This window comes from Cebus imitator, unplaced genomic scaffold (assembly GCF_001604975.1).
Source record: "Cebus imitator isolate Cc_AM_T3 unplaced genomic scaffold, Cebus_imitator-1.0 Scaffold161, whole genome shotgun sequence".
Taxonomy (NCBI): domain Eukaryota; kingdom Metazoa; phylum Chordata; class Mammalia; order Primates; family Cebidae; genus Cebus; species Cebus imitator.
The window spans coordinates 698,236-761,952 of NW_016107476.1; the positions used below are offsets into that span (position 1 = coordinate 698,236).

Here is a 63,717-nt window from a genome sequence, read left to right on the forward strand (position 1 = left end):
CCCCCTGCTTGTTCTGGAGAGTTGCAGAGTCAGCAAAATCTGAAGGCTCCATTGAACAGGGTAATTTCTATTATTCACTCCTATCTGATGAGCCTGGGGAAATAAATAGCCATGCAACTCAACCAGGTGTCAGAATCTTCCTTTAGCTTCTGCTTTACTTCCCCAGCCCTGGGCCATAGTGCAGAGGTCAGTGTTTCTTGCATAACTCGATCTTTACACAACTGTAATATCTGCCCCTTTCCTCCAGTCCTGGAACACAGACCCTTGTAAACCTTCTCCCAGGTGCTTTTCTCCTCTTAGCCTGCCATTGAGCAACCACATTACAAGCCATTCAATATTCTATTTTACCTACAACTCTGATTGGTATAACCCTTTCAAATGTGTAAAATGCTATTACATACACAGTCCTTTAAGAAAAGAAGAAAAGGATCAGCGGTTAACTTGAGAGCAATAAGCAAGGTGTGAAAATTACCCATGCTGTAGGCTACCAGGCATGTGGACATGCCCCACTGTCTAATGAACAAGAACCTGAATCTCACCAAGTCTTTCAAATGAACTACTGGTTACAGTACATATACAAGATACAGAAATGCATTAAAGGATACCAGAGGAATTCCATCAGTTTTATGTGAGCATTTTTATAGGATGAGTGACCTGGTTTATTTAACAATTAGTGTGGAAGAAGTGGGAGGGGAAGCTGCTACAGACGAAGAGATTTAGGAACACGTCAATCAAACGCAGTGTGTGGACCTTGCTTGGGTCCCAGTTTAAATAAACTAACTGCCAAAAGACATTTTTGAGACAATCTGGGAGATTTCAATACAACTTGAATATAAAATGATACTTTAAAATAACTATCAACTTTTCAGTTAATCTCAAATTCACTTAAAAATGGTTATCATCCATTTTTATAAAATTCATTTTGTAGTTACAGTAAACAAGTTTATTGTATACAGATACATACTAAAGTATAAATGGGAGAAACAGCATTATGCCTAGGATTTGGTTTAAAACACTCCAGCAAAAACAAACAAAACAAAAATAGGGAGTGTGTTTGTGTGAACTCAAAATAGGACTGCCAATATTTGAAAATTGTTAAACTGGTTGACAGGCACCTGTGGGTGCTAGTTTACTACTTTCTTTGCTGTTGTGAAGATTTAAAAGTTTCTACAATAATTTTTTTTTTAATTTTTAAAAAGAGAGAGTGGGGAGGAGTTGACAACAGTGATGAACTCTGCTGTGGGATGGAGCAAATGAGTAGAATTTCCCATTTGACTTAGTGACTGGTAGTCATTGGAAATCTGGGTAAGAGCTGTTCTAAAGTCAGATGGGAGCAGAGAGGAAGTTAGGACTGGGAAGGATTTTTTTTTTCTAATGGCAAGGACTTCAAATTTTAAAAACCAGATGCAATGAGAAGTTGAATATACAAAAGAAAGAAAAAGTAACCAGTAGGGCAGTGTTCCCAAGAAAGCAGGAGAGGATGGAATGCACTGTGCAGAGGCAGGGATTAGCCTGGGAGAAAAGAGGCAGCTTCCCTATTAGAAAGAAAAAGGATAGAATGGATGCAAATGTAGGTAGTTGATGTGTTTGGATCAAAAACAGTAGAGATTGTTATCTGATCATAGCATCTGTTTTCCATGAGTTTGGTGCCGGAGATGTCAAAAGAAACACATTTCAGGACAGTGCTGATCACAAGATGCATCATATGATATACCTTATAATTACATCCGCCTTCTCTGTGGTACGGCTATCCCAACAGCACTGCAGGTGCTCACCCAGAGAAAGGAAATCTGAATGCATTCAAGGTTAAGGTTTTGCCTAACGATTAAAAAAAAAAAGTCACTCAGCAAGCCTGAAGGAGAGGCAGCCGTGGTCAAAGAAGACATTCCACTTGGCGAGTTTGGAGGTGAGCATTTGTGGGTGATATGATGACAAGGCATGAGTATGAGTCAATAGTCACAGAGAGTGGAGGAAGTAATGGGTAATTAGACTGGAAGTCGTTTTCAGCATTCATTCAGGAAGCAGAACGATTCCCTAATAGTCCTTGCCCAAACAGTAGTAGGCCAAAATTACTATGCTACAATAATGCAGGGCACTCAGAGGGAAAGGGAATCATATATATATACATATATATAGTGCTTCCTTAGGGAATAGCACACACAGAAAATAATGGCATCACCTTGAACTTTTGGAATTCCTTTGTCTAGGTAGTTCATGCACTATTTTTCATCCTCACACATTCTAATAATGCAAAAAAAGACAAGTATTTAGAACTATCGGACAGTAAGTCTATACTTTATTAAAATAGGGTTCTCAGAAGTTAATTGACTCCCATTAGTCTTTTCAAGCCTGGAAGGAGCCAGCCTAGAGACCTCTTGGGCAAGGAGGCCGCTAGGACTCAGACTGCCTAATGCCACAGCTGGCTCCTTGCCTCTTCCTCCAACTTAGGACTTGTGCAGGCCCAGGACAGCTGCTTTCAGGAGGACTATTCTCACCTAGGGTCTGTGCTGACTCCACCGCCAGCTTGCTAATGAATGCTGGACTGTGACACAATTACTCAGTATGGGTCAGTCCCTTCTACTGAGCTTACTCATAGCCATTCTGCTCCTGGGGTGGCCTAGGTCTGAATATGTGCAACCCACTCGTGAGAGTAGACTCCTCCAGATCATACCAAATGTACCTGAACCTGCTTTCCTCCTCCCTCCCAGCAATCTTCCATCCCTCACTTGCAAAATGAGTCATCCCACTTGTTTCTCTGCTTTCTGCCACAATACAGGTTTATTTATGTACACTCACAGGTCCTTCCAAAGGTTCAGCTGGCAGGGAGGTGCAAGGAGAATCAAGAAGCCCTTTGCAGAGTATCTGTCATCATTTCTTTCTAACAATATTTATTGCACAGGCCTATAGGCTAAACACTGGGCCTAGTGATAGAAAACAGAGCAAATGAAAATATAAATTTCTCCCTTTCCTTGGCTAAGGACAACTGACTTAGAAGAAATTGAAGGAAAATAAAGAAAAAAACCCTACAATTGGCACATTTAAATATTATAATATTGTTATTGCAAGAACAAAGTGTTATTCAAGTGCTTTATAAATGAAACGCTCCCTTAAAGCTAAATACAATTCAATATAGAGGTTTCAAGGTCCAGGGGAGAGGAGTAATTCTCCTGTGGCAGTGACTTTTGGAGGTACGGGGCTATACCCTGGGTTGTTGAACTTCAGGTCTCATTGCTAACTGATGAACACATAACAGATAACCTCCAAAATCTCTCTTATGCACACCCTGAACACCAAGGAACACCTTGGAAATACTAGTGCAATCTCATTAGTTTTCATTACTAGATAGACACATCAGTCCGCAAGGTTATAATCTACTATATATCATGCACTATAGCCATAATTTATCCAGTGAGATTTAACAGCATAACAAATAGTTTTATATAACTTTAGAACAATGATTATTCTACCTGGAAATATTCTAAATGTACTTCAAAACCTTAGCAAACCAGAGGCTCACTTTTTTCCAGTGACTTTATATGCTCACCATACATTTGCATCACCTCCTCTTATTCAGAAAAATTCTCAAGCAGCTCTATTTTGTCACTGATACCCAGATTTCTACAGATCATGGAAACTATCTTTAGTCCCAGGGTTCAGTGTGTTTTTAAGGTGCAATGAGATGAACATTCTGCACAGAAAAGAAACAAACCTGTTCTTTTCTGAGTATTTACAAGAGTCAAGTTTGGTCTGGATGCCAGGTGGAAGGAAACATTTTTCTTCGTTGCTCCTTCTAAAGAAATCCATCAAGACTGTGTATGAGATAAGCATGGTTTCAGGTTCTGGGTAATATTAGGTCCCACAATGTCCTCACTACAGAATGTAGATCTGAAAATTTTTTAAAGAAAAAAAGGAATTTTAACATGATACCAGGGAAGAAAAAGACATTGGTAGATCCCCTGATGTAATGAGTAATTCTTATTTTCTAACACTTCTGCAAATATAGCATTGGTTTCTTAAATTTTCCTTCTTTAATTGCAAAATTTCAAAGTCTATAAATTTTTACACTACTTGCACATTTCAAATTATGGACTTAAACACCATTTACAAAATGTAAACTATGAAAATGAAAAAGTAATACTTACTTATATCCATATTTCCCAGATATATCTGTCACCATTTCTGCCCCCAACTTATTCTGAGAATGTTCAAACAAATGTTTTTTCCAGATGAACTGAATACTTGTAATGTTTCCAATGTTAACATCTGCATCGATTAATTTTGTGTAAGTCATGCCTGGCTTAAGCTTTCCACTGTAAATAAAAATAAGACTTCTAAGTTTGCACTGGGTATTCACAACGCTGAATGAAAGAAAACACAACTGGGTATGTACTATGGAAGAGACACTTGTATTTGCTAGCAATTGCTTGTAGGAGATTTCTACTTTCCATGTGTATTGATCAGCATCTCAGAATAGCATGGTTCTGAAGTTTGAAAGAAGGGTATAATAAATGGAAAGCTTGGCTAGGTGATTTTTAGAGAATACCTGCAGAGGTGTTATTGTGATTTCTCCATAGTGAAAGGCCTGGTGATGGCTTTGTAGTATCAGAAACCAGATAATACTGACACCAGTAAATCAAGAAACTGTCAATAGTGGACTAAATTTACATAAGGCTTATATATAAACCAGGAGCCTGCTCAACAATTCACAGTGGGGAAATGCCTCCCTTTGATTAACCAGAATGCTTCCATGCCCTTCTGGTACCTTCCTTAACCATATAAAAGGAATTGGATAACCAAACTAGTGATCAGAAGACATTTTGTTCCCCATGGCAATAGAGTAGAGAGAGGTGCTGTCTCTCAAGGCATAAGGTATGCTCCATCTAAGGCAAAGTGAGACCAATGTCATATTTCTTCTTCATCAAACAAAAATTCTCCACTGTGACTTAGATTGGTCATGGCACCCAAACCAACATCTCTGACCTCCATAAGAGCTTCCTGACTTCAATTTCCTATAGCCATTGCTAATATTCTCCTTCTGATGAAACAGTCCCTTTTTTGGTTGTGTTTGTAACACAAATTAAGGTATAGTTAGTAAATGATTAAGTTACAATCCAATCTAAACTTGTCCCCATGTTGCTCCATACTATATCATCTTGCCTTATTTCTTCATAACTTATAGCTATTCTACTGTTAATGTATCATTTGTCTACTCAAACTCCAACATAAGCTCTGTGAAAGAATGACCTGTGTCTGTATCCCCAGCAATTAGAACAGTTCCTGGCACAGTGTAGGGACCTACATATTTGCTAAATGAATGAATGTTGCTATTCCTAGGGTCTGTCTTATTATATTACTAGTAGAATTAATTGATTTAATTACCAGAGGCAACTTTCCTTTTGAGACGGAGTCTGACTCTGTCGCCAGGCTGGAGTGCAATGTCGTGATCTCGGCTTGCTGCAATCTTCACCTCCCAGGTTCAAGCAATTCTCCTGACTCAGCCTCCCAAGTAGCTGAGATTACAAGTGCATGCCACCATACCCAGCTAATTTTTGTATTTTTAGTACAGATGGGATTTCACCATGTTGGCCAGGATGGTCTCTATCTCCTGACCTTGTGATCTGCGCCCTTGGCCTCCCAAAGTGCTAGGATTACAGGTGTGAGCCACTGCACCCAGCCAAGGGTAATTTTTCTGTTATTCCATGAACTGTCTTTACTCAGTGCCCATACAATGCAGCCCTTTATGTCATTAAAAGCCCAATTAGCTAAGATACAACCTATGGTGAAGCTGGATTTTTTTTTTTTTTTTAACACTTAAGGTCAAGGGTTCATGAGCAGGTATATAGGTAAACATGTGTCATGGGGGTCTATTGCACAGATTATTTCATCACCCAGATATTAAGCCTAGTACCCATTAGTTATTTTTTCGGATCCTCTTCCTCCTCCCACCCTCCACCATCTGATAGGTCCCCGAGTGTGTTGTTTCCCTCTATGTGTCCGTGTGTTCTCATCATTTAGCTCCTACTTATAAGTGAGAACATGCAGTATTTGGATTTCTGTTTCGGCATGAGTTTGCTAAGGATAATGGCCTCCAGCTCCATCCACGTCCTTGAAAAGGACATGATCTCATTCTTTTTTATGGCTGCATAGTATTCCATGGTATATAGTCTAGTCTTTATCTAGTCTATCATTGATGGGCATATGGGTTGATTCCACATCTTTGCTATTGTGAACAGTGCCACAATGAACATATGTATGCATGTGTCTTTATAATAGAACAACTTCTATTCCTTTGGGTACATAATCAGTAATGCGATTGCTGGGTCAAATGGTATTTCTGCCTTTAGGTCTTTGAGGCCTTCGACAAAACCTCACCAGCATGTTATTTTTTGACAGTTAATAATATTCATTCTGACTGGTGTGAGATGGTATCTCATCATAGTTTTGATTTGTATTTCTCTAATGATCAGTGATGTTGGGCTTTTTTCATATGCTTGATGGCCATGTGTATGTCTTCTTTTGAAAAGTGTCTGTTGTTCTTTGCCCACTTGGTAATATAGTTGGTTGTGTGTTTTTTGCTTTGTTTTGTTTTGTTTTTTGCCTTGTAAATTTTTTAAAGTTCCTGATAGATGCAGGATATTAGACATTTTGTCAGGTGGATAGGTTGCAAAAATTTTCTCCCATTCTGTAGGTTGTCTATTCACACTGTTGACAGTTTCTTTGGCTATGCAGAAGCTCTTTAGTTTAATTAGATCCCATTTGTTAATTTTTGCTTTTGTTGCAATTGCTTTTGGCATCTTCATTATGAAATCTTTGCCTATGCCTATGTTCTGAGTGCTATTACCTAAATTGTCTTCCAGGTATTTTTGTTTGTTTGTTTGTTTTAGATGCAGTCTCCTTCTGTTGCCAGGCTGGAGTGCAGTGGTGTGATTTCAGCTCACTGCCACCTCCACTTCCTAGGTTCAAGTGCTTCTCCTGCCTAAGCTAGGACTACATGCAAGTGCCACCATGCCCAGCTAATTTTTGTATTTTTAGTAGAGATGGGGTTTCACCATGTTGGCACAATGGTCTGGATCTCCTGACCTCATGATCTGCCTGTCTCAGTCTCCCAAAGTGCTGGGATTACAGGCATGAGCCACTGTGCCCAGCCATCTTCCAGGGTTTTTATAGCTCTGGGTTTTACGTTTAAGCCTTTAATCCATCGTGAGCTAATTCTTGTATATGGTGTAAGCAAGGGGTCCAGTTTCAGTCTTCAGCATATGGCTAGCCAGATATTCCAGCACCATTTATTGAGTAGGGAATTCTTTCCCCATTGCATGTTTTTGTCAGGTTTGCCAAGGATCAGATAGCTGTAGGTATGTAGCCTTATTTCTGGATTCTGCATTCTGTTCCATTGGTCTACATGACTGGTTTTGTAGCAGTACCATGCTGTTTTGGTTACTGTAGCCCTGTAGTGTTGTTTGAAGTTGGGTAGTACGATGCCTCCAGCTTTGTTCTTTTTGACTAGGATTGCCTTGGCTATTCAGGATCTTTTTTTTTTTTTTTTTGGTTCCATATGAATTTTAAAATAATTTTATCTAGCTCTGTAAAGAAACACAATGGTAGTTTAATATAGATAACATTGAATCTATAAATTGCTTTGGGAATTAGATAGCCTATTAGAAATTCAGCAATTTTGCCAGGCACGGTGGCTCATGCCTGTAATACCAGTACTTTGGGAGGCCAAGGTGGGTGGATTACTTGAGGTTAGGAGTTCAAGACCAGCTTGGCAAACATGGTAAAACTCTGTGTCTACTAAAAATACAAAAATTAGCTGGGCATGGTGGTAGGTACCTGTAATTCTAGTTACCCAGGAGGCTGAGATAGGAGAATCACTTGAACCTGGGAGGTGGAGGTTGCAGTGAGCCAAGATCGCGCCACTGCACTCCAGCCTGGGTGACAGAGTGAGATTCCATCTCACAAAAAAAAAAAAAAAGAAAAAAAAAAGAAAAAGAAATTTCACAATTTATATAAACATCTTACTTATCTGTGAGTTGCACAAATAAATATATGCTTATATTTGTATAACATTAAATGGATGGGATTAAAAATATACCTTATATACTATCAACATTTTTCCAGATCTGTCTTTTCATGTTATTGATATTGCCATTTTAAGGATATTGATTCTTCCTATCCATGAGAATGGAAAAACTGGACTTATAAAGGTTGCCTGAAGAATAGAACTAGACCAGCACAGAAATTCAGCTAGCTGACTTCATTTCAAGATGAGAAATCTGTTGTGAACTTTCAATGCTTACTTATTTTTAAAAGAGGATTGGGTAACTATGCAGCAACATCACAAACAGCTTCTTCAGCTATTACTGAAAGAAAAACAGAGATGTGGAAACGCTCTCACAAATCTTAAAAGAGGCAGAAACTGCATATTCATCACCAGCTGCCCCAGGTTAGGTGCTCTGTCCAGGCCACAAATTACACAGCTTTATCCAGTGTCCTATGAGCCTCCAAACCACAGGCACATGATTGTGCTCAACTGCTCTCAGAGGGATGCTTGATGGAGCCATGAAGAACAGGCAGAAACAAAATAGCAGGCAGGAAAAGGTATTTGCAACCAAAGAACAGCATGGGTGAAGTCCGGAAGAAAGGTGAGGGTAGGATCTATTCACTGCTGGGTAGTGCAAACAGTGTAATCTCACTGAACTGAAGGTGGAACAAAGCCAAATGGTGGGAGATATGGCTAGAAGGGTGGGCTGGAGCCTGTGCACCAACCAGGATCCAGATCATCACTCACTGAGCTTCTATTTACAGGCGGTTGCACCAAGGCAAGAAGATGTGCAGAAACTCTGCCAGTGATAAAACTGATGCACCTCTCAACTGACAAAATATCCACAAATCTCTGCTTTTCGTGCCTGTGCCCAGTGTTTGAGGATGATGGAAATCACAGAGATAAAACACCTAATCCATTCATCTGTTTGCAAAAAAGGTTGCATCTAATTAGTATGTATAATGTTAATTCTGACATAAATTACAGAATAAAATAATAGACATGAAATACACAATACAAAAATGCTAAGGCTGAACAAATAAAAGATTAAGAAAATCTCAAATAAAATAAGGCTTTAGCAAAAGATACAAAATGATCTGAGTTATTTTTACCTCTGACTGAATTATTTTTACCTCTTACTATTCCAACACATGTCCTGTATCTGTGGGTAGTACTTAGCTCACTTATTAGAAATCCAGCAATTTATATAAATATCTTATTTGTTACTCACACAAATAAAAATATAAAGCTTATATTTGTATAATATTAAATGAATGGGATTAAAAATATACGTTGAATACTGTTCAATTATTTTACTTGCTAGATCTGTATTTTCATGTTATCACTTCCTAACATTTTCTGTTTCTAGTTGAAACTGTAGAGAAAATACATATTATGATTTCTAATTTATATTTGGAAAACATGAAGTAAAAAGAAAAATCAAAGATAACATGGTAGCCTGTGGAATTACAGAAAAAGAGAAGACTCAACAGTATACTGAGCCAGTCTCACTGAGTGTTACTGAGCCCTCTGCCCTGTGCAAGGAGTCAGCTTCTCACTCTGCTTACCTGGCAACCACGAACTCCCCAGTTTTCCCAATTGTCCCCCTTACATGAAGAAATATAGTCCCTTGAGTGGCTTTACTTCCACTGAGTTTGACAGACAATTTGTGCCTCCAACCTAGATATAAGGAAACAAGAAAGAAAGGAAGAGAAAGGGTTAAAAACACATAAGAAGTATGGCATCCTGGGTCCTTTAATGGAAATAAAATTTTCAGGGTTGTATTTGAATGGTACTGCACATTTTTGTGCAAATATACAACTTTAGTTTCAGTGAATTTGGTGAAAAACTACATTCAAAAATACATATTAAGGGTCACATTTTAATTTTTCAGAACAAATAGTTTAATAATATTTTAAAAACAAAATTCTTTATTTTTCCAGGCATTTTTATGACTTTTAAAAATGGAAGTCCTGTGTCTTCTTTTGTCTATTTCCTTTGTATTGTGTGGCACACATATAGTATGTATACTTTCTATAGCCAAGTTTTTATTTGCCATAGTGTGACCATTAATCCAGAAAAATCTAGAACATCTATTGGGCAAGAAGATGTGTGCTTTTATAAACATTTAGTGGCAAAGTGAGTCATTCCTCTTCTCCTGCAGGGATATGTGTTAAAAATGCCCAGTCCACATAGCTATAGATCAAGATAGTATCTGCCAGTAGGATAATTCCCTTGCAAATGGCCATATGTAACTTTTTACATTTAGAGCTACACAGATCTTTTATTCTGAATTTTAAAATTACTGTATGCTTAATAACAAACTGAAAAATGCAATTCTTCATATGATTATTTGAAAAGAATTGAAATGGGAAAGAAACCTACCAAAGAGAAATTTTAATTCATGAGTTAATCATTGCCAAATAATTCTCTTTCTCTTCTTAGCTCATTCTACTGGAATCTGGCTCTCCCTGCCGTCGTCTCTCCACTGAAACCACCCCAGCCAAGCTCACTAAGGGTTGAATTGTTTCTTCATCCAATGAGCCTCTGTGGGGCCCTGTCTCATTTGACCACAATACAAAGGGAATAAACAAAAGAAGACACAGGACTTCCATTCTTGAAAGTTATAAAAATATTTGGTGTGATGTATGCCTTCTCTCTTCCTCCTCATCTTTCTTTCCTTGGCTCTTTTAATGGTAACCTTTGCTGACCTTCCTTCTCTCTAACCATTCTTTAGTCTCCCTTGCAGGGGCCTCCTTCTCTGCTCTCTTTCCTTCTGTTCTGGCACATTCTTCTCGGGTAATGACATCATCCACTTTCACCACACTGATTACAGTCTGAGTGACTCCCAAATCTCTATCTGTAGACCACATCCATTTCCAGAGGCTGAGATCCATGTCTCTACCTGCCTCACAGGGCAAACTCTCTTCTCAAGCCATAAAGGCAGCTCCAACATAACATGTTAGAAACTAGCCCATCATCTTGCTCCAAACTAGCTTTGCTTCCTGTGTTGTCAAGCTGAGAGAATGGCACAGTGTCCACAGCCAGAACTGTCCTTAACTCCTTGCTTTTCTGCATTTTTAAATCCATTCACCTCGGTTCATTTCACTTCTACCTTCTGACTATCTTTACAACTTCTCTACTTCTATTTATCTTGCCTGAATTGTTGGAACAATTGGCTAACAGGCACCCTGCTTCCATCTTGTGACCTTCTAATCCATGCAGAAACTAAAGTGATTTTTCTAAATAAATGAAAAAAAAAAATCCAGTAATCCTTAATACGCTTCAATGGCTTTCCATTCACCCACAGACAAAATCCAAACTCTCCACGTGTTGCAAGGATGCAAGACCCTTCCTTCACTATCTGACCCAATTTGTCTCTCCCACTTCATCTCCTATCACTGTCCTGCTGGTCGCTACAATACAGGCAGGGGCTTCTTACAGTCTCTGCTCTCTCTTACTTCCAGGACTTTACATAGGTGGTCCCTTCTGCCTAGAATACTCCTCCTTTTCTTCTCCCTCTTACTCATCCTTCAGGAGTCAGCTTAGAAATCTCCTTTCCTCGAAAGACTCCCTGACCTTTATGCTCTTCATGTATCTTGTTTGTTTCCTAAGAGAAAGTTTATTACTCAGGATTGGAACTGAGATTTTACTTGCTGTCTTTCCCACTAGCCTAAACTCAATTAATGACCTCACTGTGTTGTTCTTCACTGAATTCCCAGTCTGGCCTAATGCCCAGTTATTTAGTAGACACTCAGTAAAAACTGTTGAATTTTTAAAGATAAGTATCTTAAAGCATTACAACAAAACTTAGCTACAACACTTACGGGCAAATGGGGAAAGAGACCCCGTGTTTAAAAAATAATATGATCCATTAGTCTTCATATTTTTGAGATGAAATCTATCAGCAAAATGACCCATTGTTGGGCAACCTTCTCTGGGACAAAAGAAGCAATTTCCCTGATGACAGAAAATAAGAGGAGATTACTTAATAATTAGAAATGCGGCCTTTTAATAAACTGGTAATATAATATTAAATAATAATACATCTCCAGAATTTAAATAAAGTACACATATTTTACAAGTGCCTAACAGGCCACCATGTCTGGTTTCAAAAATAAAAGCAACTGAGGGAAAAAGAGAAAGTCCCTATTAGAAAAATGGGCAGACAATATGAATAGACAATCCACAGAAGAGGAAATTCAAATAGTCAATAACTATGTAAAAAAGATGTTCAATCTTATGATTTGTCAGGAATATGTTAATTTTAAAAGGTATAATTTCATATTCAGCAGATTTGCAAACATAAAAGCAATTGGCAATACTGAATACACGTAATAGGGGAATTCCCGTTCGCTTCTAATGGTAAGCTGTATTGCTCTTCACTGCATTCCCAGTCTGGAATATAATTTTTAAAATTTCAAAGATATAATCAGATCAAGTTTTTAAATTTTTAAAAGTTTGCTGTGTACACAAAAGAACAGTCCTTGAGCTGGGAGACTTCAAACTGAAAATGGTAAGAAGCCCCAGCTTACAGCAGTCACAGGATAGTTTATAAAGCATAAAGGCGGAAGTATTTTGACCTTTTTTGTGATTGGCTATTATACATTAACATTCTTCTCTAGTGCAAATAGAGTTATTTATGTTGATTTTTCAATAGCTGATTGGTTTAATTTCCCTGAATCATGTTGACAAGGAGGTAAAGCTCACGTTTTTGTGTTTCATTTATGATTAGTGCTAGTGTTTCTGGGAAATCAGGATGACTTGTTTTTGTCTATGTGGTTTTGGGTGGCCTTGGGTTATATCTAAATTTTGGCCTTCATTTTTTTTTTTTTTTGCAATTGATAGACATTTTAAACAGTGATTTGGTAATGGTAATGTCTAATAAAGAAGGAAATGCATGTATGCTTTGATAATTTCACCTCTGTTGTATGCCACGAAGGAATTCCACTCAAGTACATAAGGAGACATACAAAGGTGGCACAGTTGGTAGACATTGCTTTTAATAACAAAACTGGAAACAATCAAAACTCACATTAGTAGGAGAATGAATCAATAAATTATGGCTGATTCCTATAAAATAAATATATTAAATCTATGTACATGAATGTGAATTTCAGATTTTTTATTTGTAATATTTAATGAAAACAGCAAACCAAGAACATACTTACAACATAATAGCATTTATTTTATGTATATCAAATTCAACTCTGCTTTAGGGGAAGGAATATAAGGCACTTTGCTTCTTTAATTTTATTTGTATGTTTTAAAAATCTAAAGGAAAATAAATGAAATGTGAACATTTAAAAAATCTGGGTAGCAGTGCTTGGGAATTTGCTATTTTAGGCTTTGAATTTTTAATTTAATAAACCACTGGTATTTAGGCTAGGACTATAGTATCATCCTATTTATTTATTTATTTATTTACTTTTTGAGAAGGGGTCTCAATTTTTTGCCCAGGCTGGAGTGCAGTTGTTATTCAGAAGCATGATCATAATGCACTGTAGCCTTGAATTTCCAGGCTTAAGGGATATCCTGCCTCAAGCTTCCAAGTAGCTGGTACTACAGGTGCATGCCACAGCTTGCTCTGACTTACTTTAATTTAATTGCATGACTATTTGGGTATAGTACAATAAAATATGTCAAGGAAATTGATTCATTCTATAGTTTGTAACAAAAATTAGCATCCATGAGGCATGAGCTAGCTTCTAAGGTTCTCCAATTTGGCAAATTAACTCTCTTATCTCCAAATATACAATGACTCCAAGGACCTGCTTCCACTAAGAGTAAATGCCAGGATTCCTTGGGTGCTCAGAGCAGCAGCAGAGGCAGGAAGAAGAGAGAGGTCAGGGAGAAGGAGGATATGTAGGAAATGATAATGTTTGGCTGTCAAGCTTTCTGAGAATGGCAAGAAACTGAGAGGATGGCCTAAACATGTCCACCTGCTAAGCTCTGTAGCAGGAGGGAAATGCTTCTTCCTGTCCCAGCACAGAAGTTATTCACAAAGTGCTATTACTTACCATAAACTTCAGCTGAATAGCCCACATTTTCTACTGTGATAAAACAAGGGATTAGGTTTCTAAAACACAAGAATGAAGATCGTTTCCACTTCCCTCTACAAAATAGATTTTCTTTCTTTTACTCAAGAAAAATCAGATTTTGTATTTTGTCACATATTGATCTATGTGGAATTCCTGTGAGCTATCTATGCCTTAGTTCTGCTCTGTATAAATAATTAAAATTTAATAAAATAATTTTCATGTTCCAAGTAAATAGTAATATGTTTGGTTGTAGCTATTGATTGGTTCAGCCTTCTTAGGGCATCTTTGAATATGACATTTAAAATATATATGCAGAAAAATTTTTGCCCTAGACTTATGCCCGTTACACAGTAGCATCTACTTACTGCATAACAAATGGCCAAAAAAGCAAAATTGTATATAATCTTCAAAAGAGCTGAAACAACCAGAATACAAATAGTTGGTTGAATTATTTCAACCCTCCAGCAATCCCAGCTACTGTTCAGTACTCAGCACAGAAACAATCCATTATTTCCCAAAATGGTAGTTGCATTGTTTTTGCCACCTACTCAAAGCCCTAATGTTTAGCTGGATGACTGTGTTTCAAAAAATTACTTTATAATTAAATTCCAAGTGAAATGATTTACTTACTGCTTTAAAAGATGCGTAGGATCTGCAAGGATAAGCAATAAATGCATCAGGATTAAGAATGCTTTCAGCATAAAAGTGATGACTTCGAGCATGGTTACAATCAAAGAAGGAAGCCACTTCTGTGAAAACAATTGCCAATTAACTGATAATAATTACTGATAACTGGTAGCATGAACCATTTCTTAGACAGAGTAACTGTAAGTGGAAGTCTCTTGAGTTGGGAGGGCCAGACCTTTTGTCTAGGCTTAGACATTGTACAACATTTATCGAAGTTACATGTCATTTTCTTTGTACCAAAGAGTTATGTGACTCAAAAGGGACATTCAAGAGATGGAAATAAACAAAAGCAAATGTGGATGGCTTCGTGCTTTGACACTAATATACTGAGTCACTGAGTCACTTCCTAGTGATAGTGGCAGGAAGCAAACAATTTCTTAGGCAGATAGGGATGGGTCCCCAGTGAAACCTGACCTTCAAGTCCAAAACAAAGTGAAGCCTGAAAACCAAGCTGTCAGTTTCAGGTAAAGTTCCTGACCAGAGTGAGAACTTCTATTCCTGTTTGTCCAGTCTCTCCTGAACAATGTTTTTGGTTCTTTCTGAACAATGTTTTTTAATCAAGCAAATGTTGCTTTTTCCAAGGCTACCTACAGCGCACACCTCCCCCATTCTGAGCCTATAAAAACCCCAGACTCAGCCACAGTTTGGGAACTACCTGCCTTCAGGTAGGGGCTAACCAGTTTGGGTTCCCGTCTCCACCAAGAGCTACTTTGTCACTCAACAAAACTCTTCTCTGCCTTGCTCACTCTTCAGGTATCTGTGTAACCCCATTCTTCCTGGACTTGGGACAAGAACCTGAGATCAACCAAAGAGCAGGTGCCAAAAAAGCTGCTATAACACTGTGGCCCTCCCACACCACATGACAGGAAGTGGAGGTGGGGCTGAGACAGCCCAGGAGCTGAGGGCCGGAGTGGAGCAATGGGACCAAACAATCTAGGACACACTCCTGTTTGATGAACTGTGCAGATGGTAGGAACAAATAAGCTGTAACACAAATGAGCTATAATATTTCCTGGGGGCTCAGACCTCAGGGTTCCCTAAGCCAGAGCTGTAACATGCTGTAACACGCCCTTTGGGGCTCCAAGGTTCCTGGCATCTTGGAGTTTTTGGGCATCACCACATTTCCCTCATCCAGAAGCTGGCGCCCAAGATGGAAGCTGCTTGCAGTATGCCTGGTTCAGCCACAGCCTCGCATGGAACCAGTGCCTGCACTGGCATGAAGACGCTCACCCTACCATAGCAGTGGGCATCCTGGCTCACCCTTGGCAGGCATGAGATCTAGGTCAGCAGAGTGAGCTGAGCACAGACTGCTAGCCTGAGTGGGTGGAGTGACTCTGGTGGTGAGCCCAGCAGGTGCAAGTGAAACTCAAGCAGAGGCACTGCAAGCTGTGGAGGTCTCTGGCTGGCAAAGCAGCATGGAAAAAATCCTGTCACTAGGATCCCTGACACAGTATCCCTGTGTATATAGTATTTCTACCATAGACCAATTAAGACTCTGTCTCTCTGTTTCTGCAAGAATAACAAAACTTCCTCCTATTCAACCACCAGACAGTCAGCAATGTTAATCAGTGCTAAGTTAAAGGTGTAACAGGTGGAGGGTTTTATAAAGAATGCTAAAAATGAGTTACTTTTGTCATTATCAAGCATGACATTATTGCCATCAATAGTTATGATTATTAGAATAATAAGATCTAAATACATCTGCACATTCCAAAATTTTCATAGCATTCTAGTCATTTCTTCTTTCTTTTTTTTTAAATTTTAGAGATGGGGCCTCAATATGTTGTGCCCAAGCTGATCTTGAACTCCTGGCCTCAAGTCTCAAGTGATTCTCCTTTCTCGGCCTCTCAAAGTGCTGGGATTACAGGTGTGAGCTACTGTGCCCAGCCATTTATGTTTTCTTTTATCTTACATAACAATATTTTTACTGAATGGCATGGACTATTCTTTCAAAGACCTACACAGCTTAGCCTATCTTTGAGAAACTAGATTTTGATTTTGGCATATGCAGTATCATTATTCTGTAAAATCACTTCCAACAAATGCCTTTTTCCTAGGTCCTCACCCATTTGTAGTATTATGTAACCACTTCTCTCAACATGGAGACCATGTTTTCATACCCCTGCCCCAATACAGGCTGATCTTCTGACTTGCTTTGCCTAGTAGCAAAGAACCAAGATCAGTTCTGTGGAGAAACTGACATTGGTTAAGTTCTAAGGCCTTAAGACACCTTTCGGCATCCACTCTTACTATGTTGGAACTCAGTTGCCATATTATAAAATCCAGGCTACCTGGTTGGGGAGAGAGGTCCTAAAGCGTGATAGACCACCTAACTGAGGAGAACAAGTCCCAGGGTTCCAGACATGGAGGGTCATCTCAGATCTCCACATCCAGCTTAGCCCAGCTCAGACCCCAATTGGATGCAGTCACTTAAATTACTCCAGCCAACACCACACAAAACAGAGTCTCAACAGAACTCTGCCTGAATTCTGACCCTGAGAATGCTGAGCCATAAAATAATTGTTCTTGTAATTGTTCACTGTGGTTTGTTACGTAATAGAGAACTGAGACAGTATAATTTCAGAAACAATGTAATATTGTCAGCATAGATTAATAATTGGCATCATCTTTTTTTATTAAGCAAAGACTTCTCTTACATTAGGTCTCTGTATATAGATTTATATTCACAATTAATTGTGATTTAGACAAGATGGTTCATTAGAATATGGCAAACTATTAATTTTAAAAGTAATGGTTTCTTAGTAACAAATTTAATGTAAAACAGAATATCTTGAAGTCTTAAAACCCATCCAAAGATTTAGCGTGAATGATAAATGTTCTTTTAATCCAATAAAGTTGTGGAAAATCTTAAAATATCTCAAAATGACACTTTATGATAAATGTATGTTTTAGTTGAATTAATCTTTTATAGAATTTCATATGATCTGTGTATAACAATTTTGTAAAGAAGTCTTCTGATCTACAGTTTATCCTAATAGAAAGGATTCACAGTCATAATATAGAAAATAATGAGGAAAATAAATTTTATAACATGCCTTTTTTGGATGAATTTTGCTTATCTGAACTAGGTGAAATTGGCTTTAATTCTTATTTGTGCATTTGTAAATTAGCCAGTTGTGTGGGTTTTTTTTTTAAATGTAGTCATTACAAATATATATTTCTGATCAAATTTACTCTTTAAGAGCAAATATTAAAGCTTTGTAATTTATTTCTAGTGAAGTAGATACCTGAGTTACACTCAATACTATGATCCATGTATCTTTCCTCTACAATAGTCAAATGAAAGAGCAAATAATTTCAACCCCTTGATATCTTGACTACATGGGATTGAGATGTGAGATATGCAGAATCATCCAGGTATCCATTATCCATCATAGATATATATATTATTACGTATTATTATATATTATGGGTAATATATTTCATTATTTACATGATGAAATGTAGAGATAGGGAAGAACAAAATTCCCAAATAATAACATTTTGGTGCCTTACAACTAAATGCCATACAGATATTATAATTATTATTATTGGAAACTACTATAAAAAGTTACATAGTACTTGTTTAATTTGTGATTACAGCATCCAGAGTGATGCTTTTACAAGTGACTCAAACCATGTTTCTTCTCTGCTCAAAACCCACTCATGGCTCCTATCTCACTTGAGTAAAAGCTGAAGTCTTTTCCACAATCCATAAAGTCCTGTGTATCGCCCTCTGCCTGGTTCCATCTCCAACCTTATGCCCTACTTCTCTCCTTTTACCAAGTTTCAGCCACAACAGGCTCCTCGCTGTCATGAACCTGCCAGGCTGGCTCCTGTTTTGAGCCCTTACACTTGCTCTTCCCTGTTGGCCTGGAATGCCTCCTGGTGTCTATAAGAATCCCCCCTCTCTGCCCAGTGTCTATAAGACTTACTCCGGTATCTATAAGGCTAACTCCTTTAGGTCATCCCTTCGGTAAGGACTCCCTCACCACCCTATCAACAATTTTCTTCTTTTATTTTTACCTTCACTGTCACCAACACATCATATTTCCCTTCCATGCTTTATTTTGTCTCCTTAGCTCTTATGCTATTTATTGGTTTCCTAACAAGTTAGAAAATTAACTCCATCAAGGAGGGATTTCTGTCTTTTGCATTCATTTCCATATTTGCTCTTCCTAGAATAATGCCTAGGAACAGCAAATATAGAAATGAATGCAAAATACTCAATACATATTAGTTGAGTGAATAATGTACCTTCCATTTATATTGAGTGACTCCAATATGCTACACATTGTATAAGATAACAGGGATACAAAGTTAACTAAGACACAGTACCTGATCTTGCCAATCATAACTGTTGGGAGAGCTTCTTATATGCAACTGTGTTTTGGGAGAAAATATATTTTATATGTCTATTGTACACAGAAGTATGTGGACCCCATCTAAGGAGAGAGCTCAGTGAATATATATCAGTAGCACTCATATTTTAGAAAGTATTTACCTTTTTTTTTTGAGATGGAGTCTCTCTCTGTTGCCCAGGCTAGAGTGCAATGGAGCGATATCAGCTCACTGCAACCTCTGCCTCCTGGGTTCAAGTGATTCTTCCACCTCAGCCTCCTGAGTAGCTGGGACTACAGGTGCATACTACCAAGCCTGGCAAATTTTTGTATTTTTGGTAGAGACAGGCTTTCGCCATATTGGCCAGGCTGGTCTTGAACTTCTGACCTCATGATCCACCCACCTTGTCTTCCCAAAGTATTTACCTTTTTTATAAGCATTGAAGTTAAGTTTAAGTAAAGGTGTAATTAAGTCTTCACATCCTGGCATGTGCTTCCCTCCATTTGGGTAAAAGTCAAGATGACCACAAGCATCAATGGTTCCAACACCTGAAATAAATAAAAACAGGGTAAATTCCTCTAAAAAATCTCCTCTATGCTTCAATGAAGCTTCTGATTCTGTTAAAAACTTACCAAGCTCAAAGAAGATGCGAGCAGCATTTGTGTGAATAACATCAACAAAGTTGGCATCTGAGGGGTCTAGCCTGACTTCCTTTGGAGTGTTGTGGAAAAACGGCCCAGCTGGGTCCAACCCTAGAGAAAGCACAATGTGTATGAAACCAAGACATGTTCTATGGAAGTGCACATTCATACTGTTTGTGACTTTGGAGCTAGATGGTGAAAGCAAAGTGTCCTTTCCTATATTATTTCTATCAGTCAAATATCACTCAGGAAAGAGTACAGATACATAACCTAAATATATAAATACAGGATCTCTATATATTGCAATGTCAGGTCTCTACAGATAAGCAACGCTATGTTGAGACAATGCCAAAACAGCTAACAAACTAAAAAAATCACAGTGGCTATTCTAGGGTCTGGATAGGGAATACCATATATACAATAAGGTTATGAATTACAAAGGATCTTAAAAAGCAACATCTGTAGGCAAAAAATATATATTAAATTAAATTAAAAACACAACCACTCTTCAATATGTAAAGATGAATCTACAAAGCAACAGAGTTAAAATAACAGAATCTTTGTCCTCAGCTAAGGCTCATTTAGTTCTACTTTTTATTAATAGTAATACAAATGAATATTGGCCCCACTCTCTTCTAGCTTGTAGGGTTTCTGCTGAGAGATCTGCTGTGAGTCTGATAGGCTTCCCTTTATGGGTAACTTGACCTTTCTCTCTGGCTGCCCTCAGTATTTTCTCCTTCATTTCAACCCTGGTGAATCTGGCGATTATGTGCCTTGAGGTTGGTCTTCTTGAGGAATATCTTTGTGGTGTTCTCTATATTACCTGGAGTTGAATATTGTCCTGCCTTGCTAGATTGGGAAAGTTTTCCTAACTAATACCCTGAAGCGTATTTTCCAGCTTGGATTGATTCTCTTCGTCACATTCAGGTACACCTATTAAACGTAGATTAGGTCTTTTCACATAGTCCCATATTTCTTGGAGACTTTGCTCGTTTCTTTTTATTCTTTTTTCTCTAATCTTGTCTTCTCGTTTTATTTCATTAAGTTGGTCTTCGACTTCTGATATCTTTTCAACATCCTTAAAGAAAAGAACTTTCAACCCAGAATTTTACATCCAGCCAAACTAAGCTTCATAAGCAAAGGAAAAATAAAACCTTTTGTGAGCAAGCAAGCACTCAGAGATTTCATCACCACCAGGCCTGCTTTACAAGAGCTTCTGAAAGAACCACTACACATAGAAAGGAACAACCAGTATCAGCCTTTCTAAAAAATACCAAAAAGTAAAGAGCATCAACATAATCAAGAATTTACAGCAACTAACAGGCAAAACAGTCAGCTAACATTAAATGGCAGTATTAAACTCACATATATTATTATTAATTCTAAATTTAAATAGACTAAATCCCCCAATCCAAAGACACAGACAGGCAAAAAAAGCCAAAACCCATCGGTATGCTGCATCCAGACCCATCTCACATGCAAGGATACACAAAGACTCAAAACAAAGGGATGGAGAAAGATTTACCAACCAAATGGAGAGCAAAAATAAATAAATAAATAAAAAGCAGGAGTTGCTTTAAAGTAACAAAGATCAAAAGAAGCAAAGAAGGATATTACATAATGATAAAAGGATCAATGCAACAAAAAGAGCTAAAGATCCTAAATATATATGCACCCAATACAGGAATACCCAGACATATAAGACTTATAAAGAGACTTAGACTCCCACACAATAATAATGGGAGACTTCAACATCAATATTAGACAGATCAATGAGACAGAAAATTAACAACAATATCCAGGATCTGAACACAGATCTGGAACAAGTAAACTTAATTAACATTTATAGAACTCTACACTTTAAATATACAAAATATACACTCTTATCAGTACCACATCACATATATTTACAGGTTTAAATGAGATATTGGTTGGCTGCTTGTTTCTTATTTTCTTCCCTCATTTTTTTTTCATGTCTCTATTATTAAGCACAATTATAGGCATACCCATTTTTAGACTGCATTCTAGCCCAGGTAGTAAAGCAACACCCCTATTCTCTCTCCCTCTTCCTCTTTCTCTTTCTTCCTCTCCTTCATTTTTTTTTTTCTAAAGAAAAAAAATATCCTATAGCTGTTCCTCACTGGGCCTGCCTGACCCCACCAGCTCACCCCACCTTTGCTATTAAAAAAAAATAGTAATACAAATGGAAAGCTGGAAGCCCAGAGATATGAAGTGACTTGACAAGGTTACCATACGTTGGAAGCAAACTGGACTAAGAAGCCCAGTGTCCAGACTCTCATCCCATTGCCTCATGTTCAAATGCGTAAAATAAAGGTAAGATAGTGGGGAGTCTTCAAAACGTTATGATCTTTCACATATCTAAGCATTTCTGTATTCGACAATTATTTGTCAAGCACATAGTATGTGCCAGGAACTAGGTTCAACATTCAGATATGAGGAATAAGACCTTGGTTTGTCCTCAAGGGATTTTCCATTTGTTGGGAAAGGTACTCCAATCAGTGTCCTCTGTGCAGAGGCAGTGGTGAACATAAGCATTATCCAAGTATGGAGAAGCAACATATAACCCAGTCTTGGAGAATTAGGACATGCTTCCGCAAGAGATAAGAAACACTGCCAGGCACAGTGGCTCACGCCTGTAATCCCAGCACTTTGGGAGGCCGAGGCAGGTGGATCATGAGGTCAGGAGTTTGAGACCAGCCTGGCCAAGATGGTGAAACCCTGTCTCTACTAAATGGACAAAAATTAGCTGGGCGTGGTGGTGGGCACCTGTAGTCCAAGGTACTCGGGAGGCTGAGGCAGGAGAATCACCTGAACCCAGAAGGCAGTGGTTGCAGTGAGCCAAGATCACTCCACTGCACTCTAGACTGGGTAACAGAGCAAGACTCTGTCTCAAAAAAAGAAAAAACAAGAAAGAAAAGAAAAATAAAAAAAAAGAAACACTAGCAGAGGTTTGAGGGACCAGAGGAGTTGGCCAGGGCAAAGGTAAAGTGGGCAGCATCCCAGGGGAGGAGAGAGAGAAGGTATATGCCTCCAGGTGAAAGAGCAGCATGTTTGGGAAACTGTAACTATTTTGCTGGGGGCTGGTGTGTAGTCCTAGGATTTGATGGAAGATCAAGGTAGTATTGGTAGCAGAAATCAGATGTTACCTGAACCATGTCAAGGAGTTTGGACAAGATGTCATCAATGGGAAGCTGTTGCAAGCTTGCAAGCAGGGGAGATTTATGATCAGGTTTATATTTGAGCACAATCCCTTTGCTGCGATATAGAGGCTGGGTCCCAGAGAGGGGAGGATGCAGAGCAGCACTGCCATTGATCCCCATGGAAATGTGGCATGAGCAAGGAAGGAATGTCTGTATTATCGCTCTGAGATGCGTGTTGCCTCAGCACACTTAGCTTGTCATAGGATTTGCATGTTTTTTTATTTTTCTGACTAACATAATCATTAAAAGAGCAATTATAGAAAAAGAAGAGGAGAGAAGAGAGGGCCTAGAATGGATCCTTGAAGAACATGAACATATAGGCAAAGGCAAAAGAAAAGAAACTCATGAAGTAGCCTGGAGAGAAGGAGTCAGAAAAACAAAGACAACCAAGAAGATGCGAAATCACAGGAGCTAAGAGGAGGGAGTGCTTTAGCAAGGCGGGAGGGGTCCACTGGGACAAATTCTGCAGAGGAGTTAGGTAAAATACAGAGTCAAAAGGTCTGGTGGAGCTCCATAAAAACCCACTAGTGATCTGGTAACTGGTTTTGAGGAAAGAAGCTAGGTAGCAGTGGGTCAAGGAGAGAATGAACTCGAAGGAAATGCAATCACTCCACTTTCAGCTTTTGTGGAGCTTGGATCTGGAGGGATGCAATGGGCTAGGGCATCAGTTAGAAGGAAATGGGAGGCCAGGCAGGAAGGGGTGCGTTTCAGCACAGCCGTTCTGTTGACAAGATCTGAGGAAAAGTGAACAAATGACTTAAGTCCACAAAGAGGGGGTGGAACTCAGAGCACAGGTGAAGAGAAAATTAGACAAAGGGATCAATGAAGTAAAACACCATGCATATGAATGAAGCATTCACACTTAACAAAGAAAGAGGAAAAAGCATTTATCTCACAATTAATCTTTAACTCTTGGAAGAATTTTTATTTTACTAGTGTGATTACACACAACTTTCTAATAAAGTCAGGATTCCTGGGGAGAAACATCCAAAGACAGGTATACCTCAGGTCATATTGATTGGAGGACAAGGCAATCAGATTAAAAAAAAAAAAGTCAGTCTTTTCAAGAGGTAGGGAAGAGGGAACATTGGATTTGTTGTAGGACATCTCAGGAGAAAAGTCTACAGAAAGGAAGAAACCATTACGTTCAACCTATTAATTAACCTTAGGGAGAGAGACATGATCCCTTACTACATGAGTGCGAACTAACCATTTGGGATCTCAGTGTGTAGTATGTGTGTATTTGGGTCTGTGTGTGTATGTCAGCATAATGAGAGAAATTTTTCCTCAAATAAGGAAAGCATCGGTGGTGTTTATAAATAAAAATAAATAAAAGCAGAATCAGCTGAGTAACCCCCTAACTATAGTTATTATGACAACTACTTACCATTTATACATGAATACCAAAGACATAGACACTTATACTTATCCTTGATGTGTTTATCATATTAATTTTGTTTTAACTGGTTTGGCATATAGCTGAAATCTGTTTTTTAGGTCTCAGTTCTTCTATTACTCAAGGAACATAATTGCTCAAAGACTAATTTCTCAGAGGAATATAGATTACAACATCCACATGATATTAATTCTTTGGACATTCAGAAAGCCTTTAAAAATCTGTTTTCTATTTACCCAGCAGGGTAATTCACCTGATAGGAAAAACTAGAGTTAAACAGTATCTAATTTTTGAAAAAACTTAATAAAAACAAAATCTCTTTGAATTGATCGTAACCCAGTATGAATTGTAAATGCAAGTGTGTGTCCTCCCTCTTCACCCAGGCTGGGTCATCTCATAGCCTGTGTGAGGCTGTGAGGCCCCATGAGGTTCCTTCTTCAAAAGATGAACTCATTTCTTCTTTTTTTCTGGGCTTGAAAATTGACGGCAAAGGGGAGTTTTTGCCACATAATGACTTTAGTGTAAAAGTTCAATTTTTATTACTCTATATAAGAATGACGGTGGTGAAGCTGGGTGAGGGGGAGTTTGGAGCAGAGAGCTAGAAGAGAGATGACTTATAGCGGAAATAAGCCTGTTATATCAACAGATTGCACAGACAAAATACTTTAATCCCAATTTGGAATTCTTAGATATATATATTTTAAAAACTATGTTCTAAATTGCGATTTGCCTTTAAAGTGTGTGAGTGTGTGTGTGTGTGTGTGTGCATGTGTATGAGAGACAGAGAGAGAGAGAGGATATACACACACATGCACACAGAGCACAGTAGATTAACAAAAAGAAAATGTGCTATTGTGTGCCAAGCCTGGAGTCAATGTGGTAAGGGAGGCTTTCTATTAAAAATAGTAGGCTCATACATAATTATAAGATCATGTGATATAATATTTGTATTTTCAAATACAATAGATAGAGGCACATGTCAAAGGGTATGAGAAGCACAGAGAATTAATTCCTGCCTGAGGAAGAAACATTTGAGGTGAATCTTGACCAATGAACAGTGAATGCTCAGGAAGAGGTACAATAGCATGTGCAAAGGCACAGAGCATGAAAAACTATAATGAAACATGACAAGTCTACATGACAAGCTAAGAGGCTTTAGGCAAGGAGATACCCTGAGAGGTTTGGAGCAGAGAAGTGACATGTTCTGCATCTAGAAAGATAAGCCTGGCAGCACTTGTAGAAGACTAGGCTAGGGCACTAGTGGGGACGAGGCCAGAGATGATGGACTGAGTGAGGACAATAACCAGGGGGTAGATAGGGAAAAAGCAGATGAAGGACACATGGGGCTTGCTTACTGGTTGTTGGTGGGGGATGCGGAGGGAGAGGCCAGCCCCGCCTGTCGGTAAAGGAGCTGATGCTTTTACCCTCATCCTTCTCACACAATTGGTTTGGAAAAGAGTTCAGGGAGGAGATATGATTAATTATTATACCCCCAAATCCAATTCATGTTATATACTTTACTCTGCAACTTATTTTTAGGCTTAACAGTATATCCAGGGGTAATATTAAAAATGGTAACAACTGAGTAAGTGGCAGTCCAGGTGTGTTGCAGACTCCGAGGACAATCAGTGGGACTCAAACTCATTCTTTTTAAAAAATAACTTAAAAAAATATATAATAGTTGTCCATGTTTGGGGGATACATGTGACATTCTGAGACATGTAATGATCAAATCAGGATAATTGGGATATCCCTTGCCACAATCATTCAACTTTTCTTTGTGTTGGGAACATTTTAGTGCTTCTCTTCTAGCTATTTTGAAATATGCAATAAATTATTGTTAACTATAATTTCCTTCTCAAATACTAGAATGTATTCCTTCTAGCTAACTGTATTTTTGTACCCATTAACCAACTTCTCTTCAGCCTCCCTTCTCTTCTTCCCTTCCCAGCCTCTCATAATCACCATTCTGCTCTTTACCTCTATGTAAAACTCATTCTCTGCATTACTGGTATGAAATCCCAAAGCGTGAAATGTATTATAATTCATCCATCCATTCAATTGTGGGTGAGGGATCACTTAGTTTCTCTTTCATTGTCACCACAGACAATGCTGCACCTTTCAAGCGTATCTGCACATTTCTGCTTTGAAGACACTTTCATGTTTTATTTCATGTGAATCACATTTTGTAGCATCTTACATTGTCTTCTACAGTATTATTTGGTGTTCAGATACCTGATACTGTGTGTAAACAAATATTTAAACATACTAAAGGCCCAAAGGCAGGGCATGCTTACCAGTTATCCTTCCAAGGCCTGGGATCCTTGACCCAGCTTCCCCAGCCAGATGAGCTCCCAAGCTGTGGCCAATCAAGTGCACTTTAGAAGGAGAATATCCAAATTTTTTCTGAAAGGAAAACAGAATAAGTATTTTTACAACAGCAGTGGAATAGCTTAAATATGATTTTAAAAAGAGAGAAAAAAAAGAGCCAACATGGTTCTCCCTTTTACACATAAGATAGGCACTGGTAAAGTCTCAAAGTGACACCTCTGCCTACATCCTTATCCGACTGAAGGAGAACAGATGGGCTTGGAAGAATGGCTTCTATAGGAGCTCTTCTGCTTGTGCTAAGGGGCTATCCTGTGGTCCTTGGAAGCAGGAGAACAGCTCCAGCAACTATATTTGTGCTTCTAGCTCCATGGTGATCCTTCCTGAGGCCCAATCCTTTCAGCATGCCCACAACACGCATCAAAGGCAGTTCATTACTATAATGTTATCCACCTTGCCTGTGTCTGTATCCTACAGGTTAAAGCAACACTAGAAAATGTATGGGATAACTTTGGTTTTAAAACAGGAGCTTTAAAGAACATTCACAAACACAAATAACTCAGTATCAAGAAAGCAAATGACTCAAATAAAAAATGGGCAAAGGATTTGAATAGTTCTCAAAAGAAGAACAGCAAACAAAAACATACAAACAGCCAACAGATTCATGAAAAAATATCAAACATCCCTAATCATCAGGGAAATGCAAATCAACATCATAATGAGATATTACCTCACATCTGTTAGAATGGCTATTATAAATAAAAGATAACAAGTGCTGCCAAAGATTTAGAAAAAAAGGAAAACTTATACACTGTTGGAGGGAATGTAAATCAGTACAGCCATTATGGAGAATTGTGTTGTTTCCTCCAAAAACTAAAAATCAAATTACTGTATGATCTATCAATTTCACTTCTGGGAATACGTGCAAAGCCATCAAAATCATTATGTTGAAGAAGAGCTATTTGTGATCCCATTTTCATTGCAGCATTAACCACAATAGCCAAAATATGGAATCAACCTGTGCCCATCAATGAAATAATGGATAAAGAACATGTGGTATACCTATACAATGGAAAAAGGAAATTCTGTCATTTGTGACAACATGGATGAACCTGGAAGACATGCTAAGTGAAAGAAACCAGGCACAGAAAGACAGACGCTGCATGACCTCGCTTAATATGTGGAATTTAAAAAAGCAAAACTACATAAGAAGAGGAGAATAGTTGTTATCAGAGGCTGAGGTTGGGCTGGGTGGGGAATAGGGAGATATTGATCAATGGGAGCAAAGCTTCAGCTACATGGGAGGAATAGGTTTCTGAGATTTACTGCATAGCATAATGACTACAGTTGATAATAATGCATTGCATATTTCAAAATTGCTGAATAGATTTAAAATGTTCTCATTATTAAAAAATGGTTTGAGAAGTGTCAGATATGTTAATTAGATTGATGTAATAATTCTACCATGTATACATGTGTACATATATTAAAACATCACAATATACCCCATAAATATGTGCAATTATTATTTGTCAATTAAAAACAAAAATTTAAATAAAAAAGAGTATTCACAAATAGATTATACATCTAGAGTTTAAACAAACCAAACTGTGATAGGGAACAAAGGAGCAAGCATTTTTAAATGTTTTAAATATCAGAATAAATTTAACATGAAACCTACCATCTTAACAAAATTTTAATTGTACAACACAGTTTTGCTAATTACAGGCATGATGTTGTTCAGTAGATCTCTAGAATTTACCTATCTTGCATAATTGAAATTTTATACCCATTGAATAGCAACTCCATTTCTCTTCTCTTTTCCCCACCTCCTGAAAAGAAGCACTCCACTCTCTACTTCTATGAGTTCACCTACTTTAGATACCTTATGTGAGTGGAATCATGCAATATTTGTCCTTCTGTGACAGGCTTATTTCACTTAGCATAATGTCCTACAGGTTCATCTGTGTTGTTGCATATGACAGGATTTTCTTCCTTCTTAAAATTGAATAATATTCCATTGTGTATATGTACATTTTCTTCATCTATTCATTTGCTGACGGACATTTAGGTTGTTTCCATGTTTTGACTATTGTAAATAATGCTTCAATGGACATGGAAGTGGAGATATCTATTCTAGATCCTGATCTCAGTCTTTTGGATAGGTACCTAGAAGCGTGATTGCTGGATCATATGGTAGTTTTATCTATATTTTTTTGAGGAATCTCCACAGTGTTTTCCATGATGGCTGCATCATTTTACATTCCCACCAACAGTGTACAAGAGTTTCAATTTCTCCTTATTCTCAACATTTACAATTTTATTTTTTTGAAAATAGCCATTCTAAAAGATGTGAGGTGGTATCTCACTATGAATTTGATTTGCATGTCCCTGATGATTAGTAATGTTCAATATTTTTTTATAAACGACTTGGTTATTTGCATCTTTAAAAAAAAGTCTATTTAAGTCCTTTGCTCATTTTAAAGTCAGGTTGTCTTTTTGTTATTAAGTTGTTAGAGTTCCTTATATATTTCGGATGTTAAACCCTTATCAGATACATTGTAACATATATGGTTTGCAAATATTTTCTCCCATTCCATAGGTTGTCTTTTTACTGTGTTAATGGTTTCCTTTCCTGGGCAGGAGCTTTTTAGTTTGATGTAGTGTCCTGTGTTAGTTCATTTTTGCATTGCTATAAAGAAATAACTAAACCTGGGTAATTTATAAAGAAAGGAGGTTTAGCTGGCTCATGGTTCTGCAGGCTATATACAGAGCATAATGCTTGAATCTGCTTCTAGTGAGGCCTTAGGAAGCTTAGAATCATGGGGGAAGGCAAAGGAAGAGCTGGTGTTTCACACAGTGAGAGCAGGAGTAAGAGGCAAGTGGGGAGGTGTCATGCTCTTTACAACCAGATCTTGTGCAAACTAACTGAACAAGAACTCACTCATCACCAAGGAGGTGGCACTAAACCATTCATGAGGGATTCATCCGCTTTATCTAATGCCTCCCACTGTAAGCCCCATCTCCAAACTGGGGATTACATATCATGATGAGATTTGGAGAGGAAACACACCTAAACCATATCATTCCACCCCTGGGCCCCTAAACCTCATGTCCTTTTCACAATGGAAAATACAATCATCCCTTCCCAATACTCCCTCAAAGTGTTAATCATTCTAGTGTCACTCAAAGTTCAAAGTCAAAAGTCTCATCTGAGACTCAGGCCCAGTTCCTTTTACCTATGAGCCTGTAAAATAAAAAACAAGTTATTTACTTCCAAGATATAATGGTGGTACAGGGATTGGATAAACAGTCCAATTCCAGAAAAGAGAAATTGGCCAAAAGAAAGAGGTAGTAGGCCCCACGCAAATCTGAATCCCAGCAGGTGAGGGATTAAATCTCAAAGCTCCAACATAATCCTTGACTTCATGTCCCAAATCCCGGTGTGAGGAGTGGGCTCCCAAGGCCTTGGGTAGCCCTGCCCCTGTGGCTTCTCTGGGTGTAGCCAACATGCTGCTCTCTGGGGCTGGAGTTGAGTGCCTGCCAGTTTTTATAATCATGGATCTTCCAGTGGATCTACCATTCTGGGGTCTGGAGGGCAGCAGCCCCTTATCACAGCTCCACTAGGCAGTTCCCCAATGGGGACTATGTGTGGGGGTTCCAACCTCATGTTCCTTCTTGGCATTGCCTTAGTAGAATTTCTCTGTTGGGGCTCTGCTCCTGCTGCCTGGGCACTCAGGCTTATCCATATGTCCTCTGAAATCCAGATAGAAGCTGCCAAGCTTCCTTCATACTTGCACTCTGAGCATTTGCTGATTTAACACCACTTGAAAACTTCCAAGGCTCATGGCTTGCACCCTTGGGGGTTTGTTCTAAGCTGTACCTGGGACCCTTGGAGCTGAGGCTGGAGCCTGAGAAGCTGGGATGCAAGAAGCAGTGTCTTGAAGGCTGAGCAGGGCAGTGGCACCCTACCTATCTGATTGTAGATTGTTAGAAGCAGCCAAGCCATATCTTGAATGCTTTGCTGCTTAGAAGCTTTTGCTAGATACCTGAAGTCATTACTTTAAAGTTCAACATACCAAAGATCCCCAGGGTGTGGACACAATGCAGCTAAGCTCTTTGCTATGGTGTAACATGGGTGACCCTTACTCCAGCTTCCAATAACTTCATCATTTCTATCTGAGACCTCATCAGCCTGGACTTCACTGTCCATATCTCTATCGTCATTTTGGTCACAACCATTTAACAAGTCTCTAAGAAGTTTCAAGCTTTCCCTCATCTTTCTGTTTTCTTCCCCAAGACTCTCCCAACATCTGCTCACTTCCCAGCACCAAAGTCACTTCCACATCTTGAAGTATCTTGAAGTATAGCAATGCCCTGCTCCTTTTTACTCATTTTTTTGTGTTAGTTCATTCTTGTGTTGCTGTGAAGAAATATCTAAAGCCGAGTAATTTATATTAAAAAAAAGAGGTTTAATTGGCTCATGGTTCTGTAGGCTGTATATAAAGCATAGTGCCAGCATTTGCTTATATCAAGGGCCTCTGGAAGCTTACAATCATGGTGGAAGGCAAAGGGGGTGTTGGGGTACCACATGGCAACAGCAGGAGCAAGAGAGTAAGGCAGGGTGCCATGCTCTTTTAAACAAACAGATATTGTGTGAACTAACTGAGCAGAACTCATTCATCATCAAGAGGATGGCACTAAGCCATTGATGAGAGATCCACCCCATGATTCGATATCTCACACTATGCCCACCTCCAAATTGTTGACCACATTTCAACATAAGATTTGGAGGGGACACACATCCAAACCACATCCTCCTTTTTGTCTAGTTTTGCTTTGGCTGCCTGTGATTTTGGTGAAATATCCAGGAAATCATTGTCAAGTCCAATGCCATAAAGCTTTTCTTCTGTTTTCTTTTTTGAATTTTGTATTTTTAGGTGTTATGTTTGTCTTTAATCTATTTCAAATTGATGTGTGTGTGTGTGTGTGTGTGTGTGTGTGTATGTGTGTGTAGTGTAGACAAGGGTCCAATTTAGTTCCTTTTTATGTGGATATCCAGTTTTCCCAATGCCATTTGTAGGAAGAGCCTATCCTTTCTTTATTGTGTATTCTTCCTACCCTTGTGGAAGATCTGTTGACAATACGTGCATGAGTTTCCTTCTGAGCTCTCTATTCTGTCCCACTGGTCTCTATGTCTGTCTTTATGCCAGTGCCACACTGCTTTAATTACTGTATTTTTGTAATAAATTTTGAAATCAGGAACTGTGATGATTCCAGCTTAGTTCTTCTTTAACAAGATTGTTTTGGCTATTTAGGGTCCTTGGTGCTTCCATATACATTTTACAATTGTTTTTACTATTTCTGTTAAAAAATGCCATTGGAATTTTGATAGGTACTACATTGAATCTACAGATAGCTTTGGGTTGTATGAACATTTTGATAATATTGACTCTTTTGATTCATGAACACAGGATGTCTTTCCATTTATTTGTGCCTTCTTTAATATAGGTCTGTTTAGATTATCTATTTCCTCATGATTTAGCCTTGGTACGTTGTATGTTTCTAGAAATTTATCAATTTCTTCTAGGTTATCTTAAATTTTATTGTGTAATTATTTATACTAGTCGCATGTTCCTTCTATCTCTGTGGCCTCAATTGTCATGTCTCCTCTTTATTTCTTATTTTTTAAATGTCGGTCTTCTCAAGTTTGTTTTAGTCTAGCTAAAGGTTTGTAAATGTTTAACTTTTCAACAAACCAACTTGCAGTTTTGTTCATTTCTTAATATTTTTTATTGACTATTTTGTTCATTTCTGCTATAATTTTTTTTATTTCTGTTCTTCTGCTAACTTATTAGAATAAGTTTATTTTCCTTCATCTAGTTCAGGGGCATCCAATCTTTTGGTTTCCCCATGCTACAGTGGAAGAAGAATTGTCTTGGGCCACACATAAAATAAACTAACACATCATTATACATAAACTAATGTATCATTATATCTGATGAGCTTTAAAAAAGGTCCATTCATAAATCTCATAATGTTTTTAAAAAGTTTACAAATTTGTGTCGTGCCACATTCAAAACTGTTCTGGGCTTTGGGTTAGACACGCTTGATCTATTTCTTTTAGGTGTAAACTTAGGTTGTTGAATGGAGATCTTTTGTCTTTTTAAACTTATCACTATAAACTTTCTTCTTAGTCTGCTTTTGCTGAATCCCATGGATTTTGGTATCTTGTGTTTTTGTTTTCATTTGTCTTACAATATTTTCTAATTTGACTTTTGATTTCTTCCTTGACCCATTGGTTGTTTAAAAGTTTGCTGTTTAATTTCCACATATTTGTGTATTTTCCAGTTTTCCTTTTGCTATTGATTTCTAGTTTCATTCCACTATGGTCAAGAAAGATACTTGGTATGATTGCAGTCTTGAGTTAGCTAAAGTGTTGTTCTGACCTAATTTGTGATCTATCCTGGAGAAGGTTCTGCATGTACTTGAGAAGAAAGTGTATTCTGCTGTTGTTGGGTGAAATATTCTATACACATGTGTTACGTCCATTTAGTCTGTAGTGTTGTTCAAGTTTGCTTTCTTATTTGTTTTCCATCTTGATGACCTATTCATTATTGAAAATCAGATAATGAAGGCTTCTACTATTATTTCACTGCTGTGTATTTCTTCCTCCAGCTCTGTCAATATTTGCTTTATATATTTAGTTACTCTGATGTTGTGTCCATATATATTTATAATTATTGTATCTTCCCGGTGAATTGATTCTTTTATCATTATACAATGACCTATGTCACTTCTGATACTTTCTGAATTAAAGTATATTTTGTCAGATACAAGTACAGTCATTTGTTTTCTTACAGTTACCATCTGCATTGATTATTCTTTTCCATCTCTTCACTTTAAACCCATGTATGTCTCTAAAATATAAAGTGAATCTCTTGTAGACAGCATATAGTAAAGTCATTTCAAACTATTCAGTCCTTATCCCCTTCATTCTTCTTTTTATTCCCCATCTTCCTACCCCATTCCCAAGCACCTGCTTGCCCCAGAGCCAGTCCAGGTGGTAAAGTGTGGTGGTCTAGTAACCTGTGATGATATGACAGAAAGAGGTGGAGAAGAGATTCAGTTGTTCCTTTAGCCATTTTATATCTTTTGATTAGAGAGTTTAATCCGTTTACATTTAAAATAATTATTGATGGAGAAGGACTCACTGTTGTTTTCTGTTTGTTTATTTTGTCTTGTTTTGAGACAGGGTCTTGTTCTGCCACCCAGGCTGGAGTGCAGTGTCAAGATCATTATCATAGCTCACTTCACCCTCAAACTTTTGGACTCAAAGAATCCTCCTGCCTCAGCCTCCTGAAGATCTGGGACTACAGGTGCATGTTACTATACCCAGCTAATTAGAAAAAACTTTTTTATTTTTTGAGATGGAATCTCACTCTATTTTCTAGGCTGGAGTGTAATGGCATGATCTCGACTCACTGCAACCTCTGCCTCCCAGGTTTAAGCAACTGTCCTACCTTAGCCTCCCAAGTAGCTGGTATTACAGACACCCACCAACATGCCTGTCTAATTTTTGTGTTTTTAGATGGGATTTCACCATATTGGCCAGGTTGGTCTTGAACTCCCGACCTCAAGTGATCCACCTGCCTTGGTCTCCCAAAGTGCAGGGATTACAGGCATGAGCCACCATACCTGGCCCTAAAACAAACAAACAAAAAACCTTTTTATAGAGACAGGGTCTCACTACGCTGCCCAGGCTTGTCTTGAACTCTAGGCCTCAAGTGATCCTCCATCTGAGCTTCCCAAAGTGCTGGGATTACAGGCATGAGCCACCACATCTGACCATTATTACTATTTTAAAAAATGATTTTCTACCTGTCTTATAGTTCTTTTGTTCCTCTTTTCCTCTATTGTTGTCTTTCTTTGGGTTTTGTTGATTTTTTGTATTAATATACTTTGCTTTTTAAAATCTTTAGTGTATTTTCAATAGGTACTTTCTTTATGGTTACCACAGAGTTTACATAAAACATGTCATAGTTAGAATAGTATAATAGTGTATTTTAAGGAGATAACTTAATTTCAATCACATATCCCAAAATCTACACTTTTACTCCTTCACATCACGTACTTCATGTTATTGATGTCATAATTACATCTTTTTTAAACTGTGTATCCATTAATATATTTTTATAGTTATAGTTAATCTTAATACTTTTGTCGTTTAACTTTTATACTAGAATTAAAAGTGATTTACCTACACATATTACAGTATTTTGTATTTGTCTATAAGTTTACCTCTACCAGAGGTAGAGATAATATATTTTATTTTATATTTCCACATTCTTTCTTTTTTGTTTTTGTTTTGGTTTTTGCTTTTGAGACAGAGTCTCATTCTGCTGCCCAGGCTGGAGTACAGTGGTTTGATCTTGGCTCACTGCAGCCTCTATCTCCCAGACTCAAGTGATTGTGCCTTAATCTTCCATGTAGCTTGGATTACACGTGTGCACCACCATACCTGGCTAATTTTTTGTATTTTTAGTAGAGAACAGGGTTTCACTATGTTGCCCAGGTTGGTCTCGAATTCCTGATACCAAGTGATCTGCTTGCCTCGGCCTCCCAAAGTGCTGTGATTACAGGCATGAGCCACCACACCTGGTCTTCAGTTATATTTTTTTGCTCCAAGATTTGTTTGGTACTCTTTATTTATTTATTTTTAATCTTCTTGTTGAAATTCTCACTTTGTTCATGCAATATTCTCCTGACCTCATTTAGCATTTTTATGATGGTTATTTTGAATTGTCTGTCAGGTAAATCATATATCTCTGTTTCATTAGGGTTAGTTTCTGGAGATGAATCTGTTTCTTTGGTATACAGTGTTTCTTCATTTTCCTTGACTCTTTATATTGGTATCTGCACATTAGAAAAAATAGCCACCTCTGCTAGTGTTCATAGATTGTCCTTTGCGTGAGAAGATTCTCACCAATCAGCCTAGCCAACAATTCCAGGTGCTTGTCAAACCTCTATGCTGGTCCAAACCACATCTTTGTTCTTAGCAGCCCTCAAGCGTCTAGAGTAAGCTGAGTGTCATTAGTACTTCCAAGAGAGGCAAGACAGGAGTGGGTCTCTCAGACAGCCCCTGGAAAAGTCGGAACTTTTGATTTGCAGTCTAACTCTTTAAGGGATTCTACTCACTCACTTTGTCTGTACTGAGCCAGAGGAAGGGGCTATAGTGACTGCTTGAATGCCATCTTTCTTCCCATCTTTGTTTTCATTGGCCCCCAGGTACTAAAATGTTCTGGGTTCTATCAAAGCTCCAAGACATGTGAAATTGAAGTATTACCCTGAGCAGCCCCCAGAAAAGCTGGACCATTGGGTATGAAGTTCCACTTTTTCCCTCCACAAAGTGAAGCTGGAAGCTAGGAGTTTCCTTCAGATCATATAGTGCTGGGTCAGAAGGAGTTAAGACAAGAGGGTATCTCAAATTTTCCTCCTGCCTTCGGTTAGCTGGTTTTGTATTTACCCAGGGTGTAAGAGCCTCTCAATTAGTTTCTGAATTTCTCACAAAGAAAATTTGTCTCTGTGTTACTGTTGAATCGGTATGCTTTTAGGAGAAAGAAGGATCCAGGTCTTCTATTATCTTAATAATGTCACTCCTGAGCAAGCATTTTTAGTTTCAGCTGTTTCAGGCTCCCATAATTATAGTGAAAATCAAACAACTCATTTTACTTGCATACATTTTTCATTTGATCAAATGCTTCATTTTTCCACCAGTTATGACAGTTTTATAAGTCACAGAACAAAGAATATTTTCTCTCTCATTTATGTATGTGATTAACTGACAATGAATGGTGTATAGTCTTTAGGATGTCCCTTCCTCTACTGCTGCCACTATTTTAAATGTCTATTTTCTTTCCTATCTCCTTATATAGGTTGGTATTTGAGATCATTTTCAGCACTTATCCCCTTCATTCTTCTTCTTTTTCTTCCCCATCTTCCTACCCCATTCCCAAGCACCTGCTTGCCCCAGAACCAGTCCAGGTGGTGAAGTATGGTGGTCTAGTAACCTGCGATGAGATGACAGAAAGGGAAGTGGAGAAGAGACTCCGCTATTCCTTTAGCTCCTCCTTTTTAAAGTTTGAATCCTGAATTATTCCTAGGGACCCTGGAGCCCACTCACCTTAACCCTTTTCCCACTCCAAGGTGGCCTGTTAAATTCAATGAACATTTAATTCAACAAATATTTTTTTCTTCAGTTCTGCAAACATCTCCTGTCAGCTTCCTATAAACCACATTATTTATTTACTGGACATAGGAAAGCCCACAGCTCAGACCCTAAGATCAATAAAGAAATTCATGAAAGCTTACAGCTGGCTTTTTTTTTTTTTCTAAATAGGAGGTGAATCTGATTTCATCCCTTGTACACAAAGACTTTCTCCAAATATCTTGTACCCTAGTCTCCCCTGACAGAGTGGGAAGAGAAGACAGAGAAGTGTCAGGGCATAAATGAGTCTTTGGATCCCTAATTCCTTCTTCAGGATGTTTACTGACTGTGGTCAGTGTTCAAATGTCACCTAACCTGGCTGCTCATCCAATTCATTTCTGCTCCTGCCACTCTCCATTCTATTGCCTTGCATTTTCTTCACCCAGTACTTGTTGCTGACTACATTTTCTTGTCCATTTTTTTCTGTGTGTGCCTCCTTCGCCTACCAGAGTATACACTTTGTCAGAGCAGAAACACTGCCTTACTCTCAAGTCATATCTTCCATTCCCAGAACTGTGTCCAGCCCACAGTAAGTACAGATTGAAATATATATTTGTTAAATGAATGAATGAACCTTCCTTAAAAATCTGAAAGGATTATGCATCTTTAGATTTTACTACACTGCATTTTAGGGTGGGAAATTACTTTTTGGAAAGCATTTGGAGATTCATCAATGTTGCAGTGTATAGGCCTAATAAATAGCAAGGTCTATTTTATTCTTTTAGAGAATATGTGGGTTAAATAGTTGTTAGGTCTGGACTGGCCTACAGACCTAACTAATTCACAGGCACAGAATCCTCTTTTTGTGTGAAAATGCATGTCATGATATAAACAAATAACATTTGTAAGATGGTAACAGTTTATAATTCTAAGGATAGATTTACAATGTAATAAAATTTATTGAGATGGTCCAACACGCTGACCAAGGCAGTGGCCCTGAGGGGACAGTTTTTAGTGATGAGCCTGTGTAGACACACTGCCACCAAGTGGTACTTCGAATAACCACAGTCTCTTTACTACAAAGAAACTTTTCTGTTTGCCATAGACAAATGCTTATTTCACATGTTCTGTATTTGTCTAAGCTAATAAAAAAGACATAAAATTGTCCCAACTTCTGAGTGTTAAAATCCAAAACCAAATCAATGTAATTTTAAAGATTTAACTCTTCTTACCACTAGAACGTCAATAAAATAAGCCACCTCAGCACCAACAACACGGAGATTGTTTACAGCATGGATGTATTCCAGTGAACCGTTGATCCAATCTAAATTAATGCAGTTTATATCTTCCACCTGGAGCAATGCCTGGAACAAAGATTCATGTAAATATTAAAGAAATAAGTGTTATAAAAAACCAAAGTTCTCAACACTGAATTCCATAATAAGAAATTATACTAGTAGGTTGATATTGTTAGGCTTTGTGTCCTCACCCAAATCTTATCTTGAATTGTAATTCCATTAATCCCCATAATCTCCACATGTCAAAGGAGAGACCAGGTGAAGGTAATTGAATCATGGGGGTGGGTTTCCCCATGCTGCTTTTGTGATAGTGAGTTCTCATGAGATATGATGGTTTTATGAGGGACTCTTCCCCTTCACTTGGCACTTCTCCTTCCTAGTGCCTTATGAAGGAATACCTTCTGCCATGATGGTAAGTTTCCTGAGACCTTCCCAGCCATGCTGAGTTGTGAATCAATTAAGCCTCTTTCTTTTATAAATTACCCAGTCTAGGGCAGTTCTTTATAGCAGTATAAAAATGGACTAATACATAGATATTAATAGAGAACCTACTACAGACTAGGCTCTGTCCTAGCCCATAGATAGATAGATAGATAGATAGATAGATAGATAGATAGATATTAGTAATTAGTACCTATCTCATTGACAATTAAATAAATTTATATATGTAAAAGATATAAATGTGTATTCAATATATATTAAATACACACACATATATATATATATATATATATATATAAATTTACTTCTTACTCAGTGAGATAGGTACTCATGTTGTCTTCAGTATATGGCCTTATAAATAATTAATTGCTTATGATCTTAGCAGTCTATTAATCTTAAGTATGAGAGAGAAAGATTAATTTAGTGGAGTTAACTTGGAAATTGTTTTTCTTAAATTAAATGAGAAATTGACCATACCGTTTAATCTTCTGTCAAGAGAAGAATTTATTTAAGAGTGGTTATACAAATTTGCTCCCCTTGTAATCTGTGCAATTTATAATAAAAATAAATGGGAAATGGATAACTCATTTGAGGCCCTGGAATGTGGATAACTGTGGATAACTAACTGGAAGATTTCCATGAATATACATCAGTATCTTGCAAAGTACATTCATGTTAAACATAAAGCTCTCATGCTAGTGTAAAAAGGAGTTTATTCACATCATACATTGCACATGTCCCTCTGCCATCTGCCATCTGTTTTCCATCCAGCTATGTTGATACGGGTGATCTTGTTTGTTCCAAAATATGAGGCTTGGATAGATAAAGGATTGACTGCACTGATCTCCTGGTTCAAGCAGAAAGAGATTAAGGAAAAATGATAATTAAAAATTATGTAATAGTTAGTAGACCTATTCTAAAGCTGCTCAAAAGTCTTTCACTAAATTTGATTTTTAACAACTTTCTTTAATATACTTTTACTAAATAATTACTGCTACATATAAAAGTCCAAACATTATTATTATTATTACTTAGAGACAGGGTCTAACTCTGTTGCCCAGACTGAAGTGCAATGACTACCATAACTCACTGCAGTTGCAAATTCCTGGGCTCAAGCCATCTGCCCTTCTCAGCCTCCTGAGTAGCTAGGACTACAGACCCATGCCACTACACATGACTAATTTTAAATAAATGTTTTTTAGAGACAGGGTCTCATTATGTTGCCTAGGGTGATCTTGAATCCTGGCCTCAAGATCTTCCTACCTCAGCCTCTTAATTTGCTGGGATTATAGGCACAAGCCACCACATCTAGCTCAAAAAATTAATGCATTTATAAAATGCAGTATACAAATTCAACACAAGGAAAAAAAATCTTTGATTTTTAAAGAAATGTTTGCAAGACAATGTTGAGAAGTTTAAATCAGAATCTCAGTAAATCTTACTTTTGTATAACATTTCTCAGTGATCAATGTAATTCCTGAGAATTAAAACATGCCTTAGAAGCATGCTGAAAGCATGGCAAAAATGGAGGTTGTCCACTCAACTTTATGAGTAAGAAATTGAGGTTAAATCTCATCACATGAAATATAACAGCTTAATGGAGATAATTTTATATGATTATGTCAAACATTCTTCTTGTATTTTGCTGGATTGCCTTAATAACTAAACTCTCAAAGACTTTAGGATTCTATTAATTTAAGTGATTTTGTTATATAAAAAAAAGACACATGTATAAGCAATTTGATTGAAAAAAATGAATACTTAAATCAGCAAATAGCGAGTCTGACAATGGTGAATCCTATAACCAGAAAGCAACACATTTAGATATTTATGAAATTCAAACAAAGAACCTATTTCTAGCTACCTGTGTTTAAAAGTAATGCAATTAATCATACAATTTGCTGGCTAGGTGATGTGTCTCCAAGACTGTAAGCTAATGGCTATGAGAGTCGTAAGTTGGCTTGTGTAGTAATTATAATAGCTAACACTCCTATCTGTCTATTTGCCAGGCATCGTTCTAAGCACTTTATAGGGTGGCTCGTTTAACTCTCACAACACTGTAAGGGAGGTAGTAATTTTAAAAATTAGAAAGGGGGGACACTGAGGGGCCAAGTAACTTGCCAAAAAGTATTGCAGCTAATGAACCCTGGAGCCAGGGTTCAAATCCACATGGTCTTTGAAGTTATGTGCTTAACCACTGGAGTCTCAAGTCAAGTTCTGATTATAGTGTTCTCTGCTGATAGGGCTCAAACCAGACATGAGATTTGCTGAAGTGGGCAATAAAATCAATTGTCTTCAGGCCTTCTAGGAAGCACTTCTCTGATGAATAATGCAATCCACATACAAAAACATTCCAGCTATGTATCTAAGAGATCCAGATGCTCACTCCTTTCAACTTTCTTAGGCCCAGCTGGAGCTCCTCAAACACCCACTATAGCCCTGTTTCTACATCAGAAAAACATTTTGTAGGAAATTTAGTCCATGTTAATTCTTTTCTCATCATGAGAATAGTTTGAATAGGTGAGACCTGGAGCAAATCTCCAAGTGGCATTCTGACAGGTATTGTGGGATCTGAGCATCTTCTGTTGTCATGCTAGTATAAAAAGTTTATTCACATCATACATTGGACACGTCTCTCTGCCATTTGCCATATGTTTTCCATCTAGGGTGATCTTGTCTGAGATCACTGAGGAGTTTAATTAAGTAGAATAGGTAGAGAAAACACTTTCATTCACTTCACATTCACTCTGTCACAACCCTGTAAAGTAGCTTTTCAATATAAACATGGGAAACTCCATGCAGCATCATGGGATCAAAAGAAGACAGCTTGGATTCTGCTGCCACAAGGGTAGGAACCAGAAAATGATGTCAGTATCGTACAGAAGAGGGTATTGAGAGGAAGGGTTAATTAAAGTATCAAGGTTTATCTGGGCCTTTTAGCATTCTTTGACTGAGTAGACATGAAGCCTAAGAGGTACAAGATCAATCCATTCTGATGACTACATTTCCAGTGATATCATCTCTAGCAAGTAAAAAATAGTTACCAGTTAGGTAGGTTCTATCCTTGACTAATGCTGCAGACACAGAAACTACCAGAAGTGTGCAACACATCCATCACCACCATGGCTGTATAAGTCACTCTAGGTTAAGGAGTCATAGATTTATGGAGAAGCAGGTTGGTTTTATTCTTACAGAAAGGTAACTATAAAGACCTGTGAATTCCAGAAGACCAAGTTTATCGTACCACACCACATTTACCTTTGATAATTCCTCACTTGAAGAAAACAGTAAGTGAATTGTGTAGAGTTATTTTTATAAGTGAGTCAAATCCATACAGCATATGAGTCAGGTCTGTGGAAATCCTTATTTTAATTATACACCTTGACTCATCCTATATCATAGTTGTTAGAAAAACACTTTAACAGCAAACAATAGGCTTCTATCCATTACAAAATTCAGATACATATCTGGTTTAATTACACATGATTCTTTTCAAATGGAGGGAAGTGGGGAAGGTGTGAAGAACATTATTTAGGGAAGTACTCATCTACAGATGGCAGATTTCAGTAAAGAGTAGTGTGTACATACGTATGTGTGCCTGGTGAGCAGGCAGCTACAAATCAGATCATATTTGTATGGTAGGAAGGCATAGAAGAGGGCTGTCTTGGCTAGCAAGGCCCAGCAGTATATGATGGGTCTGATGGAAAGTAAGCCCCAAGGTTACAGATTCAGGTAAAGACTGGAAATGATCTTCTCTGGCCCCCTTTTTTTCCTGCTCCCTAAATATAGATCCTCCACCCAGTCCTAGTCCTGCCCTCATTTCCTGCTTCTGAGATTTCATGTACTCTTCGGGTTTCATTTTTCTTTTTCCTTTTTTTTTTTTTTTGAGACTGAGTCTCACTCTGTTGCCCAGTCTGGAGTGCAGTGGTGCTATCTTGGCTCACCGCAACCTCCGCCTCCTGGTTTCAAGCAATTCTTCTGCCTCAGCCTCCCAAGTACCTGGGATTACAGGTGCCTGCCACCATGCCCAGCTAATTTTTGTATTTTTAGTAGATACGGGGTTTTACCATGTTGGCCAGGATAGTGTCGATCTCTTGACCTCATGATCTGCCCTCTTCGGCCTCCCTAAGTGCTGGGATTACAGACGTGAGCCACCGCGCCTGGCCAGGTTTCATTTTTCAGCTCTAGGTAGAAGACTTTTGAATTCTTTCTCCAGCTCTGGACTGCCTGCTCAGCAGTCAGACTAACATCTCCAATAGCCTGCTCAAGCCTCTCCTGTCCAGAATCTAACTCTTCTCTTTTATCCTCAGTTTTTCTGCTAAGAGGGTTATCATTTTCCCAATGATTCACATGTGAAATCTCAGGATAGTTTATGATGTTATCATGTTGATTTTCTATTAACATACTCACATTCATTACTCTAGTTCAGGCTGGTTTCTCATGTGTGATCCAAACTGCACTACAGCTTTCTATTTAACATTGTCAAATGGAACTTTCTGTGATGATGGAAATTGTCCATATTTGCACTGTCCTTTATGGTAGCCACTAGCCATGTGTGGCTACTGAGCACTTGAAATGTGGCTGGTATGGCTGATGAACTGAGTTTTTAATTTTATTTAATTGTAACTTTAATAGTCACATGTGGTTAGTGGTTACTACGTTGGAAAGCACAGTTGTCTCATAATCACTTTCTTCCAGCTTCAGACGAGAGATCACACTTCAGCCAGAGTAAATGCCCTAAAGCATCTCTGGGAAGCTCTCAATGGGGCCTCATGGCTCACAGGATGAAGTACAAACTCCTCAGGAAGGAACTATTAAATTGTTCTTCAACTACTTTTCTAACTAACTTTACTTTTGAAGACTTCTCCCCTGTCCCCAGACTAACCCAACATGTCATTCATCAGATAGTCCTGTGGTTTCTCTCCTTTATGTTCATGCCATTTTCTTTGCCATTACCCTGCTTATCTCTGCCTGTGGGAATCTTGCTCACCCTGCAGGATATACTTCAAATACATGACCTCCTCAAAATGTTACCTGGTTCCATGACTGACCTCAAGGTGAGCTCTTCTACACTTTGTTCCCAGAGTCTTTCAATTCCATCTTACATCACAAACCATAATTTGTGCTGCAAGAAAGGTATTTGTTTATATGTGTCATTTCTTCTAATGTAATGAACTTAAGACTGTTCTGTTTATTCAGTTCAATAGATAATAGGCATTCTTGCTTATTCACAGTCTTACAGATGGAAGGTTCTCAATAAGTACATTGACTGAACATAATATCAAGTTTACCTCTTATGAAACAATGTAAGAGCAAACTTCATATTTGAATTTTAAACAGATAATAACAAAATCTGACTAATAATACTGAAAAGAAATGTTTGCCTTTAAGTCAATAGCACATGTCAGAATAGGTTACTGTATCTATGTCTTCTGTGTCCATAGCCACATCTTGTATTTTAGAATAATCCATATGTGAAGGCTGCAAGTTAGCTTACCTGATAGGCATTGGGACTGCGTATAGTGTAGAGCAGGAAACGAGTGTTTATCTTCTCTGGAGACCAGGGTAAACCTACCAACTCTGTTGAGAAAGTCCTGATCCATGGTAAACCGTCTTTGAAACACCCTAACCTTTCATAGCAAACTTCTTTTCCTGCAGCAGAAAGATGGAGTGTCAGTAATAGAGTAACCAAGCTTAGAGAGAGGCTATGTTTCTTACTATGAGTTAAAGTAGTCTTTAATTTTGGATATTAAACACTTATTGGATTTATGGCTTGAAAATATTTTCTCGCATTCTATAGGGTTGCCTTTTCATTTGGTTGATTAGTTCCTTTGCTGTTCAGAAGATTTTTCGTTTAATGCAATCCCACTTGTTCATTTTACTTCTGTTGACTGTGCTTTTGTTGTCATATTCCAAAAGAATCATCACTACAGCCAGCATCAAGGAGATTTTTTTCTATGTTTTCTCCTAGGAGTTTTACAATTTCAAGTCTTACATTTAAGTCTTTATTTCCAGTTAATTTTGTATATGGCATAAGATGAGGGTTCAATTTCATTCTTTTGTATATGGACATCCACTATTCCCAATACCATTTGTTGAAGAAGCCTATCATTTCCTCATTGGATATCCTTGGAACCATTGTTGAAGACTAGCTGACCATAAAAACACGGGCGTATAATTTTGTATATGGCATAAGGGTTCAATTCTATTCTTTTGTGTGTGGATATTCAATTTTCCCAACACCATTTGTTGAAGGAGCCTATCACTTACTCATTGTATATTCTTGGCACCCTTGTCAAATACAGTACTAGTTGACCATATACACATGGGTGTATTTCTGGACTCTCTATTCTGTTCCATTGGTTTATGTATCTGATTTTATGTTAGTATTAAACTGTCTTGATTACTATAGTTTTGTAGTAAGTATAGTTTTGAATCAGGAAGTGTGCTGCTTCCAGCTTTGTTCTTTCTTAAGATTGCTTTGTTATTTTTGAGTCTTTTGTGGTTCCACATTAATTTTAGGATTGTTTTCTCTATTTCTGTAAAAAAAAATACCTAAAGAACTCATACAACTCAATAGCAAAAAAGCAAATAACTAAATTTAAAAATAGGCAAAGGACCTGAATAGACATTTTCCTTTAGAAGATATACAAATGGTCCACGGGCATATGAAAAGATGCTCAACATCATGAATCATTATGGAAATGTAAATCAAAACCTTAAAGAGATATCTATCATCTCACACTTGTTAGGATGGTACTGGCCACATTTTAGCCCCAGCAAAGCTCAGCCAGAGGGCAGGCTTGAAGCTGAGAGATAACAGCTCAAAAACCCAGCACCGCCCACTCTTCACTTTGTCTCACCTCTTCCTCCAATATAGTCAATAACACTGTATTTGTCGTTGTTGTTCCTGTTTGTTGTCTGTTTTGTTTTTTGCTCACTTATTGGCTTCTATTATAAATTTAAATAGTAACCTTCTATTTTCTGATCCATACATCGTATTTTTTAGAACCTGACTTCCAGTTTACTAAGAGGAAGGTTTTAGTGGTACTACCTCTCCCTCTCTTCTTCTCTTCCAGCTTCCAAGGTCTGTTAGCTTTATAATGTTGCTTTCATACTGTTGAGACTGATAATATTCAGACTTTGCTCTATAAGCATAATTAATCCTTCTATGTTTTGTCTACAGGCTGATTCCAAAAAGTTGAAAATCAATAAACAGAATTCATATTATTATGACTAGATAAATATTTTTGGCTTCAGCCAACTAGCATGCTATAATTACCTTTCTTTTCTGCACTTACATTGTTCTGACACTCGTTTTCTTCAAAGGAGATGATTCAAATAAATTCTCTTTTCTACTATTTGAATTACTCAGGATCAGTGTCATTGTAGTTTACTCCATATTTAGATCATGCCTATCTTGTACTGTTTGTGTTTTCCTATATTTTCTGGTTGCCTTTTTTTTTTCTTTTCCTGGAAGAATGAACATGTGCCTTCATCAATATATCCCTAATATACTGCAGCTTCTTAATATCTCTCCTGCCTGGAATCCATTCTGACCCTTTTCTAATTGGAACCAGTGACTTCATAGTTGGATCATGGCTTTCTAAAACCGACTTCCGTTTTTCCTAGAATGCCCAGCTGCCTTTATTTTTTGCATTCTGTTGCTTTCTTCCTCCAGGTTGTCAACTACATTATTCAGTCTATGGATTTTAAAATGAAGATTTTGATAACTAGTCCCTATTTTATATGTGTATCACTTACCAAGGTTATCTGCCACAGTGTTCTTTTTTACATAAGTAAATACTCTCAGAGAGTGTAAAGCTAAAAGAAAATAGATGTGATAAAGCAGACTAAACAACATTAGAAGGTATTGAAGCCACTTAAGAAAAAAATGGAATGATTAACAGTTCTGTAAAAATAACATGTGCTATAAAATTAATACATTGAAATTGCGTCAATAACTTAAGTGGCAAATAATAAAGGATATCATTTTAAAATTATGGTATTGAGGAACATTATTCTGCCCTTAAAATGTTTATAGAGAATTTGTAATAATATCTGTAATGGAAAAAAATTCAAATAAATTGTACCAAAATATTAATGGTGAATCACAGTGGTTTTTATTTTCTTATTTATACTTGTCTAAATTATCAAATTTTCAATAATGAATATGAATTACCTTTATAATAAAAAAAGTCACAAAAGGACAGAAAGAGTACTTGTGTACCAAATTATGCCTAGTCTGGTTTTTTTGGTCTTACTACTAATAATAAAAATACTAAAAACAGATTTAGTCTTATGCGTCATATATATATGAAAAAATGAAGACTTAGAAAAAGTGATGATCTAAGTCAAATGTATTTCCTATTTGTGGTAGGAAAGTAATTGAACCCTTATGCCAGTCACTCTATTACTAAGTGGAATTGGGAGGTATAGCCTAGCTTTTCCTAGGTTATGCTGTGGTAATAAACAGCGCCCCAAATCTCACTGGCTTACAAAAATTAAGGTTTATTTCTTGCTCATGTTATCCTTTGGCTGCAGTGGTTTTAGGTTGGCCCTATCTCTGATATACCAGTCTTCTGCATTGCAGAATTCAAGCTAAAGGAGTAGGCCCTCTTTTGAGCATGCATCTCTTGGGGCAGAGGAAAAGGATTTAACTGTGGAACCATGCAAAGGCTCTTAAAGGTGTCTAGAATTGGAATACCGTCTTCAGTGTCATGTGGTCACAGGTAAATGTGTATAGTGGTCTTACAGGGAGGGAGAGTCAATATCTGGGGAACAACAATACAATACAATCTACCATGGAAGGGTATGTAGATTTCAGTTTTTATAAGTGCCACTAGTATGACAACCTTACATGTTCTATCAGAATGAAAACCTGTTATTTTAATTTGCATTTTATTTAATTATCAGAAACTTTGAATATCACTTTGTGCACTTCTGGCCATTGGTACCTCTTCTGTGGATGAGATCTTTGTGTCCTGTGCATATTTTTCTAAAGTTTGTTTTTGCTTATTTATTTGTAATAACTCTTTAAAGAGTGGAGAAATTTGTCCCCTTTTAGTCAGATATCTGGCAAGTATACTCAAATTTGTTGTTTATATTTTTGTTTTGTTTATTTTACTTTTGCCATTTAGAAGTTTTGCATTTATGCAATTGAAATCATCAAGCTTTTGCTTAGTGGCTTTGGGGGTCTTGTCTTGTTTAGAAAAGCCTTACTCCAAAACTACTAACAATTACACTGTTTTCTTTCATTCTTCTATTGTTTTATCTTTTACTTTGGAATATTTACCCATCTGGGATTTATTTTGGTGTAAGGAGTAAGATTTTCATCTAGAATTTCAATTCTTCTATCATAAATTTATGCGAAGTCTAGTCATTTTAACTTCAAGCACATCTAAGGTTATTTCACTTTATTTGTTTAAATTTGCCATCATGGTTTTCTGTTTCATTAGTTTTATTAAGCAACTGCCACAGAGGTTTATGAATTCTAGTTTTCCTGTTTGCATAATTCACTTCTACTTTTATTTTTATTGCTTAAATGCTTTCTCCACCTTTACCTATTTTTTTCCAGTTTCTTCAGTTGTTGAGTCATTATATTTTAATATATTCTCCAGTTGAAATGCTTTATTTCTCCTTTGGCCTAATAGTTATTTAAATAAACATTTGAAAAACAGTACATTACATGAAGCTAGTGTTAACTGGTTAAGAAATCGTGTAAATTGGCATATTAGTTAATATCTTCCTAATTTCCAATTAATATAGAAAGGAGTCACTGTTATCTCTTACTGTGAGCAGGCTTTTCTGATGACACAGAAAAGCTGGCAATTGGGTTCAATAATGTATTCAAGAAATATTTGTTTGTTTGAGTGCCTATTATTTGCCAGATGCTATTAGCAATGGAATTCAGCAGTAGAAAAAACAATTCTAGCCCTCATGGAATATATAATCTAGTAGGGGACATAGAGACAGGCAATAAGTAAGAATAAGTTTTTTAAGAATGGCTACGTTAAAACAGTGACAGGTGCTGAGAGGAACCTAAAGCAGGGAAGGGATGAGGGTGTGTGTGCATTTATGTGAGGAGGGGTTTGCAGTTCAAATAGGGTGTCCAGGGAAGGCCTCACTAAAAAGATAGCATTTGATTCAGGACCTGAGGGAGTGAGGAGCAAACCACGTGGAGATGTGCGGGACAGCATTCCAGACTGAGGAAAGTAAAGTACAAGGCTCTGCAAGGAAGCAGGGAGCCTATTGTGATTGAAGAATTATGTGGAGGCACCCGGACTAGGGCCTAGATAATGGAGACAGGGAGAAGACAGAGCTCCACAATGCCTTATTCTGCAATTTAAAAATCTAAAAATCTCTGTGGAAAAAATAGTTGCTTTGGGGTTTCTTCGTTTATTTGTTTTCTAGTTTGCAGTAAGTAATTTGGCAGCAATAACAGACCTAAGGTTATTTGTAGTCTTTATCCCATTTAATGTGGGATTAAATTATGCGGGATAATAGTCATATATTTTACCACATAAATATTCATGTGATTAAATATGGGGTGCTTGCCCAGATTTTTCTGGAGATTATATATTATATACAGTATATTTGCCATAGCACATTTCTAAAATAAATTTTTTTTAAAAAAACCTAACATTTGGAATGTATCTGGCCCCCAAGAGTTTGAATACGGGTAGGAGGATGAGTAGCCGGGGACAATATTAGAAGGTAACAGAGGGCTAAAGCATCCAGCACCCAGCAGATCACTGGGAGGACTTTGGCTTTTACTCTGAAGTGAGATGGGAAGTCACTGGAGGGCTCTGAGTGGAAAGTGACATGGACTAACTTAGGTTAGCTTCTGTATTGAGAATAAACTGAAGCAGGGCAAGGGTAGGGGAAAAGCCCAGCTAGGCGACGGCTGTAACAAACTAGATAAAAGATGATGGTGGCTAAGATTAGGGAGGTAGCAGCGGAGGTGGTTACAAGTGGTCAGATTCTGCATAGACTTTGAAGGAGGATCCAGAGATGTGCTGACTAACTGGCAGTGAGGTATGACAGAAAGAAAAGTCAAGGATGATGCCAAGGTGTTTTGGCCAGAGCACCTGGAAGGCCATTAATTGCGAAAATTTTGAGATGAACAGATTTGGGGGTAGATATTGAGAGTCCAGTTTCAGGTACGTAGATTTGATATGACTTAGATACCTAAGTGGAGCTGTCTCTGAGGCAGTTGTCTATGTGAAACTGGGATTCCAGGGAGAAGTTCACCTGGAGATATCACATTTAGAAGTCATTAGCATAAATGGTTGGTACCAGAACATTGAAGGCAATCGACTCTGTTATAGATTTAATAGATGTGATATAGGCAATAATACAAATGAATGTAGACTCAATTGTTAAATTTATGGCAGCTGTATAATAGATATGTGGTGTGTAGGAGAAATATACCTATTATCTAAATTTTACATAACTATGTATTTTGTCAAAATAACTTTATTAGGCAACCATTTCTCTCCTCAATTCCCTTCTTACCCAGTTTAAATCCTACAGTCAATTATAACCACACCCATATACTCTCCTTGAACTTCTCTTCTTGCTTCACTTGGCTTAACCACAACTCTGGTTAAACCCAAAACTTCACATATTTCCTGCCTACACCTGTGCAGCTGAATGTGCCTGGAGGAAATCACATACCATACTGACTATCTCACTTTTAATTTGTGGTTATTAAATTAAAGCAGATCCTAAAGCTGTCCCACCATCCTATCATAATTTCTTAGGCCATACATTTTCCCAGGCTCCTGGGCTATTTCATTATTCTCCCCTCTACTCAAACCTCCAACATTTTTATGCCCACCAACCCTCTTGGCTGATGACCTTGTTTCCTATTTCAATAAGAAACCAGAAACAAAAAGCAGAGACCTTTTACAAGCTCCCAGCATGTCTATTCAGCTACCTGCGGTTACCTGCCCTTCTATTCTGCCTTCACTCTGTTCACAAGAGATGAACTGTTTTTGTTCCTCATAAAGGCAGACCTTCATCCTATTAAGACTCCATCTTCTCTCACCTACTGAGGAGTAAGGCTCAGCATTACTCCCCTCCCTTTCTCTTGCTTTACCAACTTTCCTCCTCTCTACTGGACCACTCCTAGCCTTACACAAACATGCTGTTATTTCTTTCATCTTAAATTGACTTCTAGGATCTAACTCTCCTAGTTTTCCTGCCACTTCACTGAGTATTTTTGGCAGTCTTCTTTGCTAGCTTGCCCTCGTCTTCCTGATGTCTTAATGAGGAAGTGTCCTAGGACTCATAGTTCCATCTTCCTTCTCTACCTGCAGTCACTCCCTTGATGATCTTGTCTGTATTCATGGCTTTAAATACCATCTCAGCAGATCAGGGTAGACTGCCTATTTCTTAATTCTGCCTTTACCAGTCTAACTGCTTTCAACACTCAATTAGGACTGTCCTAGGACAGGAGAATCATGCAAAATAGAATATAGTTCTTGAAACATGAAAACTAGTGGTAGTTCTATCTGCTTCATTTTTTAGCAATAGAGAAAAGCTGGTGGTCAGGGACTATAAACCACTGAACTGGAAGTCAAGGTTGGCCAATTCCACCAGCTAGCACCAAGATGGTGCACAATGAATCTCTCTGTGTTTTCCTCATCTGTGTAAATAAGTAGCTAACATCACTACTAATATGTCCCAAATCCCATGCCAAGCATTTTACATGAAGTGCTCATTAAGTATCCCTTATCCAAAATGCTTGGGACCAGAAGTATTTCACATTTCGGGTTTTGGAATGTTGGCATATACTGAAGACAGGGTCCAAGTCTTAACACAAAATTCATTTATTTTTCATTTATACCTTTTACACATAGGCTAAAGGTAATTTCATACAGTATTTTAATAATTTTGTCATGAAACAAAGTTTGTGTTAAGTATTTATATGTAAAATTTTCTACTTGTGGGATCATATTAGTGCTCAAAATGTTTCAGATTTTGGAGAAGTTCAGATTTCAGATTTTTGGATTAGAGATGCTCAACTTGCATCTTATTTAATTTGTACAACCCTATGATGTTATTTTGGTTAGTGTCCTGTTTTTACAGATGAATAAACTGAGGCTAAGAAAGGTTAAGTACTTGTTTAAAGTTAAGCAACTATCAAGCAGCAGAATGAGGACTAAAATCCAAGAAGATTCAAAATTCAAACCAGTGGTTGAACTGAATGTTAAAGACATGATGACTGTCTTCTTACCACCATACTATCTCAACCAACTACATGATACATTACAACAAAGGGCTGATATCTTTCAACATTAAAGTTATTTGATTCTAGTTGGTCGAAACAAATCAACTACCTTTAGTGTTTGCTTATAGGTAAAATATTAAACAAGGATGGTAAAAATAGCCAAAACCACTAACTCCTTACACAGTAATGTCTAGAAAGTCCATATATAAAGATCAAACATGTCAATGAATATTGTGTTAATGTTTGAGAAATGTCCACAGACCAATATCCCTCCATAAAACTGTGACTCAAATGGAAAAAATGGACATTCCAATTGATATTAATAATTAGTTAATCCATTAATTTATTGATTATCTACTGTGAGTCAGATACAAGTATTTTCTCATTTATTGCTACCTACTCATCTTAGAAATGAAGAAATTGAGACTTTAATGTCTAATCCCATATGACTAGTAAGTGGCAGAGCTAGGAGCCCAATACAAGACTGTCCAGAAATTCTTTTATATTGTTGTAAATAGATGCTTCTATATGTTCATAAGGCTCATTCAGTATTAAGTGAGGCATTTTACATTGATAATTTTATGATAAATGAAAATAAATACAAAGATATATAAACAGCCAATATTTCAAATATATCCGTAAAAATAAGAAACTACTTAAGAATGAAATTAGCAATAGTAATTTCTAAAGAATAAGTTCGTGTCAATTACATTTTAGATGTAAATATATTCATTATTTTTAAAGAACTTATCATAAATCATGAATCTTACCTCTTGATGTGCCAAAGAACAAGAATGCAACAATCCAAATTCCAAGCATCTAAGCTGATTTTTGAAATCACATAAAAATCTTCTTGAAGATCTTTACTTATAAAGTCACCTCACTGTAAAATACTAAGTGGTTTTCTTCACAATGATGCAACCCAGTGTTTAAACTCTGCGTTTAGAAGAACATGTTATTCCACCTTATGCCCTGCAAAGTAAATAAAATTATTGGGGTGTGCCTTACATCTTCTGATTGGTGATGGAAACATCCAAGGTTTTGCTGTTTCATTATTAGTAATATTTTGGTAAAGCACAAACTGAGTCACTCTTGAAAGTTACTATAAGGTTTCAAGACACTAGATAATAAGCATTTAAAAGTTAATATTTTTCCAAACCAGGATTAGATACTTTCAGGATTTTTTTCCCTAACACATTCTGTGTGTAAGCATCCCACTCAATAAAAACAGATCCTGCTAAAAGATGTTCTGAGTTCGTTAAGAAACAGCTAATCTTTCCCTCTTACCTGTGTGGCAGTATAACAAGGCAGTTATCATTATTGTCTTCAGAACCTGAATCTGGGTCCAAATTCTGCCTCTGCCACTTATTAGCAGTGTGACCTTGGGCTAGTAAGCCTCACTATTCCTTTCCTTACCTGTGAAATGGGGATGATCATCATTTCTAACTCATATGTTAAATAAGATGATTTAATTATTTATTGTCTGAATAGCACCTGGTACATAGTAAGTATTTTATTATGTGTTAATTTTGGTACTGTCATTTTTCAACTATGTTAATGGGTTTACGGGCAAATTTATGTTCACATATAGCTAAATACACCTTTACATGATTGTACATAGGCTTCATGATATACTTTAATATAATAGAAACTTGCCATTTTGGCTACCATGTTAACTTAAAGTGATGAGCAATTCAATCTACAGATTTTCTAAGTCAGTTTCTCAATTTTTAAATGTTCATAGAAAATAGCTAATACTATTTTTCAGTTTTTCTTTTTTCTTTCTCGCTATAATAATATTTAAATTTCAAAGATTTATGAGACATGGCCTTTTCATATAAACTTTGTTACATTATGCAAGAATTAGACAAAGAAGAGATTATGAACAAGATTATTCCAAGTCCTGGATGCTTTATTTGGTTGAAACATTTCCTGGTACTCATGGCAGCCAGTCCACACTGGCATACAGACCTGCAGTAATTAGAGAATTAACTATTCAGCAGCAAGAAGCAGTGTGCCAGGCATGCTGTGAGTGTCCATATTATGGAAAAAGCACACTCTAAATGCTTCACTAGTTACAACTGTTTTTTTTTTTTTCCAAGCAACACTTCAAAAATCAATGTTTTCAGCCATACCTGTAAGATAAGTATGAATAACATCTAATACATTCATCAGTAGAAGCTCGCAGAAGACTGCATCTTATTTATATCTGCATCCCAAGAGACAGGCACAATGTTTAGGACTTGGCAGGTACTTAATAAGCATTTTTAAACTAAAAAGTACACAGACCTACATTGATAATAAAGGGCATTTTAAAAAATCACCCCCTTTTCTATATTTTTAAAGCAATTTTTAATGAATCTCTTATACATGTAGGATATTATAGAATTGCTGGGTATTTACATTTATTTTCCTCCCCCAGGTCAAACTATTCTGAGACAAGCTGGGTTTTGTTCATCTCTGGGCCCCCAGCACATAGCAATAGGTCTATCATAGCAGGCACTTGGTCAATATTTGTTGAAAGAAAAAAAATAGCATTAGATTTCATTGATCTCATATCATCCAAGGAAATTCTTACCCTAGAGAGATTATCATTCTGAAAGGTGAGGACCCACACTTTAACAATTGTATTTAACGAGGATCAGATACAAGTGAATCCATAAATGGTTGCTGCAATCATTGTAGTTCTGTCTGAAAAATGTCACATAGAGAAGTTAACAATAGCTTTTAAAAGTTCATCACAAAATCCATTCTCTTTTCAAAACTCCCAGCCCAGCATTACCAATGTCTTCTGGGCCTTTCAGATACTTTATCCGAAGCATAAAGTCAACATATCCAAATCTTAAGAAACCCTTTTCTCTCCAAAGAGCTCTTCTTCATGCCTTCCCTGTTCCTGTTGTTAGAACTGCTATTATTTGAGTCACGAGCAGGAAACATTCACATCATCTTTGACACCCTTAAGGTCTCTGCCACCCTCATTCTATGAGTCAAGCCAGGCCCTGTTGATCTTCCCTCAGTGGTGTCACCCTTACTCATTCCCTCTTGTCAGACTCACTGTCAACATCCACACACAGAACTTTCTCTTTTGCCTGGAACATTGTTGCTGGCCCAGGTTTCTCTCTTCCCAATGAGGCATCGCAGACATTGTCCACAGGTAAACCATCTGGAATCACATCTCGGATCATGCTTTCCTCAAATGTCCCTCTTGAATAAAGCTCAAAGTACTTAACTCAGATCAAGGACTTGCTTGTCTTCTCCTCAGTCTACCATCTGAGCTGTAAAGTCCATGCCCTTCACACGTGTTGCTCCTGTCCACCTGCTTAGTGTTTTGGGCATGCTGTTTCTTCTACTTTGACAGTGTTTCTTCATCTTTCTCTATATATCTAAAAGCCCCTCATAAATTCAAGCCCCAGCTCAATAGGACAGACTCTTTCATAAATTTTTTTTTCTGATTACCCTCAGTCAGATAACATGTCTCTAGTTTCTGAATACTCACTGCATTTTGTGTTATTTTTAATATTTTATAACTTAAACAATTTCATATTACTTTTGTTTCCCCTTGAGATGGAGTCTTGCTCTATTGCCCAGGCTGGAGTGCAGTGGTGCAATCTTGGCTTTCTGCAAACTCCGCCTCCCCGGTTCAAGCGATTCTCCTGCCCCAGCCTCTCAAGTAGCTGGGACTACAGGTGTGCACCACACACCTGGCTGATTTTTGTATTTAGTAGAGATGGGGTTTCGCCATATTGAATATTTACTTATTTCTTATCTCCTTTACTAAATTGTAAGCTTGAAAGCCAAGAGTATACATTTGTATGCTTGTTGATACAGGTTTTTTTCTAAAACACAGATCTGATCATTTTCCTAGGAGATAAAATCTAAACTCGTTAGCATTCCTGCATGGTCTTTAGCAAACTGCCCCTATGCGCTTCTTTTACCACTTCCCGAGTTTAAGCACCCTTCAAGCTGAACCACTTACAACAGCAGTCCCCAACCAATTTGGCACCAGGAACCAGTTTTGTGGAAGACAGTTTTTCCACGGGATGGGGTGGGAGGATGGCTTTGGGATGATTCAAGCACATTACACTTATTGTGTACTTTATTTCTATTATTATCACATTGTAATACATAATGAAATAATTATAAAACTCATGTTAATTCAGAATCAGTGGGAGCCCTGAGCTTGTTTTCTTACAACTAGAGGGTCCCATCTAGGGGTGATGGGAAATAGTGACAGATCATCTGGCATTAGATTCCCATAGGAAATACATAACCTAGATCCCTAACATGTGCAGTTCACAATAGGGTTTGTGCTCCTATGAGAATCTAATGTGGCACGAATCTAATGCTCTCATTTATTGCTACCTACTCATCTTAGAAACGAAGAAATTGAGACTTTAATGTCTAATCCTATATGACTAGTAAGTGGCAGAGCTAGGAGCCCAATACAAGACTGTCCAGCAACTTATCTGACAGGAGGTGGAGCTCAGGAAGCAACGCAAGAGATGGGGAGTGGCTGTTAATACAGATGAAACTTCACTTGCTCACCCGCTGCTCACCTCCTGCTATGCAGCCCAGTTCCTAACAGGCCAGACCAGTCCCCATCCATGGCCTGAGGGTTGGGGACCCCTGACTTAGAACACTGCAAACAAACTAGTTGTGCCTATACCCCCATGCCTTAATTTGTACCATTTCGGCAACACCTTTCCCTCCCTCTCATACCAGGTAAGCTTGAGTTCATTTATTCCCGACTCTGCAAAATAATCCGCAATGCCTAAATTGGAAATTATCACTTAGCCTTGGCTCACTCACACATTAGACATACCTCTCCCTCTGATGCTACTGCATGGTAATCAGTCACATGATGGACTGTTCCAAGGGGGATTGCCTTCTTGAGATTAAGGAAATCTTGCTTCATAGTCATCTTTATATCACCCAGTACCAGGTAAGGGGCCTGTCACATGGACATTTTGTACTTTTTGAACAAATGCCATAATAAATAAATGAGTGGGAGAGAGAGAAAAAAAGAAAGAAACCTAATTAAATATTAATAAACTAATCTTAATTTGGCAGAACATTTCAAAATATAAAAGTACTAGTCTGTGAGTCTAGATCTATGGGAAAGGAAGTAATCCTAAGAGTTAATTCATTTCATTTTTCATGTTTCTAGTATATCTAAGCACTTTTTAAAAAATTAACTTCAGGCCTGTTGCCCTTTTTCTTAAATTCAAGGATTATGTATTGTTTTCTCTGATATATTAAAATATTAATATATAATAAATATATAACACACATTGTATTATAATATATATTATGTTATACCATATGATATATTATATTATAATATGATTTAATATGTGTAACATATATATTTAATTAATATATTATGTATGTAGTATATGATATATATTAAAAGTTATTAAACCCCAATATAATAGATAAATATTCCCACAACAAGTAATGCCAAGTACTCAGTGTTGGAACTGACAAACATTTACCTTTAATCAGGCCAAATATTGAATTATCTTATCAGCTAGTTCAATTTTATTTATTTATCCTTTTATTTATTTATTTCCCAAATGGCTGGTTCAATTTAAAAGCATTTAAATTTTCTGAGGAAAAGAAGACTTGAGGGTATGATATGCTTTGGTTGTGTGTCCCCACTCAAATATCATGTTGAATTGTGATACTCAGTATTAGAGGAGGGAGCTGGTGGGAGGTGATTGGATCATGGGGGCAGATTTCCCCCTTGTTCATTTCTATTTTGTTCTATGCACAAAGCCTATTGCGAGTGAGTAAGTTCTCACGAGATCTAGCTGTTTAAAGTGTGTAGCACTTCCACCTTTGCTTTCTGTCTCGTCGCATGTGGAGATGTGCTTGTCTCCCCTTCATCCTTCTGACATGATTTTAAGAAGTTTCCTGAGGCCTCCCCAGCCATGCTTCCTGTATAGCCTGTGGAACTGCGAGTCAATTAAACCTGTTTTCTTCATAAATTACCCAGGTAGTTCTTTATAGCAGTGTGGGGAAAAACTAATGCAGGGTAATTTGAAGACAACTAGATTTTCTCATTTCACGAGAGAGGGTTGAAATAGAATGACATGTTATTTCAGGTTTATTGAATACATATCCTTAAGTTCTTTACATGATAAATCACAAAATATCTTTAAAAGCACTTATTTTTCTCTGGCAGATTTTATATTAAAATTTTACATGACAGGACATGATATAGAAAAGACAATCCAATTTGTCATCTGAAGAGGGTGGTGTGAGAAAAGAGCTCTCGGAGATAAAGATTAATAAGGGTTTTGGTCTACGCTTCTGATATTTCCAGTACTCCCATGATCTATGACAATACACCATTTTTTAAAATTTATTTTTAGCAGACAGGGTCTCACTATATTGCCCAGTCTAGATCTGAACTCCTGGGCTGAGGTCATCCTCCCACCTCAGCCTCCTGAGTTGCAGCAACTACAGGCACATGGCACCATGCCTGGCCTAGGACAAACACTCTGAGTTTTGACTCCCTTGTCTACAAAATGAGGAAGTCGAAATTGGTTGTATATGGTCTTTCATGGTTGTGAAACAGTCTATGCTTTAAATTTTAAGGATCACTTAGATATTTGAGTAAGCTTTTTTGATAATAAACAATTGGCCAGTTTGACTTCCTGCCTCACAATGAGTCTGATGCCATGACCATAAAACTACCCAAAAGTGGGATTATTTCCTGTGACCTATGCTGTTCCAGTGTCCATCACAGTCAGGTGACAACTCTTGGAATGACCCAGAAAGATGTTCCTCTCTTGGAGTAGGATATCCTTAAACAATTTTAGGAATAGAGACTGACTTGAATTGCAATTAAATTAAAGAATCAGTGTGTCTTGATGAGTAAAGTGATGATTTATGTCCAGTAAAATCTGATACCTTGGCATTTCATGAATACCAGTTATTTTGAAACAACATAAACAGATCAGCTCTTTCTCACATTGTGAAAGGGATAATGAAAGCAATAACAAGGCGCCAAAGACCTGTAAACATCACCTTAAAAGAGGAGGTCCCACCATTGGGCTAAGAGGTTCTTAAGAATGGAATTGGATCAGTTGACAGAAAATAAAGGGCTCAATTTAAAAAGAAATTTTCTACTAGGAAGAATGTTCCCAAACTAGAACTTACTGATTATTTCAGTAATATTATCATAGGGACATCACTGGTTACAAACAGGGCTTCAGGGATTTAAATATAAATACTTTTAAAGATATTTTTAAAATACATCCTTCCCTCAGGGAGACTACAGTCTAGTAGAAACTGTATGGCATATATTTCATAAATAAAGAACTCTAAAGCCAGATAGAAGGTAAAATTTATGAGCCAAGTAGAAAGGTAATAAATCCAATGTCATTGGCAATGTTCAAGGAGAAGCTGTATGACTATTTGGGATGACGTAAGAGAGATTTATTCATTGGGTGGAAAGTTAAACTACATGACCTTCAAGATTCTTTCCAACAAATGCTTTGTGGTTTCATTAAGACTATCACTACTGTAAGGATTTTTAAAAAAGGACTGTCTGATTTTTTTCTTTCATTGACATCTCAGTTTAATGTTTGTTTTTTCTTGCAGAAATATAGCTCTATTGTATACTATCATTTCCCAACAGTAGCTCTTAGAACAAACACTGTTACTTAATTTGGTTAAAACATGTCTGAGGATTCAATCAGGTAGAAAAAGCCAATAGAGTATATTCAAAATTATTTCTAAAAGGCAGACACACATTGTTTTCAATATAATCACGATAGACTTTTTTAAAGGAAATTTTAATTATTGGACTAATATAATAAACATACATACATCTATAATTTCCATTCACTCTTCATACTATTTTAGCTCTAAGATTAATTGTTCAGAATCTTATTTCACAGTCACTCAACTTTTATTGACTTCAATATTGACGGACTTGGTACAAGTTAGAAAGCCTTATGTGGCATGATATATAATTAAAATACTTTGTCTCATAACTTATATTAATGGGTGCATGTCAGAGAATGCCTATTCACGTCTGAGAAGAATGTAAACCCACACTAATTAATTGATTGTGGAAAGCCTATCAGGGCCATTAACCACTTTGTCTTTGCCTTACCTAGCAAATTGCTGGCAGCCACAGGCCGAGGTTGAAAGCATGGGCACTTTAGGCTTGGCCTAATCTACTCTTAGGCAGACGTCTGTTAAATATTCAGCTAGCCTACTGGGTAATTTTTTCAAGATGGAATGCCACTGGATTAGATTAATATAAAAGAGAAAAAGTCAGTAGAAACTATCTTTTCCTTGAATTACCTACTAGCAACTTTGATGACCACTTTGAAGAGTCTCAAATTTCTCCAAGTGTATTCACCAATGTTTAACTTATTTACATAAATTAATTTTTTTTTACTTTTAAAGTAAAAGTAATAGCAATTTTATTTCTATTGTAGTAAGGGAGCCTCTCACTATTATTCCCAAATACTCATACATCATTTCAGTTGAACAGTAATGGGTATGATCTAACAGCTTTTAAAACACTGAGTTATAAATACAGACAAGTAGCAAGATCTAATTTATTGTTTAGAGGTCAAGGTGCTTTGTCAGGATGCTCAAGAGTGATAAGGCTCTAGTGACTTAGTTATCCAAACTGACAAGAAGCTGCTACTAAATACGCCAGAAAGCAAATGTAACAATGTATAGGAAAAAATTCACTTCTGAAGAGACACAAGATACTCTGATGCCTGGTAATTATGGTCTCTCCTAAGGCCAGATCAGTAATGTTCCTGTTGCTTGGCGACTGTCTTATCTGATCAAGGACAGCTAGTTGAATGATATTTATGGTCACTGTTACCAGTCTAGGAAAAGACAATGCAACTCTCTCCACAGTAACAATATCCTTGAGGCCTTTGGTCTGGGTACATTTTTCCTCTAGACAGTGTGGGAGACACTCTGACAAATTCTTGCCCTTTGGACTCTCTATTTATAAAAATCATATAGATTATTCTCTTTAATATAGTATTTCGTCAAAGGATGATAGAGCATCATATAGAGGCTTAGGTCAAGGCAGAGGTCATTCATTCAAATGCCTACAGGAGCCAGCCAGTCACATAAATGAGTGGAGCAGATTAGATGTAGTCAAGTGCTAGTAAACAACCAAAATTGTTTTATGATCTGTATGTTCTCATTTATGAGTGGCAGCTAAGCTATCAATATGCAAAGATATACAGAGTGATATAATGGACTTTGGAGACTCAAAAGGGGGAGGGTGGGAAGGGAGTATGGGATAGAAGTACTATACAGTATATTGGGTACAACATACACGACTCAGGTGACAGATGCTCTAAAATATCAGAATGCAACACTATATAATTCACGCAACTCAAAACCACTTGTATGCCAAAAGCTATTGAAATTTTAAGAAATAATGTATGTTTCCTGAAGAATGATACAAGCATGTAACATAGCAAAAACATATATGACAAGAGATATTTGAAATTTTTATGTGAAAACAATATTGAAAAAATAGAAGTATTTCATTGCTGAAGTTTTCTTTCACAATTTCTTACTTCTTTTCATTGTAATCTATCATTAACATCACTGTCAGGTCATGAAACCTAAACCACAAATTCTTCAGCTTGGAACAACAATTTGATTGACTTAGTTTCATGTGCAAAAACAGAGTAGACCAACATTGATGCTACTTAACATGTATAGACTCTCTTTGTACAATCATTATCTAGAGATACATGTTCAACTCTCAACATGTATCTAGAGATACATGTTCAATTATTATCTAGAGATACATGTTCAAATACAACCCAGAGTTGTATTTAGTTTTTAGTTATTCACTGCTTTTCAGTTTAAAAACTTCAATTTGTATCCTTTTGTTCATAGTATCAATAATAATCTAGAAAGGTAAACTTAAACAATGTTAGTGTATTGTCATAAGGCTGAAAATCAGAGTAACCTTTTGGAATTTTGTTTTATTCACTACATTTTTGGTAATGTAGTTCAGGCTATGACTCTCATTTCAGAAAAATGACTATAATATAGGCTAGTGGGCCAACTTATTTCTTGCCAAATTAGTTTCTCTAAAGTTGTATTAGTCCATTCTCACACTGCTAATAAAAACATACCCAAGATTAGGTAATTTATGAAGAAAAGAGGTTTAATTGACTCACAATTCCAGATGGCTGAGGAAGCCTCAGGAAACTTACAATCATGGTGAAAGGCACCTCTTCACAGGCCAGTAGGAGAGAGAAGTAGTGTCAGCAAAATGCCAGACACTTGTAAAACCATCAGAACTTCTGAGAACTGACTCAATATCATGAGAACAGCATGGAGGAAACCACCAACAGATCAATTGCCTCTTACTGAGTCCCTCCCATGACACCTGGGGATTATGGGGATTACAACTCAAGATGAGATTTGGGTGGGGACACAGACAAACCATATCAAAAGGCATTATTTGTTTGTGAATGCCTTTGCAGGGAAATATTCAAAGTCTATAGGTTCTCATTTCAGCCAAAAAAATAAAAGACTTTGATTCACTTTTCATCATTAGGGATTGCTTGGGGATTTTCCCTTGAATGATATAAAAGTGTCCAGAAATATCTCACTGCATTCAGCCACAGAAGGTCATATACTACAACAGGCAACCATACATGTAATTCATAAAAAGAACTCCTGGAGTATCTGGATTTCAGCATGGGATTTTATTCTGTTCACACTGTCAATTACTACATATTCATAGTATATTATCTTTTAAATCCTTTGGCATAAGGCACTTCCTGGAAAATGACATAATTAGGAGACCTGAATTCTATGTCTCTTGGAAAATGTAGCCTTCTTGAATTTAGGCTTTCACATTAACGCTGTCCATTGCAGAAGTTGAGTCACAGTGCTTGGTTTTGATCACTTTATGCCGCATTTTGCAAAATGTTTCTAGCAACAAAGATAAGTCATTTGCTGAGTTCCAGTTAGGGCCTCTCACACATAAAAATTCTGTCACTGATTATGTATTGCTAACTAGGTGATATTATTTATATCTGTGCTTTTATTATCTGCAGTAGAAATGCTGCAACCAATTTAATTGTTTTCATATGACTTATCTGTAAGTGTTCAGATGTAACTTCAATATACTGGTTAACAGTACTTCCAGTAAGAATGAAATTTACAAATGTTTATCTCAGTGTAAGACACACAATTTCTTCTGTATTCTATGATATTCTTTTATAAACTTGCTATGTGTAAATGCTTTTGATATCTGGGGATTTTTTTCACTTAATATGCAACCTAATTTATATTAGCATCAGATATTTTATTCATAGTTAAAAACAATTCCTTGCTGAAATTCCATCCTTTTCTTGGTCTAAGTTCTTCATCCCTCATTTTCTCCATATCCTAGACATATTATTATGGTTTAGTTCATAGTGGCCTCATAAATTGTGGTTCTTTCATTACAGTCACCTTTTATTTTCATATTACACATGGAGGAATAATATTCACTTTGTCCAAGAAAGGTGCTTTTTTCCACTGTGCCTGAATCAAGCTTCTTTTTTCCACATCCAGTAGAGATATGAGTATACAGAAGCAATTCTCTATTCTAGGAGAAACAAGTGCATGGGGTAAGTGAAATCAGCCTCAGCATTACAGGCAAGAGGGAGTGATGGTGCTTGTGGCTAATGAGAGCAAATGAAGCATCTAAGGGAATAGCTACTGCTGCTGCTCCACATAAAAGAGATGGTGATAGTATCCATGCAGGAATGTAGTGTCAGTATTGCCAGAATTGATTTTTTTTTTTTAAGAAAAGAGAAGCTAAAAATTGTT

At 37.3% G+C, this 63,717-nt stretch overlaps 1 protein-coding gene across 2 annotated transcripts; it reads right to left on the minus strand.

Moving 5' to 3' along the window:
• Positions 1-3,037: 3,037 nt before the first annotated feature.
• On the minus strand, positions 3,038-52,864 carry PNLIPRP3 (pancreatic lipase related protein 3). 2 transcript variants are annotated; one of them, XM_017543803.2, is made up of 12 exons: positions 52,650-52,864; positions 44,140-44,294; positions 39,370-39,489; positions 38,136-38,267; positions 26,666-26,774; positions 19,743-19,862; positions 19,536-19,658; positions 14,713-14,831; positions 11,869-12,001; positions 9,610-9,721; positions 4,143-4,310; positions 3,038-3,885 (listed from the first exon to the last, which is right to left on the minus strand). In XM_017543803.2, exons 1-12 carry the CDS (start codon positions 52,696-52,698, stop codon positions 3,804-3,806), a joined length of 1,422 nt encoding a protein of 473 aa, XP_017399292.1. In that variant the 5' UTR covers positions 52,699-52,864; the 3' UTR covers positions 3,038-3,803. The 2 variants fall into 2 exon arrangements, with proteins under 2 accessions (XP_017399292.1, XP_037599894.1); XM_037743966.1 differs by lacking the exons at positions 3,038-3,885; positions 4,143-4,310 and adding an exon at positions 9,344-9,416 and having other exon boundaries at positions 52,650-52,835.
• Between the last annotated feature and the right edge of the window lie 10,853 nt (positions 52,865-63,717).

Excerpts from the sequence above, each read along its gene's own strand:
- PNLIPRP3 (XM_017543803.2), bottom strand. The coding sequence starts at position 52,698 with ATGCTTGGAATTTGGATTGTTGCATTCTTGTTCTTTGGCACATCAAGA. Across the intron at positions 26,775-38,135 it reads ATTTTATTGACGTTCTAGTG|AAAAAATTTGGATATTCTCC; the intron begins GTAAGAAGAGTT and ends TTTTCCTTTCAG. Across the intron at positions 4,311-9,609 it reads GGGGAGTTCGTGGTTGCCAG|TGGAAAGCTTAAGCCAGGCA; the intron begins GTAAGCAGAGTG and ends TTTTATTTACAG.